We start from the raw sequence: 71,867 nt of genomic DNA, 5'->3' as shown, positions 1-71,867 counted from the left end.
AGTCTCATATGGCAATAGTAAGCCATTCTGTAAGGAGCAAATAACTCACTGAAGAAACCATCTTTCACTGCTGCTTTGCCTTCCTGCTTTGGGAGATCTCTAATTTCCATCAGTTGTTAATTGGCAAATTCTCACTAAAGGCTTGCAGTCGCTGGTTTCCAAAAAAAAACCCTGCATGAGCCTTCGACAAAGGACAAAATACTATGGAAACTAAGTCTATGCTTATGTGGGTGGCTGAATAACCTAACAAGCTGTGACACCTGGACAAACATCGGGAACTAGAATTTTAGAGCTACTTTAATTTTTTCTCCCTTTTCAACTGGAAATTCAATAATTTCATGAATTTGGACTTGTTCTCTGGTTTGCAGATATGAAAACAATAAGCCTTGACATATGCACTATTAAGAGCACAGCTTCAGTGAAATTAAATCATGGAATCAAATCAAGGTTAAAGCATTTTTGTGTTTATTTGAAATGGCTTTTAAATCTTTTGAATGCAAGCCTAACAGGAAATGCTAACATTTATAATAGGTCCCTGAAAAATATAATTATGTAAGAGGAGGAGTTCCACAGCTATATTGTGTTAACCTACCTAATTACATCATCTTTAGTGAGCTACATATAGAAACCCTTCAAATATTCCAGAATCTTTCAGCTGATGGATTATATATACTGACTCATAGGTTATCTTCCATAATTAATTTTTCCCACATCAGAACATATATTTCCAGAACCGGATATACAAGCATGTGGAAAACAGGCATCCTGTACAATTTGTGTTAGCCAGCAGCTACATTAGAATCCCTGTGCCATACAAAAACAGCTTCTGATTGTAAATAAGCAGTCAGAGATGCCATTTTAATAGAGTAAATGGAACAGAAAAAGCTTTTGGACTAGCTCCTCTCCTGGTGTAAATTGTCATGGCTCCACTGACTTCTAGATTCTTTTTTCATGTACAACAACAAGAAAAGAAAGAAAAAAGCATAAAATTGTATTGGGAAAGGAAAGAATGTGTGCTACTCACTCTGTAGGATAGTCCCATCTCCACTTTCTGCATAGCCCTGCCCCCTGGTGGGCAGACTGATTTCTTACATGTAAAAGTGCCCTACACAGAAAATAGAATCACAACTACAAACACCAGGGGCTCAACCAAGATCCTGAAAATGAACAGTTGAATCTGGGCTTCGGACCCACATATAAATGTAAGACAGAGCAGGTAATAGGTTAACTGTGCTTACCTCAATAGAAATTTTTTTACTGAATTTAGAAAAGTTAGATATATTTAACTGTGGCCTGCACTCATTAAGCATATATAATTATACTCTATTTAGAAAACATGAATGGCGTTTTACTGCTAACAGTTTATTTATTCCAGGAACTTCTTCCAAGGCAACTCCAATCACCATGTTTCTTCTTTCACTATTTTTTTTTCTAACATCAAGATGCAATCATCCAAGTTCCCCTGTTTTTCTTCACAATTTTTATACTATGACTACTTGTGTTTACAATTTGTCACATTTAAAAATGGGCCTGATCCAACATCCTAAAGCTGAATACACCTGGAGTTTGAAAAAGTTTGTATGTAGATCCAAATACTGCAGCTGGCCCTTATCTCGATAACTAGAAGAACTATACCTGAAGAACTTCAAACTCTAAGAAATATCAGATGTGAATCGTACAGTCTGGGCCCATCTCTAGTTATACTAAAAACAAAAAAGTGGAACAGCATGATGTAGACTGTCAGACTGTGTAAACTGTCCTGAAATAACTCACGATGATTCATTTGAGTAATCCTCTCTCACCTTTGTCAGACAGTGTTTATGACGCCTTATTAAAAGTAAACCACACAGAAGATTTCACAGAATGATATTTGCCCATCACCAAAGATATTTTCAATTGCTTTCAGCTCATTAAAGTCTAGAAATCCCCATTCTATTTTGTGTGTTGAGTGTCTGAAATTTCTGCTGCAGGATTAATCCCTTTCCGCCCCCCCTTTCCTATTAAATGCTGTTGATTTCATACCATGATGAAAAAAGCTCTGGGTTTAGGCAGTGGAAAAGTTCTTGCTCATGCATTCCTAAAGCCCTAGAACCAGAGGCAGAGAAGTGTTCCCTCTTTATTTTTGTAATAGCTGATTGAATTTTGACTGTTCAGGTCCAGGTACCCTTTCACTTTTCTAAGTGTGATCTCTTTTTTTAAATCTATGATTTTTTTAAATTGAAAAATCAATTATCTGAAGTAGAACAGAGGCGATTTCACTTGTAGTCAGAAATCTCTAATCCTTCCTGCTCTGGTGCTAGGAAAGGAACAGAAAGCTTGTGCCTCCTCTATTCAGTATAGCTGCTGGGAATCAACTTTGACCCCTGATGCAGGCTACGGTATCCCTATAGTTGCCCTCACTTGTATCCTGGCTGTAATGGCACCCAGGAACCTTATCAGCCTCTCCTACTCCAGTTTACAGCGTACAAATCCAGCCCTTTTTAGATTGCCCCTGTGCTCTGATCTCATTTGAGGGTCTTCCTGCAATGGGGATATGCCCTATGAGGGGGTACTCATGGTCTCACTTAGCAGGCATAAAGGGATCCCAGGACAGAAGAATTCCCTTCTAAATGCCTTGATAGAGGATTATATGCCACCATCATTCTTAGAATCCATCTTGCCTTTGCTTAATGATGTAGCCTCCCCAATATACATGTTTTTCCCTATGAAGCATCAATGCTATTGTCATACAATGCATATTTCCCCTTTATTTAAGATTCCTATGGCAGCTTGCACTGTACACGAACACCTGAGACAGGCTGTGGCACCATTTTGCCTGCACTTCATGTATTTCTCTCCTTTCTTACTAATATTCAATAACATATGTAAATTGTGAGCTCACATCAAGTCCCCACAATGAGGGAACGAAAGCTGGTGCAGCAGAGCTCCACTGAATCCAATGGCGCTTGAATTCAATAGATCTATGCCAGTTTCCACAAGCTGAAGACCTGGCCCCTGCATTTAAATGTCTGTGGAGCTTGGGTCTGTGTGTGCAAAAACCGGCAGGGCTCCTATACGATTCTTCTGATCAGCCAGGGCAGTTAGTATCTGGATTTGGTCTCTAGCCTTGAGGGGCAGACAGTAGGCTTGACTCTCCTCTTGTATTTACACTGATGTAAACTAGGAGTAACTCCACTGAGGTCAGTGCTGTAGAACTCTTGTGAGAAGAGAATCGGCGCCCATATCTTCCTCTGTATCCTTTTTTAAAAGCAGTGCCAAGCAAACTGTGAGCACTCAATAATGACCGATGCCACATTTTTAAAAGTGTGGCTAGATAAGAAATTATGATTACTGCTGTTTTCTTTATCATCCATCTTATTTCACACACAAGAATCACTTAGGTGGGGTGTGGTCACAGATTGCCAACAGCCTGGAAGCAAATTATTAATAACAAGAAGGGATACTAGGTGAAGGATCATATCATTCCACATATTACAAGAACTTGCATTAACTAGATACAAACAAGGCCACATCAAAATTTACATAAATCCTGTGCGCATACAGTGCCTAGCACAATGGGGCGTGACCTGCAAAGACCCTACTGCAATGTAAGCATTAAATAATAATAGTTCCTGGCTGGTTTTCAAAGCATAAGAACATAAATACTTTTGTCACATCACCGAGGAAATGCTTAAGATTTAACCATAGGGTAAAAGTACTCTACAGAAAGTCAGTGCATTTACAGAGCTCCTTCCTTCCAAAGCAAACGTAATTGCTCACAATAGAATAAAAATAGTGGGGCTAATGCACGTCCCATAAGCTTTCTGCAGAAGTAACTTCTGCTGTCAATTCTGGTTTGCATTCTGCATTAGCACGTCATGGCCATACCACTTCTGAATTTCCTTTGTATCACAGAGTAAGCTAATTCAAAGGTCTTACTTCTCTATATGCTAAGCAAATTTACATTTCATGTGATAAGATCAGGCTTGGATGTTTCAAATCAATAATCAGAAGTTATTCAGTACTTTGCAGGATTGGGCCTTTAGAGAGCAGGGTCAGAAGACTGCAAGCAATTAACTTTTATATGTAAGGGAAAGCACATGACATGCCTGTGGCTTGACAGATGTCAGCTTGCAGGACCCTGTTGGGGGAGGTTAGGATATAATGCTCATTCATGGTGGTTTATGCTGAAAGTCAGATCGGGATGGGGAGGCTTGCTATTAGCTCCAATCAAAGATGTGAAAAATGTTAGCATGCCATTCTGAGGGGGAACGATGGACCTGCAAGCAAGTGAAGCAGAGATGACCCATGCCTGCCAATAATGGGAGGGGTGGGGGGAAGGGACAGAGAGAGGGCAGCCAGCGTCAGCAGTGTTACTGAGTATGCTCAGTACAAGCCAATCAGCAAATCTTGGGCCGGGGGCACGTGACCCTACATGCCCCTCTCCACATCACCTAGTTTTGAAAATTTAGGCTATAATACTAAATGTTAATTTCCAAATAACTCCAGGGAGAGGAACAGCCAAGTTTTGTTGTACTACAGTAATTGCTGCCATAGTCAATCCAAGAAACTCTGAATGCTTTGCTGTCAGCTTTATTCCACTCAGTCTCTGATGAGGAATTGCTGGAAAACTACTACAGAAAAACAATGTACATTATTCAGCTCACTTTGATTTCTTAAACCACCTGGTTGCAGTGCTATGTCTCAGCATTCTTTGTTGTAGACATGGAAAAATTGCAGTTGTGTCCAAATTAGAACCATACCAGGGCACATCTAATCTCATGTTAGTTTAAAGGGAGGGAGGGAGATTTGTTTTTTTAAGGTCTTGTTTATATCTGAAATAAAATTTTATTCCCAAGGTGACTTAGGCAGATTGGTGAGATTCCCATAATTTGGCTGATCAGTGCTGTAAAAAAATATAATGTGACATAATATAATGGGCCTGAGCCTGTCCATTTAAATCCATGAGTATTTTGCCATTGACATCACTCAGTGTCAAAGTGGTCCAATGTACTCAATATTTATAAGCCCAATACAATGTTGAACATGTAGTCCTGGCCTCATGGTGGCCACTGCACTCTGTTCTTAGGAGGAACAGAGAGATAAATATTGAAATCAACAGAATATTGTATCCATGGCAACTTGCAGTTCAGTTGTTGGCTTTTCAATAAAAAAAGTAGTGACCTAATTTGTGAATTTTTAAAAAAAAATATTTTTAAAATATGTCTTCATTTATGACAAATGAGTTGGTGAGAGTGATATCAGCAAAAACTCACTAACAAGGGAGCATCTACCATTTGCAACCCCGCCGCATAATGCTGGGCCTTTGTTAGACCTGCGCTGCTCTTGGAGGCTAACATAGCAATGTTAACCAAAGAGGCATTTTTCCATTTCCAGCTGGCAAGAAGAATGAAAATTCCTATCATCCATGCCTTTGCATATACCTACACTGTGGAGACTATACTGACCTAACTACATTGTCGCAGCTATGCTGGCATAACTCTGTACTGTAGGTGCAATTTATTTTGATGGAAAGGGCTTTTCAATCAGTCTAGAATGACTCCTCCATGTATGACTGTAGCTATGTTGACAGAAGCATTCTTTCATCAACTTAGCTGCGTCTACACTTAGAGTTAGATTGGCATAACTATGTTGGTCAGGAGTATGGATTTTTCATGCCCCAGACCGACAGCTATTTAAACCTAACTTTTAAGTGTAGACCAAGTCCTAATCCCCTGAAGATTGGATTACAGGCCTTTGCTCAACATGGGGCTGCATTAACTCAACTACACTCAGCATGGGGCAGGTTGAAAAACTGAATGGGTTGGGGGAAGGTTCTGTTGAAAGTTTTGACACAAACTTTAAAAAAGTTTGTCAAAATTTTCCAAGAAATATTTAGATTTTTAGGCAGCAATTTGAAAAGCAAATATTTTGACTTGGAAATACCACTATGGTGCCTTATAGGAGTTGTAGTTCAGGTGCCTCATGCTCCCATTTTCTATATGCAGCGCTCCAATGCTGGACTACAACTCCCAAGATGCACTATGGTCTCTCTTCTTGGAGAAGGAAGATGGTGCAACTGGAGATAGTCTGAGCGGGGAACTTGATCCATAGAAGAGAAGGGGGACATGAGGCAACCAAACATCAGCTCTCGTGCGGCACCATGGCAGCATTTCCAAATTGAAATATTTTTGTTTTCAGCCAGAAAATATTTTGGTTTTCAGGCATTTTGTTCTTCAATTTAAAAAAAAACCACACACACACGAAAATTTCAGAAACTTTTTGTGGGAAAAAAAAATCAGTAAAAAAAATTCCAATTTTCAGTTGAAAAACAGTTTTAACAGAAATTCTTTAAAAGCCCTAGGCTGCATGTGGGCACTTCTGATCTGATCTATTGAATTTACACTGGTGGTAGAGGAGAACACAGCTGAGAAAAGAGCATGTAACATTAGGACTTTTTGCACCAGCCACAAGTCTGGGTGGAGTTCAGAGCGTTGGTTTTAACAGATACATTTAAAAAGTCACCTTCTGTCATGGGTCTACCCTCACTTGAAACTGGGCGGTTTCAAAGTGAGGACCCGCATGCCACCATGTCAAAGGTCTCACCCCCACTTGGAGCTGTTCGGCTCCAATGTGGGGACCTGACTTGGTTTCCCTCTAAACTAAAATCCTAGTTTAGATCTAGTAAGCTGCCACCATGTCAGAGTCTACCCTCACTTGAAACTGGGCGGTTTCAAAGTGAGGACCCGCATGTATTCCCCCACCCTAAAATCCTAGGGTAGGTCTCCCCTTTTGCTGCCACCATGTCATGGGATCTCACCCCCACTTTGAGCTTGTGGGTTCAAAGATGGGGACCCGCATGTATTCTGCCACCATGTCCTATGGGATCTCACCCCCACTTTGAGCTTGTGGGTTCAAAGATGGGGACCCGCAGGTATTCTGCCACCACCCTAACCCTTAGGGTAGGGTTCCTTCTCACTGCCACCACTCAATTAGGAAATGTGAATTGAGACACAGTCCTTCCCCAAAATCCTAGGGGATTCCAAGAGCCCCAAATCCATGGAGTTCTCACACCCAGGAGAAACAAACCATTCCCCCTGCTTCCTCCCCCCCCCTTTTCCTAGGAGAGATACCGGGATCCAACTACAGAGAGATACCTCCCCCTCCCCTTTCCCTGAGAATCCACCCAAGGAAAGACCAACAAGTCCTTAATAGAAAAGAATTTATTAAGAGAACAAAAAGAAAGTACAGAATCTCTATGAGCCCAAGCTGGACACTCATAGGGTATAACCTTATCAATCTCTGGAGAGAATCCCCTCTCCCCCTTTTCTCAGTAAAAGCAATATCAGCAAACAGGAATAAAGCATTTCCTTTAGCAAATACACAATTGCAAATATAGAAATCAAATCATAAGACTAATTCGCCTTTCTAATTAATACTCACTATTAATTAGTAGAAACTACTCCAGGAGAACTTGGAGACATGACTGTCCTCTGTTAGATCCAAAAACAGTTCTCACACAGACAAAGGCTTCCCTCCACAGAGATTTGAAAAAATCTTATCTCTGATTGGTCCTCTGGTCAGGTGGTCACCAGGTACTACATGTTAACCCTTTACAGGTAAAACAGACCTTAACCCTTAACTATCTGTTTATGACACGCCCCCCAAATCGCCAACAGTGGGAACTACTGGTGGTGATTTCCTCCTAGAACTGTAAAATAAACAGATAAACAAAACACATGCACTATTACATATACTACTAAGTATGTAAACAACAAGATATTTGACACTGAAGAACACTTTGTATGCATTTGAGCGGACATACTTGGCAACGTCCTTGCCCATCCTCCCAGTGGAAGGAATGTTTTTAACCTGTTATTGCTTTGTTGACCCCAGAATGCACACTGGGATGTCAGGGCCCAAGCTTAAGAGCTTGTCCCTGTACTTAGTTGGAACTACCAACTGTCTTTGAGGATGCTGGCCTTCCTGGTGTTCACCAGAAAGAATGTCCTTATATAAAAGTCCTTGTTTTAGAACAAACTGGAATTGGGTAGAAGAGCTGAGAGGCGGTGGGTTGCTGCGTGCCGCCGCCCAAGCTTTTTTAAGGCTGTTCTCGGCTTCCTGCTATGTCTGGAACTGTTCCCTTGAGGCGGGAGACACCAGTTCCTCTGGGAGCGATGTAGGTGATGAGGTTGTTTCCATTGACTGTGGACCGCTCTCCGCTGGTGCACAAGGTGATATTTCAGGCTCTGGCTGAGCCTCTTGGGTAGAGTTGTCTGCTGCTTCTGCCAGTTTAGGCCCGTTGGCGCCCCCTGGCGGTGGAGTTGCAAGCGCTGGCGTCAGTGCTGGCTCTGGTTCTGCCGCTGGTTGCTTTTCCAGTTCCGGTCCTGGGACTGGATGTACTATGGCTGCTGTAGTTGTTGGCATGAGATCCGGTTCCACCACCTCTGTCTGGGTCTCTGGTAACACAGACAGGGTCCTGGTGGATGGCTCAGGAACAGGGATGGGAGTGCCTGCTTGTTTGGCCTGGCCGCAGGTGACCACTCCCCCACTCTTGGCCAGGTGCACATGGTTGGCCAAGTCTTCCCCCAGTAGCATGGGGATGGAATAATTGTCATAGACAGCAAAAGTCCTCTTTCCTGACCAGTCCTTGTACTGGTCTTCAGGGATGCTGTACCCATGGTAGGTCCTTTTAACCTTTTTGAAGAAGGCCTTAGTGTCCTCACCTGCCATGTAGGTGGGAAATTTCTTGGGATGGGGAACAGTGCCTTCTGGTGCTGTCCACACCCCTCTGCAGTCAGTGAATTTTATGTGTGGCTTGCTGGTGTTGCTTTTTGGTGCTGGCCACACCCCTGTGCAGTCAGTGAACTGGTTTCCCCAATTCCTAACCCTTTCTATTCCCGAGAGACTGAATAGAAAAGAAACAAAACCTTTTCATTTGCAAATGTGTAGTTGCTGTTTGCTGATATACTGAGAAGACCAAAAAAACTGGTTTGTCCTGTTTCTAGCACTTGCTAAGTACCTCACAGTAGGGGTCCTTTCTAACAAGCCTCCTAGAAAAACTTACACCTCTTTCCTAGCTGTTTTCAAGCAGACAAAGAAAAAAGAAGCTGGTGCTACTTAGTACCTGCGAGAAAAGTCTAGTAAATCCTCTCAGGGATTTGTATTCCCTGGCTCCAGAGGATTTTAAAAGACACAGGGAAAAAAAATGTGGCTGGAGGGTTTCTGTCTCCCCCCCCCAAAACCTGTTTTCCCCACTGGATGGGAATGTACTTTGTCGAGCACTTCCCCCCACCTTAGGAATCCTGAGTGATACCTGATATCACAAAGGAAGGACACACCTCTAGGGAAGAGTTTTTCCTCAGCATAGCCAGCAGAGAAAAAAAACTCCTCCTAACCCTGAAAACTGCTTGAAACTGCCTTTTCCTGAAGCTGCCTGTCCAAGCAAACAGAAGAAACTGCTTCCAACAAAGCCTGCTGGAAACTTAATTCCCTCCAGCCAACCTGGCTGAAACTGTAAACTCCCTCTTCTCTCAGGTTGCTTTCCTGCTCTAGAAGAAGAGAATAGCTCCCTTCAGCGTAGCCCAGCTGAAAAAAACTCCTTGTAACAATGGGTTCGAAACTCCGCTGCCACCATGTCATGGGTCTACCCTCACTTGAAACTGGGCGGTTTCAAAGTGAGGACCCGCATGCCACCATGTCAAAGGTCTCACCCCCACTTGGAGCTGTTCGGCTCCAATGTGGGGACCTGACTTGGTTTCCCTCTAAACTAAAATCCTAGTTTAGATCTAGTAAGCTGCCACCATGTCAGAGTCTACCCTCACTTGAAACTGGGCGGTTTCAAAGTGAGGACCCGCATGTATTCCCCCACCCTAAAATCCTAGGGTAGGTCTCCCCTTTTGCTGCCACCATGTCATGGGATCTCACCCCCACTTTGAGCTTGAGGGTTCAAAGATGGGGACCCGCATGTATTCTGCCACCATGTCCTATGGGATCTCACCCCCACTTTGAGCTTGTGGGTTCAAAGATGGGGACCCGCAGGTATTCTGCCACCACCCTAACCCTTAGGGTAGGGTTCCTTCTCGCTGCCACCACTCAATTAGGAAATGTGAATTGAGACACAGTCCTTCCCCAAAATCCTAGGGGATTCCAAGAGCCCCAAATCCATGGAGTTCTCACACCCAGGAGAAACAAACCATTCCCCCTGCTTCCTCCCCCCCCCCTTTTCCTAGGAGAGATACCGGGATCCAACTACAGAGAGATACCTCCCCCTCCCCTTTCCCTGAGAATCCACCCAAGGAAAGACCAACAAGTCCTTAATAGAAAAGAATTTATTAAGAGAACAAAAAGAAAGTACAGAATCTCTATGAGCCCAAGCTGGACACTCATAGGGTATAACCTTATCAATCTCTGGAGAGAATCCCCTCTCCCCCTTTTCTCAGTAAAAGCAATATCAGCAAACAGGAATAAAGCATTTCCTTTAGCAAATACACAATTGCAAATATAGAAATCAAATCATAAGACTAATTCGCCTTTCTAATTAATACTCACTATTAATTAGTAGAAACTACTCCAGGAGAACTTGGAGACATGACTGTCCTCTGTTAGATCCAAAAACAGTTCTCACACAGACAAAGGCTTCCCTCCACAGAGATTTGAAAAAATCTTATCTCTGATTGGTCCTCTGGTCAGGTGGTCACCAGGTACTACATGTTAACCCTTTACAGGTAAAACAGACCTTAACCCTTAACTATCTGTTTATGACACCTTCCAAAACAGAAAAGACTGTGTCAAATATGGGACTATATTTCTCTTACTCGAGCAGGAGTGTAGTATTTTCTAATCCTTTATCTTAGTACTGTATCACCAAAGAATAGGTTAAATTAAAAAACGCTACCATATGTTGATCTGTTCATTATTTTATTAAATTTTGCTGCATTTGGCTATGTCAGCTAAGAATAAACATCCCTTTCTCAAGAATGTCCCCAGTTACTGTTAAGAACAACATCATATCTGCTTCCCTGCGCATCATCAGATTTCTTTATAAGGAAAAAAATAGCAGGCTCCTTTAAGCAAAAAACAATGTTTTAGTTTCTAATATAGATTAATAAAACTAATAATTAATAAATAAATGTCTTACACTAAGCAAACTCCTTATTGCCACAGATGGTTAATGCTTAAGGAAACGGATGTGCAGTTAAAGTTAATGAATACACTCAACTAGGGAAGTGAAGTGTTGCAGCTGGAACTGGTGAGATTGCATGTGCGTAAGTGAAACAGTGTAGTGCCTCCTCATTCTGGTTTGGTTGCACTATTGCCTTGTATCTATACACAGCACTCTCTGCAAGTGCTGCACTGGCAGTGTACTGTGGACCTCAAGTCTCCAGTTCCTAGTGCAGCTAACCAACAACCTGTGTGTAGCTGGTCCACGTGATAAGTAATATCTTGTAATTGAAATAAAGCCAAAAGGAACCATTCTGATCATCTAGTCTGACCTTGGACATAACATAGGCCAAAGTCTTCCCTGAATTCATTCCTGTTTGAACTCATGCATATCTTTCAGAACAGTTTCTCATTCATCAACTTCTGATGGGATCTGAACCCAAAAGCTTTACTCCTAGGCCACAGGCCACTTTTAATAGTAAGTCTCACTCTTGGGATGTGTATTTACATAGAATCATAGGACTGGAGGGGACCTCGAGAGGTCATCTAGTCCAGTCCCCTGCACTCATGGCAAGACTAAGTATTATTTAGGCCATACCTGACAGGTGTTTCTCTAACCTGCTCTGAAAAAATCTCCAATGATGGAGATTTCACAACCTCCCTAGGCAATTTATTCCAGTGCTTAACCACCCTGACAGTTGGGAAGTTTTTCCTAATGTCCAATCTAAACTGTCCTTCCTGCAATTTAAGCCCGTTGCTTGTTATCCTATCCTCAGAAGTTAAGGAGAACAATTTTTCTCCCTCCTCCTTGTAACAACCTTTTATGTACTTGAAATCTGTTATCATGTTCCCCCTTAGTCTTCTCCAGACTAAACAAATCCGATCTTTTCAATCTTCCCTAGGTTATGTTTTCTAGACCTTTAATCATTTTTGTTGCTCTTCTCTGGACTTTCTCCAATTTGTCCACATCTTTCCTGAAATGAAGTGCCCAGAACTGGACACAATATTCCAGTCGAGGCCTTGTCAGCATGGAGTAGAGCTGAAGAATTATTTCTTGTCATGCTTACAACACTCTTGGTAATGCAGCCACGAATGATGTTTGCTTTTTTTTGCAACAGTGTTACACTGTTGACTCGTATTTAGCTTGTGATCCACTACAACCGACATCTCTCTTTCTGCAGTACTCCTTCTTAGGCAGTCATTTTCCATTTTGGAGTACTTTGCATTTGTTCTTATTGAATTTCATCCTATTTACTTCAGGCCATTTTTCCAGTTTGTATAGATCATTTTGAATTATAATCCTATCTTCCAAAACACGTGCAACCCCTCCCAGCTTGGTACCATCTGCAAACTTTATAAGACTACTTTCTATGCCATTATCAAAATCATTGATGAAGATATTGAACAGAACCAGACCCAGAACTGATCCCTGCAGGACCCCACTTGATATGTCCTTCTAGCTTCATTGTGAACCACTGATAACTACTCTCTGGGAACAGTTTTCCAACCAGTTATGTACCCACCTTATCATAGCTCCATCTAACTTGTATTTCCTTAGTTTGTTTATGAGAAGACCATACGAGACAGTATCAAAAGCCCTACTAAAGTCAATATATACCACATCTACTGCTTCCCCTCTCTCATATACACAAGGCTTGTTACTCTGTTCGAGAAAGCTATTACGTTGGTTTGACATGATTTGTTCTTGACAAATCCATGTTGACTGTTACTTATCACTTTATTATCTTCTAGGTTTTTGCAAATTGATTGCTTAATTATTTGCTCCATTATCTTTCCAGAAAGTAAGCTGACTGGTCTGTAATTCCCCAGGTTGTCCTTATTTCCATTTTTATAGATAGGCGCTATATTTGCCATTTTCCAGTCCTCTGGAATCTGTCCTGTCCTTCATGACTTTTCAAAGATAATCACTAACAGCTCAGCTATCTCCTCAGTCAGCTCCTTGAATATTCTAGGATTTATTTCATCAGATCCTGGTGATGTGAAGACATCTAATATGTCTAAGTAATTTTTAACTGGTTCTTTCCCTATTTTAGCCTCTGATCCTACCTCATTTTCACTGGCATTCATTATGCTAGATGTCCAATCGCTCCTAACCTTTTTGATGAAAACTGAGAAAAAAAGTCATTTAGCACTTCTGCCATTTCCACATTTTCTGGTCTTGTTTCCCCCCCACACTAACAGGCCTACCCTGTCCCTGGTCTTCCCCTTGCTTCTAATATATTTGTAAAATGTTTTCTTGTTACTGGGATGGGGCTCCACACACCATGCTGGCATTTCCTGCTGGCTGCCTGTAGATGGCAGCCATGTACTGCATCCTCTCCAACTTCTCAGTACATTTCTCTGGGCCACTTCCCTGTGGCTCCAGCACCTTCCTCACCCTTACCTCAGGGCCTCAGATGCCAGTCCTAGCAGCCAGCCAGGATCTCCCCTCTCGCTCCCCTGTTCCTGCCCAGCACTTCTCTGTCCATGGTGCTAGCTTCCATCCACCTGCAAGGCACCCAGGCCTCCCTCCTTGAACTCCAGGGAGTAATTGACTCTGCTCTCTACCATGGCTCTTTTTATATGGGCCCGCTGGACCCTGATTGGCTGCTCCTCACAGCCCCATTCCTATTGGCTGCTTCCTGCACAGCCTCCCTAGGGCCCTATTAACCCCTTGCATGCCAGGTGGGGCAGACTCCTCATCACCATTACCCTTTATGTCTCTAGCTAGTTTAATCTTGTTTTGTGCCTTGGCCTTTCTAATTTTGTTCCTACATACTCGTGTTATTTGTTTATATTCATCCTTCGTAAATTGACCTAGACATGGAAGCTGTGCAGTGAGTCAGAGGAGAGGAGGCAGCTGGCCCCTCTGCCACTGAGGGCTTTTGTAAAAATAACCAGTACAATGAACTTTACATGGATTACACAGCATAGCTGGAATGGGCTCAGAAGCCTATCCCACTCAGGAGGAAGAGAACTAATTTCTCCATGTTTCTTGCAGCTGTGGAGAAGGGACAATATTAACTTGAAACTCTGATATGTTATTATAGGATAAGTGATAAACGAAGTTGAATGATAGGGTGTGTTTTGGGGTGAGGACCAAAAAGAACTTAGGGTGCTGAACGAACAGAGGCTTGGACTGGATGGATTCTCCACTCAGGCTACCCGTTTGGAACTTTGGGGGGGAGGGAGGAGGTTGAATTTGTAGGATCCCTGGCTGGCTCCTGGAGACAAGGAGCAGGATGACAGAGCAGGTGAGGAAGCTAGACTGACCATAAAGGGAGGCACTGCAAGGCTCTGATAAGCTTTTCCCACCCTGAATAAGAAGTAGAAGGGTTTCTGAAAACTATTGTTATGATTTACATATGAGTGGTTTTTCAAACACAGAAGTCAGAGGTGTAGTCAATCCATGAGTTTTGAAGAGGCCCCTTGATACAGAGTTAGGAAAAGCAGCCAGGATCACCCGATATTTACAGGCAAGTGTCCTGAGATGAAGCTTAGAGTGGTAAAAAGGCTGCACTAGTGACCCAAAGGCACCAGTGTTGAATAATATGCGTGCCAAGGAATGGGCAGGTTATGACAGCAACCTTTGCAGATAGCCAAGGTAAAGTGGGCTACAATTGTCCAGCTGAGAAGCAATACTGGAATGGATAAGGTGATGTCTTCTTCAGAGGGAAAAGGGCAGTCTTTTGGCCAGCCAAAGGAGGAAAATGGCATTTCAAGTCACTGTTGGGATCTAGGACCAAAGAGACACATCTGATAGGAAACCACATCTGAAGACCAGTGTGACAGACATCAACTGATGAGCTCTTAGACATCTGCCAGCTCCTCAAGATGCTTCTCTCTGTCATTCAGCATCACCTCAGTGTTATCTAGATTGAGCTTTAGCCAACGGAAGACAATTATTCAAATCAGGGTTTTGGAAAAGCATTCACATACACAAATGATACCATTTTGTAGTCATATATTCTAATATACTATGCTGCTGGCCTGCTGGGTGACCTTGGCCAAGCCACTTCCCCCCCTATACCTCAGTTTCCCCAACTGTAAAAAGGATGTAATGATACTGATCTTCCTTGTAAAGCACTTTGATATCCAAGCGCTATATAAGAGCTGGGTTATTATCATTATGCAGATATACTATTGTAATTAATCATATCACTTTCTATCACTGGAAAGCTGAGTGAGTTGACATGGAAGTGGTTCAGGATGAGGGAAAGCAAGAAGTGTATTACCACAACGATCATCCTTAGGACCAATTTAATTCACTCTATGTTATGATTTAGAAGAATGAATATGCACTAAGATGATGAGTTTTTCTGACAAGATGAAAAATGGAGCTGCCAGTCCACCCAAGCTATATTCAGAATGATGCAGATAGATTAGGAGTGTGGGCACATAAGTGGCTTATGCACATCAGTTCAGTGTAAGGAAATATTAGGTAATGAGGCTGGGGGCGGGGAAAAATAGAAAGAAGTATGCTCTCAGTGGCCATATGCTTAAGGGCATTGAATAGGGAAAGCACCAGCTGGTATGGTTCAGAATTTAAAGTGCAATTGTTTGGGTTTATCTGCTTATGCTAACACAAGAAACAGAGCATAAAATACATTCAAGGAAAATTTCCTAATATATTTTATTAAAATGGCAAAGTTGTCTTCATTGCCCTCCTTCTCTGCATCCTGATTCTGGTTTCAATATTGGCCGTGTTTTGAAATGGATTATGGACCTCATCCAGGAACCAGCCTTTTGCTTAACAATTATCAAAGCTTGCTTAAAGAGATTAAGCTGTTGCTCTGTCTGATCTCTTGGAAAAAGGAAAAAAAAACACTGGAGAGAGATGTCTGTGCTGCTACTTAGTTTCTGAGCCCTTTGAAATGCAAATCGCTTGTATTAACTCCTGCAGTCTCAAATCTCTCTCAGGTAGTTTAGATTATCTGCAAATGCTTGGACATGTAGTGTAAATGTACTTCTCTAATCTCTTAAATGGTTAAAGAACAGATTTACTGTCCATATTTCAGGCTTGTCACCTCAGTCTTGCCTTTGGCCATATTTGAATACCTCAGCTGGCCAATACAGCTACTGAGGTTATGTAGAATCTGGTAAATGGACAGTGTTCATCCATTCAGGAAAGACAGTCACATCAGCATTTACAGAAAAGACTATATTAATATCCAGAGAGAAGCTTTCAGAACCTCTGCCTAGCTATGGCTGGAATGATCTAAAACAGTGCATCACCCCTAGGCTAACTGAGCTCACTAGGGTCCTGGGGGTACTAAGACATTTCAGTGTTTCAGCCACAAGTGCAGCAGCACAGCTACTGCCTACAATATAAGCTCTAGTGTAAAAATGGTGCATTCTTGACAGTGGTAAAAATGCCTGTGCCCACTCACTTGAGCTTACACCACTGGAAGTGCAACTGCACCAGTGCTGAAAAATAGGTAAGCATTTTTCAAATATAGACACACCAGTGACATCAGCTCCCAACCCTCCAGGGTTTTGGTTCAGACCCATCTCTAACTGTTAATGGAAGTCCTTAGTATACAGTGAATATTGATTCTTTAACAAACAGGGCAGGGAGAAGAGGGTAAGAGGGGGCGGGTCTGAAGTGAAGAGACTTGACTTGTATTATAAATTTCTCCTCCCAACAGAAATAACCCACCAAGGACCCAAATAAGCAGTTGTATCAAGGGAGAACATTATTAAAAAGGAGACAGCTTCTATATATCTGCAACTATTCTGCTGAAGGGATTATTGTCATTCAGACTTGATCTCCTCACAGTATGGGGGAAATAATGTTCATTGGCCCTCTCCTCTGCCTACTGCTTGCCCTCTCCCCACAAAGACCCCTGAACCCACAGATAGCCTCCATGGCAGTGGGGGGAAAGGGAAGGGAAATCCTGCCATGGAAATGACTGAGCCCCCTCCAGGTGACCAGGTGTGTGATCCATGGGCAGAGGCTTCCCTTTGTTTTTACTGAGGCAAATTCTGATTCATTGTGTATTGCAAATTTCATATGCTGCAGTATATATTCATATGAAAAAAACTATGTTAAAAGAACGATATTAAGATTGAGCAGGCAACCTTAATCCTGGCATTCTCTACATTTTTAGGGGTTGACTTTTGCAATCTTAATGTTCTTTTAGCATAAGTGTGTTGGGGGGTGGGAGGTGTGCATGTGTGTGCGCGCAGGTGTGTGTGATTTCTTATGTTTTTAAAAAGCAAACTGAAAAAACCAGAAATCCCATAATATTAAATGGCATCATAGCAACACCCACATGGTTCAACAGCAGAGCTGAAACCTTTAGCTCCACTGCACACACCTCTGCCACTTGAGCTAATGGAGTATCTCCTGTATTTTCAGTGAGTTTTAAGGAACCCTGTTTTAGTCTCCCGGAGTTAGTACATGTGCAGGGCTTCCCATGCAGCCCAGTGCCTTGTGCAGTGGCATCTATCATTTCAGCTACTGAATGCCACAAACTAGCTCAATTACTTCTTCCACTTAGCCTGAATTAGAAGTGACTATCACCCATCATGCTCACCAGTTTCAACCAAGTCTATGATTGCCTAGAGATCAAAGGCTCATCTACTGGCAACATCAACACTCCCCAGCACAGCATTTAACTTCTTCCTCTCTCCAGCCTCAGGGTCAGTCGACACTTGAAATGTTACAGTAGCATATCTGCAGCACTGCAGTAGCACTCCTGTAGTGATTCAATGTAGACACTACCTATGCCAACGAGGGGGGTTCTTCCATCAGCATAGGTAATCCACCTCCCTGAGAGGTGGTAGCTAGGTAGACACTGTCTACACCCGGGGTTAGATCGGCTTAACTATGTCACTGAGGGGTGTGGATTTTTCACACCCCTGAGCTATGTAGCTGGGTAAACTTAACTTTCAGTCTAGCAATGATAGCACAGTCCAGCGTTTGTAACATTTACATTCATAACCACAGAAGGGAAGGTAATGTCATAAGCATGGATTGGGATGTCAATGAGTGACTCAGGCAGGATGTGGCTGCAAGGCAATACGGAGATGCTTTAGCAATACAATAATTTAAGGATGAGATAGCACTTTGGTGATAAAACCCTTATATCCAGTGACCTTTTTTCAAGATATTATCTCTGGGATGAAAGGTAGAGTTTGTTCTCCATTTGCATGTTTAAACTGACCTTGGATACATGTCTACTATTGCATATATGTGGTGTGATCAGTGTACTGCATTTACACAAAAAGGGCATGTCTGACTTTTGTTGGATTAGCATATCAAAATGTAAAGCTATTTACTTCTCATTCATGACAGAAATGTTTTTCTTCTTTGAATTCAGTTTTTTTCTGCAGCTTTTTTATATTAAAAATATCAGGAATGATTTCTAGCCCTGACAAAAGCTGTTTGAAAAAGGGAAAATATTTTAACAAACTTTTTTGCAAAAATCAAGTATCCCCCCCGCCAATCAAAATATGTCAAAATTATTGAAGCAGCTCCAGTTCTGACTTCTTTGGAGAACTTTAGCAGTCTCCAGAGGACTATCACAGGAGGCTGAAACCAAGAACTGCAGCTCTCCCAATACTAACTGAGAAGATAAGGGGTGGTGTCTTTTATGTAGAGGTAATATTTCTAGGTAGTCTAGCTATATCTAATGTAAAAAAAAAAGCATAAAAAGCTTGCTAAAAGTCCTTTGATGCCTTCTGAAGAATTCATAAAGCAGTAAAGGGCAGGCACACAATTTTTTGTTTGTTTTCTTCTTTAGTTAAAAGCATCAAGTGGCTGAATATAGAAGGAAAAAAGTGGACCAAGAACAGAGCCCTAGAGAATATGTACTAGAAACAGGGCCAGCTCCAGTGTTTTTGCCGCCCCAAGTGGCGCCAAAAAAAGCCGTGATTGGCGGCAGCTCTACCGCCGCCGCCGCTTCATTCTCTGAGAGGAACTGAGGGACCTGCCGAATTGCTGCAGAAGAGCTGGATGTGCCACCTCTTTCCATTGGCAGCCCCAGGCACCTGCTTGCTACGATGATGCCTAGGGCTGGCCCTGACTAGAAAAATTATCATGAAGAGAAGATAGATTAGAGACATAAGCCACCCAAAACTGTCTATCTTTGAGATAAGACTTACATGAGAGCATGAACAGTGGTATTTTCAAGTGTTCACAGTAAAACTTCCCATTGACTTCAGTGGGAGCAAAGTTAGGTGAATGCCAAGCGCTTTTGACAATCCCACCTCAGTGTAGCTGAGACAATAGACGAGATAACAGTACTTTTTGTTCTAGTCTATTAAACTCTGATGACAGATCCAGTAAAATCAAGACAGATGATAGCCAACTGGGCAGTAGCCACAGCAAGTCCATTGTGAGCCATCCGTAGAGTGCTTTCTATCAAGTGACTTGTTCTGACCCCTAACTGACAATGGACTTGGTTGAGGACAATGCACTTCAACAGTTTGCAGATGAAAGGAGACAAAGAGACAGAAAAAATATTAATCATAAAAGGGTCAAAACTGTTTTTTTTTAAAGAACAAGAATAGTTAATGAACATCTGATGGGCGGGAGGAAAGAACTTGATACAACCAGTTGTGATGTGTTGAGCAATGGGGTGGACTAACAGAGGAAGCCAGTGTCACAATATCCCTAGAAGAAACTGAAGGAAATGAAGAGAGGAAGGTGTTACAATTCCTACTTACCTCATTAAAAGACAGAACAAAGTGAATGCCTCAGACATAGACTGTCTGATCTGAAGAACAAAATTCAGGAGGTTCAGAAAAAGGAAGAACATAAGTAACACTACATTGCCTTCTTAGCTGGTTTACAGAAATCTACTTGTCCACTGGACTTGGGCAAGTAAGTTGGCTTAACAGGCTCCCTCACCTAGCAGCACTAGCAAACTCTTGCCCAGCATCAACACCAACCCCCGTCAGTATCCCACATAGCAACCTCCAAACTTCCCTCTAGCACGGTGGTTAAAATAGGGTGAAACAAGTGGGAGACTCAGCACGCTATCTGGGGAAGAACTCTCCTCATGGTTTTAGTAGCACCGGCCAGCCAGGAAGGGAAATGCTACCTCTATTTTTAGCAGAACTGCACTCTTGTGTGATTTTCCGTACTTTTAACCCTTGACGCAACACCAACACACTCTTCAGCTACACCCATCATCACCAGTATCCCCTACCAACAATTACAGTTACAACATTTAAACATCACATTCATTTTCATTATATTTTATGTATGGTGGGAAACTCTTCAGTATAGTGGCCTGTTATTTAAGTTTATGGCTTAAGCTATACGACTTCTCTTCTACATAGTGCCTAATTTTCATGTTTGCTTGGCTCTGCGATAATTACTACGTTAGTGTTCTCCTATTAAAAGATACTACAGTAGTTGCCCAAGCACAGAAGTATCACTATTAAAGGCTGCAGTATGCCAGAAATTGCTTTGAGCACACTTTCTAACCATCGTAAACAACTCGTGTGTTTTCTTTCCAAATCTAATGTTTCGGAGAGTTTCAGCCTCCTTTTCGCTCTCTCCTCACCCTTTTTGCACCAGGTACGTTCAAAAAATAGCTCTTGGGTCTAGCACAAGCCAACTATATGGGAGGAAGAACTCATTAGAGAGCAGTTTTCACGGGATTTCCAATCTGGGAAGAAGGAGAAAGGGGGTTGGAGGAGGCGATACCATAACAAACTAGAAACGAGACTCATTTTAGGAGGCCAAAGAAGCTGGACGCCCCCTTTTGAACTTCCTAAGCCTTAATTAATTGTTATGTTTTTCATATGCAAAGAGCAAAACATGCGCATTTAAGGTGGATGACTTTTACTTCAGATTAGAGAAAGCAAAAGCAAATGAAGTGTGCGTGTGAGAGTCAGAGAGAAAACAGTGGCATGTAACTTACATTGTAACAGCAGCCACCTTGAGTTCCCCGATTCCTACTCCTCTCAGCCAGCAGACAGGAAGTGAGACTTTACATTTAAGGATGTGTGTAGTGCGGTGTGGGACTTTGCGGTTGACTTACCCGGTTAGCTGGGGTAGGAGCTCTACAGGGATTGCTGTTTGATTCCTGCTGACTCCCTAAGGCAGGCCTGATTATTACTGTTTATTTCTGGTGACACCCACAGTTGTGCTAGTAGTCTTCCAAACAAAGAAATAGGCATGATTAGCTGTCTAGGGGGGGTCACACAGTCTAAAGCCGGACAACCAAATAATCAGAAAACAGGTTATGAGAAGCTCAACAACAACTATATGTCATATTCACAAATATATGTAAATAGGAAATGTAAATTATACCCTATGTACTACTCTGGCATGACATTGGCAGGTAGCAAATTTCCCATTGGGATCACAGTAGAGATGGGGCTTCTGGAGGGACCAAAATGCATGGAGAGTCAGGACGGTTGTTCCATACACAAGGGTCAGCACAGAGATGTTTGTGTGAAAAGCAGGTGTGGTTCATTACTCCAAATGTGAGAGCTGGGACATGAGGGTGGCTCTTAAGGGAGAGGGAATGAGGACCAGGGCCGGTGCAAGGATGTTTCGCACCCTAGGCGAAACTTCCACCTTGCGCCCCCCTTGCGCATCCCCACCCTGAGGCGCCCCCCCCTCGTGGCAGCTCCCCCCCTCTGCCCTGAGGCGCCCCCCTTGTGGCAGCTCCCCACCCTCTGCCCTGAGGCACGCCCCCTACCCCAGCTCACCTCTGCTCCGCGCATGAGCATGAGCACCCCGAGCATGCTGTCACTGCTTCACTTCTCCCGCCTCCCAGGCTTGCGGCGCCTAAGCTGATTGGCGCCGCAAGCCTGAGAGGCGGGAGAAGTGAAGCAGCCATGGCGTGCTCAGGGAGGAGGCAGGGCAGGGGTGAGCTGGGGTGGGGAGTTCCCCTGCATGCGGCCCTCTCCCCTTACTTGCTGCAGGCGGCCCTCCCCACGCTCCCCTGCCCCAGCTCCCTCCGCCTAAATGCCGGCGGCGACCGGGATGGCCGAAGATCCGGCCGCCACAGTAGCCACTGAAGAAAATGGCGCCTCCCAAATCCAGTGCTCCAGGCGATCGCCTAGGTCGCCTAAATGGTTGCACCGGCCCTGATGAGGACACAGGAAATCCTGGAGGAAAATCCTTGAAACACCAGCCCTCAAACAGGAAGATTGTACTGAGGCTTCTGCTGTATTAAAACATGTAACTAAAGCCAAACACCAGGAAGGGTGCATCTCAATCAGTGACTCAAGGTCTGTGTGCTGTGCTGAGGACTGGGACCAATTGTGCCTATCTATGGAGTAGTACTCAGCGAAGTAGGATTGTGACATCTACCCTGCACTCAGCTATCTGCACCACACATCTGAAATCTGACAACATGTATTCACTGGGGCAGAGCCTCAGCTAGTGTAAATTGTCACGTCCATTGATTTGGCGCTATGAAAATGTACATCAGCTAAAGACCTGCCCCACTAATCCCTAATTTCATGGACATTTTAGAGAATGACCTGAACTCAAATGCCAGCAGGGATGAAGCCCTTAGAGTTTTCTGGGCATTCAGAATTTGGAGATGGACCTAATTTCTGTAGCTGAGGTCCATATATAATCATAGCAAAGAACTGGAGGAGTTCAAGGACACAAGCTCTTGTATAGACTGAAAAGAGAAGTACAGGAGGTGGGAGGAACTTATGCAGATCTCATAGGAAAGCCCACATGTTAACGCACGCATGTTTATAGTGTTGGGGAAAAGGTTTAGCAAAGGCAAGCAAAGGAAAACAGCACTGTAGTAATCCAGTCCCGACCCTTTCAAATATTCTAGGGTCAGTGCGGCCGAAGGCAACTGGCATAGTGCCTGTGGCAGGTACACGGCAGTAACTGGCATATCCAGGTAGTATGAAAGAAATATGTATAAAATATAAACAATGCTAGGAGGATGATCAAGCACTGTAAAAGTTTGAAATTGAGCTCCGGAGGTTTCCTGCAGTGAGAGAAAGAGAGAGAGACACACACACAGATAAAAAACATTCAGGCAAGACAACACAGAATCCTAGAAATAAAGGTCTATTAAATTAGCTAGTCTCTTCCTTCACTCTTACCCCACCTGGCTAATGAAAGATTCTTCCTTCCTATTATTATTTGTATTACAGTAGATCCTCTTGCTGAGATCAGGGCTGTACTGTGCTGGGTGTTGTCTGACACATGAGAGACAGTCCTTGCCCGCAAAGAGTTTGTAATCAAAATATATGAGACAGCATGAGCGGGAGGAAGTAAGTGGTATCCACATTTTACACACGGGGAACTGAGGCATAGAGAGATTATGTGACTTGTCCAATGTGACACAGGAAGCCAGGAGACTAGGGCAACTTTCCGGGAAGAAGAGGACGCTCGCCATTGCGCAAGGGTGATTGCAAAGGGAAGTACTGCGTTGGCAATGGCAGCATTTTAGGAGAATCTCGAAGGAACCTACCCAGCCTAGGCAAGGAAAACATGTACTGTAAACATTTTATCAATGGGTAAACTGAGGCATAGCACTGTTATGTGACTTCTGCAAGGTTACACAACAAACCCAGTGAAAGAGCTGGGACAAGAACCCAGGCATCCCAAGTCCCAGTCCCTTATTATCTCGGTCCCTCGGTGCTCTAATTTTAGATACAATTTTATTTTCCCTGCTGTAGGTATTATCCCACATTGCCTCTCCAAAGAGGTTCCAGTGCCAGTCAGGATAGCCTTAACCCCACGGCTCTCAAACAAAAGCTAAACTGAACTGGATATAATCAAAACATTTCACCCACCTGAGCAAAAAGAGCCTTTTGCTTAGGCAGCTATTCACTAATTTCTCAAGCTGCAAAGGAATAAAACAGAATCAGGGAAAGAGGTGGTGTAAATTGCTTTGAAATCATGTTTTCTCCTTTCAAGGAGAACAAATAAATAACTAAACACTGCAGAGTTATAAATCTCAGCCATCCGATAGCGATTAGCAATTGGGCAAGTTTAAATGCAGTAATTCCAACACAGGAGGTGGGATGATGCAATAAATCACAAGAGTTAAAAAACCGAGTCACATAAGAGTTTGGTTTGCATTTTCTCCAGGCTAGGGCACAGGAGCAGCAAGAGGGACATTAGCATAGTCCAGCCTTACCAAGTTTGCTTTGGCCACCTTATGCATCGGTGATTCCGAGTGGACCTCCTTCTGCTCCATTGGCTGGCTGTGAAAAACAAAGACACCAAAATAGAATCCAGCTGACTCTTCTGCAGCTGCATCAGCTCAGATCAGCAGTGCTAACGGGAACAAAAACTATGCCTCAGTAAAGAAAGAAGCTGTGACCCAATGATGCACAGGCACAAATATATAGATTGTGAAGGGGGTGTTTTTACACTTTTGAATGTATCTGTGCCATTTTAGGCAAAACGAGAAAGTGGAGCGGAGGTATGGGGAGCTGAGTCTGTCATGAGCCTCCTTATGGCAGGATTTCATATTGGATATGTCATTCTATTTTATTCCCCTGCAGGGGCATGCACAGGAATTTAAATTTGACCACTTTTGGAGGGGCACGTTACAGCAGTGGCCAGGGGTTGGTTCAGCATCTGGGGGCTGGAGCAGCAAATGGCAGTCAGCAGCTGGGGATAGAGCAGCAGCCGGGGCTGGGGCAGAAATAAATATTTTTTGATGAATATGTGCACACCTGTTTCCCTCCCCCTCAATTTCTCTCCCTCTTGAATCTCAAGATATTGTTTTTAAATGTACAAGCATTTGGTTTAGCAGCAGGGTGGGGAAAGAATCAGCCATTGACCCATAGGCCTAGACATGAGCAGGAAAACCTTTACTGAAGACACTCCAGCTCTCAAAGGGCACCAGGCCCCAAGTGCAATCTCATCCCTCAGCCGTGTAGACTGTGGGGAAGCAGACAGGAGCTCCCAGATTGAAGCCAGCTTCAAAAAGCAGCAATGGAGCAAGGAGAGGCCCATACACTGCACCTTCATGAACACCAATGATATCAGCAGACCACTCTGTACAAGTAGAACTCTGGACATTCTTTTCTGTCTGCTGATTGGTCGTCTAATATACACAAGGTCCCAGGGACATCCCAAAGTTCATTCCATGTGTTCTTTTCATCTCTCTAAGTGACTTGGCCCTTGGTGCTGGGAATCGCTGGCTTTCATGTGCTGCTTACCCAATGGTGCTGCACATACTCTAGACTTCCACTCACTAAACTATGACAGTGCAACAGTGCAACAGTGAACCAAGAAAACAATGTTTTACTGAGGAAAAATACTTGAGAAGGGACCCTTCAGAAGGGGCTAATGTTCACTGCAGATATATACACAAATGGGTAAATTTCTCTGTGCATAAAGGTATTTGAGCAACAAAATAAGCAAGTGAGTGCCAACAGGCAACACTTAAACCCTGGTTTTATTGAACTCACAGGTCTTATTTTTGTGCTGCAAAGGGTGGGTGGGGGCGATACGTGCAGTGCTTAGAATCACATGGCTAAGACTGTGTATTTAGAACCAAAGATGGCCATGAAATGATCATTTGGTGTCTTAGACCTTGGAGATTTTGAAAGTGTATCTGTGTGAAAAATTACAATATGAATGCGAGAACTGGGAGGCAGCTTATATGAGATACTGGTGGCTAAAAGAAACACAGCCATTTTACAGGTGCTCTAAAAGTGACACTACCTGTCTGACAGCTTTGCTGCTGCTTTTGCTATTTTTATCCATCCTTCTTCAAAGTACTAATATGAATTAGGTGCACAACATAAATGAAATAGACTAGAAAAGGGTATCCTGAGTCTTTCCCACAGATTTCTTTCCTCAGGAGGAGACAGTCCACACTTGGAGTCCAAATCTTTCCTGACCACCCATATAAGTGTAAATTGAAACTTCTGTTCTGTTAGTATTTAAGCTTTTTCAGGTAGGGACCAAGTTTGTCTATGCTTTATAAATGCCAGGTACCTGCACGATGCTATGCAAAGGCATAATAATAATAATAATTAAAAACAACGAATGGCAGCTAATTCAGGAATGAACTACCCGAAAGTATTTTGGGTACTATTTTTTTAAGTAACCATAGAATCATGGAAAAGTAGGGCTGGAAGGGGCCTTCAGATGTCATCAAGTCCAGCCCTTTGCGCGGAGGCAAGAGCAAATAAACCTAGACCATCCCTGACAGGTATTTGTCCAACCTGCTCTTAAAAACTTCCACTAATGAGGAATCCATAACCTCCTTTGGAAGCCTATTCCAGAGCTTAACTATCCTTATAGTTAGAAAGTTTTTCCTAATATCTAACCTCAATCTTCCTTGCTGCAGATTAAGCCCATTATATCTTGTCTCACCTCCAGTGGACATAAAGAACAATTGATCACTGTCATATTTATAACAACTCTTTAGTCACCTAAGACTTATCAGGTCCCCCTCAGTCTTCCTTTCTCAAGACTAAAGATGCTCAGTTTTTTAAATTTTTCTTCATAGGTCAGGTTTTCTAAACCTTTTATCATTATTGTTGCTCTCTTCTGGACTCTCTCAAATTTCTCCACATCTTTCCTAAACCATGACACTCAGAAATGGACACAATACTCCAGCTGAGGCCTCACCGGTGCAGAGTAGAGTAGGACAATTACTTCCTGTGTCTTACTTACAACACTCCTGTTAACACACTCTAAAATAATAGTCTTTTTTCAACTGCATCCCACTGCTGACTCGTATTTAATTTGTGATCCACTATAACCCCCAGATCTTTTACTGCATTATGACTGCCTCATCAGTTATTCCCTACTTTGTAATTGTGCATTTGGTTTTCCCTTCTTAAGTGAAGTACTTTGCACTTAGCTCTATTGAATTTCACCTTATTGAATTCCGACCAATTCTCCAATTTGTCAAGGTTGTTTTGAACTCTAATCCTGTCCTCCAAAGTGTTTGCAACCTCTCTAAGCATGGTATCATCTTCAGATTTTATAAGCACACTCTCCACTCCATTATCCCAATCATTAATGAAAATATTGAATAGTATCTGCCCAGGACTAAACCCCGCAGGGCCACACTAGATACACCCTCCCAATTTAACAGCAAACTATTGATAACTATTCTTTGAATATGGTCTTTTAACGAATTGTGCACCCACCTCATAGTAATTTCATCTAGACCACATTTCCCTCATTTGCTTATGAGACTGCCATATAGGACTATGTTAAAAGCCTTACAAAAATACAGCTATATCACATCTACTGCTCCCCCCCACCCAATCCACTAGGCCAGTAACTGTGTCAAAGGAGGAAATTAGGTTGGGTTGGCATGATTTGTTCTTGAAAAATCCATGTTGGCTATTCCTTATAATCTTATTGTCCTCCAGGCACTTACACATTGATTGCTTAATAATGGATTGCCAATACTTACCATGCAATTAGTTCTGAATTTTTGAGCTCCTCTCGCATGTGGTTTATTTGTGTCTGAAGATTCTTAAAAGTTAAAAAGAAACCAAACACACACAATTGAGCCTTTTTCGCATTTGGAAATTCACTAGTTGAGTGCACAATACAAGTCAAGTCTCCGTTCATTAGCAAAACACTGACATCAATTTGATCCTTGTAAATATTCATGTCTCAAACAGACGATGATAAACAAACTTATAGGAACTCCCAAACTTGATCCCCTGTGCTCACCGTATTACCACGCATTTCCGGGGCCACACACTTTAAAAGTAAAGTTACTGCTTGCTGCATGGTGGTGATGGATAAAAATGCTCTCTATTGTATGCCTTTGGGGCCCTACAGAGGTTATTGCGATACAAATTCCCTTACACTAAAATCTATATTACGTTTTATCCTGTTGTTTCATAGTTTGTCATTCTTGTTATTCATTTTGGGAAGGGCTGAGATGCTCTAGGGATAAGGGTCTTATAACTACTTAGACAGACAGAGAGAGATCTTATATTTTGACTAGTAATAGGATTTTATACCTCTATAATTTTGCCCTGTTCTGCCACTGTTCCTCTTGTTTCAGATATTTGGTGCTTTTCCTGAAAATAAACAAAAAACAAATACATGTTGCTGGAGGAAAAACTTCAGTTGCTTCTTTTGTTCTTAAAACATATATTACTCTTAATAATACATTTCTTAAAAGGAATAGCTATTAGCACAGCTCAAGTGTAGCAGTTTTCTATCAGTAGTTCTTTAATAATTACAATTTACACTGAAATAGTAACTATCACTCAAGGATCTCAAAGTATTTACAGATTAATTAATCCTCACACTCCGACTGTGAGATGCCTAAGTATTACTAAACCCATTTCTCAACTGGGTAAATGGAGACAGGTTACGGTCACTAAGTCCTCCAAGGACACGCTTGTCCAAAGTCATCCAAGTCAGCGCAGACAATAGAATGTAAAGTCCTGGTTCCTAGGGCCCATACTCACAAACACATGCATTCAATGGCAGACTATGGAGAAATTGAATAAATCAATCAGTCAGTCTTGTTCCTCCTCACTTTCTGGAAACACACAGTAGGTTTGGGACTCTGAGGGTATGTCTACACTATACACATTGTGGTGGCTCAGCTGTAGCACTGCAACTAGGCCACGGTAGCACTACAGTGTAGACATTTACTACTGTGATGGAAGGGGGTTTTCTATCACTGTAGTAAATCCACCCCCTTGAGAGGCAGTAGTTAGGTAAGTGGAAGAATTCTTCCATTGACCTAGCTGTGCCTACAGTGGGGGCTAGGCTGACCTAATTATGTTGCAGAGGGTGTGAAATTTTTCACAGACCTGACTGAAGTAGCTAGGTTGACCTAAGTTTTAGGTGGATCCAGGCCCAGTTAGCATTAAATCCTTCCTACAGTACTACTCTGCAGACTTGTGAGCTTGGTTCATGGAGACCAGAAGAATCAGTGTTGCCCTTTCTTAATGTGAAGAACTGAAACCACAGCCATAGGTACAAGTTCACAACCTTGACAGAGACCCTGCTTTGACAAGTACATAATTTTACTGTCTTGATCAAAAAATGAAAAAGCACTTTTCCTTACCAAAAACAAACATTAAAACCTGCAAACTAACCAAAGAGGGAACCTCCATCAGACCAAAATGCTCCATCTTAACATTGTGTTCAGGGGTGCTGGAACAATTTGTATAGTGGGGGTGCCGAGAGCTATTGAAGCAAACTGTAAACCCTGTATATTATGGAAATCTCTTCAAGCCGGAGGGTGGGGGCTGCAGCAACCCCAGCACAGCTAGTTCCAGCACCTGTGATTGTGTTTATTCAAAGTAACTTATGAGGTAACTAGATGGGTTATAGAATACAGAGATTTTCACATTACATGACTCATTCAAATCCTGCATCTAGAAAGTCAAGACCCAGATTTTCAAGATCTCATTCTTTGTAGCAGCAAAACAGGCTGTTATCCACTGAGGTGCTAATATTTGTGCCCGCGATGAAATATGAGAGCAAAAACTGGGAGCTCTATTTTTGCAAGTTCAAAGTATGACTGGAAAATGAGTGGCCAGGCAGAAGCCTGGCTGAAAATCTGGGCTCAGATGTTGTCATTGTTCAGTTCCCCAAAGTGAAACTGGTGGTCCCTAGTCCATTTTCTAATGGAGAAGAGCACAAGTCATAACAGCACTTAATCTAATGATCCCTTGTGGATAGTATCAGAAAAAAGAATAAGGAATCAGTGGGTCATGGAGACTGAACTCCCCTCTCATCCTAATGTCTTGTCCACACTAGCTTTGTCCATATAATTTCCCACCATTGCAGCACAGTTAGCGCAGCTGCACTAGTGATAGCATTGCTGGGGGAGCTAGTTGTAGTCAGGTCAGTAATAGCCATTGGTGTTTTGACCTCTGTGTTGTCTAGACCTGCTCTAAGCAGAGGTAAATAACATTGTGATTAAAACTGGTGGCTGGTGTGCACTAGTGCTCCCACCATGGCTACCACGGGTGGAGCTTTTCAGTGCTAGAGCAACAGTGGGTAATTTTGAGAAACTTGCTTGGTTGGAGGTGGTCCCTCCACTGCAGGGGAGTACATTGGTTGAGCAACAAGAAAGTTTATTGTACTGCTGCTATATGTGTTCTGTGGATAGAGGACTTCGGTCTCTAAAGCAGAGAGGCTGGCATTTTACAAGCACTAATCTCCCAATATAAGACTATTTTTAATAGTGTAAGCCGCGCGGCCTTGGCTACCGCCGGCGGCGGCGAGGGAGTCTATGGCGCGCCCCTCAGGCAGGGGAGCGCCGGCAGGAGTCTTTAGCGTACCCCTCTAGCAGGGGAACGCTGGCACCAGTTCGCAGCACGCCCCTCAGGCAGGGGAGCGCAGGCAGGAGTCTTTAGCGTACCCCTCGAGCGGGGGAACGCTGGCACAAGTTCGCAGCGCGCCCCTCAGGCAGGGGAGCGCCGGCAGGAGTCTTTAGCGTACCCCTCTAGCAGGGGAACGCTGGCACCGGTTCGCAGCGCGCCCCTCAGGCAGGGGAGCGCCGGCAGGAGTCTTTAGCGTACCCCTCGAGCGGGGGAACGCTGGCACAGGTTCGTGTACCTGCACCTCGGGCTCGGTCGGATAGACCGCAGCGGGCAGCTCCAGGTCTCCCAGAGTCTCCGGGTCTTCCGGTCCCCTGTAGCAGTCCGCGCCGGGCAGTCCCACGGTGTCCCGTCCGCTCTCGGGTTCGGGCTTCACTGGGTCCGGCGTCTCCGCGGGGACAGCAGTCAGGTCGGGCGGGAGCAGCGCGGCATCTGCGACCCCCCATTGTGCTGCCGCCACGGGGCAAAGGGCCCTGCCCTTTGTACCCCTGCCTCCGCCCCTCCCGCAGCTGGGGACGGAGTTCACTCGCCGTGGCCCCGCCCCCTCCGGCGGGGAATGCGGCGGTTTCCGTTCCGGGTCAGTGGGGAGCCCCCCTGGCTCCCTACATACCCCACCCCTCAAATCCAGCTCCCGGTCCTCGGAGCTGGCATCCCCCTCCTCGCTGAGGCGGGACAGGAAATCCGCGTTGGCATGCTCGCGTCCCGCCCGGTGGCGGATCGAAAACGCGTAGGGCTGTAACGCGAGGTACCACCGTTGAAGCCGGGGATTCGTGTCCTTCATCTCATTGAGCCATTTCAGGGGGGCATGATCGGTAACAAGAGTAAAGGGGGCTCCAAGGAGGTAATAGCGGAGGGCGTCCACTGCCCACTTAAACGCCAGGGCCTCTTTCTCCAAGACGGAGTAGTTCCGCTCTCTGGGGAACAGCTTCCGGCTTAAATAGACAACCGGGTGCTCCTCCCCGTCCACCTCCTGCGAGAGGACCGCCCCAAGCCCCACGTCGGAGGCGTCGGTCTGGACGACAAAGTCGCGATGGAAGTCCGGGCTGAAAAGTACCGGCTCGCTACACAGCCGGGCTTTGATCGCTTGAAAGGCCTCCTCACAGTCGGCCGACCAGCACACTCGGCGGGGGCTATTCTTAGTCAAGAGGTCGGTCAAAGAGGCCGTAAGGGTTGCGAAGTGCGGTACGAACCGTCGGTAGTACCCAGCTAAGCCCAAGAACTGCCGTACCTGTCTCTTTGTAGTCGGCGGCTGACATTCTTGGAGTGCTTGAACCTTTCCGATGAGGGGCCGCACTAGTCCCCGACCCAAGGTGTAGCCCAGGTACGTGGTCTCCTCTCGGCCGATTTGGCATTTCTTGGGATTGGCCGTAAACCCGGTGGCGCGAAGGTCGCGGAGGACAGCCGCTACCTGGTTGAGATGGTCCTCCCAGTCACTGCCATAGATGACCACATCATCCAGGTAGGCTGCGGCGTATGTAGTATGTGGCTGTAGGACCCGATCCATCAACCGCTGGAAGGTTGCCGGTGCCCCATGGAGGCCGAACGGCATTCGGGTGAAATGATAGAGTCCAGAAAGGGTGGCAAAGGCAGTCTTCTCCTTAGATCGCAGCTCCAAGGGGATCTGCCAATACCCTTTCGTAAGGTCTAGGGTGGTGATATACCGGGCGTCCCCGAGTCGCTCCAGGAGCTCGTCCACGCGGGGCATGGGGTAAGCATCAAACTTCGAAATGGCGTTAACCTTCCGAAAGTCGATGCAGAATCGGCGGCTCCCATCGGGCTTGGGGACAAGGACGACAGGGCTCCGCCACTCACTCTGGGAGCATTCAATAACTCCCAGCTCCAAAACTGCTTGGACTTCGTCTTCCACGGCCTCCCGCATTCGCCTAGGCAATGGCCGGGTCGTCCCCCGGACTACCACCCCGGGGTCGGTCTGGATCACATGATGGGCCAGCGTAGTTTTTCCGGGCTTTGTGGTGAAGGTCGTGGGGAACGCGTTTATTAAGCAGGTAGCTTGGACTTGCTGCTCCGGGGTGAGCGTCTCGGCGAGCTGGGGCCCGCCAGTTTCCGAGACCTCAGGGAGTCCCGGCCCCAGGTCTGGATCGGGGGGGTACGGGGCAATTAGTAGCCCTTCCGGTTCCTTCCAGGGCTTCAACAAGTTTATGTGGTAAATCTGTTTTTCCTTCCGGCGGCCCGGTTGGCGGATTTCGTAAGTGACCGGGCCCAGCCGTCGGAGCACCTCGTAGGGGCCCTGCCAGCGGGCGAAGAGTTTTGACTCCTCCGAGGGGAGTAGGAGGAGGACGCGATCCCCCGGTGCAAACGTTCGGGCCTGAGTGCCCCGATTATATTGCCCCTCCTGGGCTCTCTGGGCGGTGTTGAGGTTTTCTCTGGCCAGCTCACCCACCTGTGCGAGGCGCCCCTGTAGACGTAGGACATACTGCAGGAGGCCTTGCGTCGCGGAGGGGGTGTGTTCCCACGTCTCCCTCAGGAGGTCCAGCACGCCGCGGGGTCGCCGCCCATAGAGGAGCTCAAACGGCGAGAATTTCGTGGAAGCCTGTGGGACTTCCCGGATCGACAGTAATAAAGGAGGGAGTAGTTGATCCCACTGGCGGAGATCCTGGGTGGGGAAGCGTCGTAGCATCCCCTTTAGGGTGCGGTTGAACTGCTCGATGAGTCCATCTGTCTGGGGATGGTAGACCGAGGTTTGCAGTTTCTTGATCCCTAGCAGGGCACATACTTGACGGAACAGCTTAGAGGAGAAGCTAGTGCCCTGGTCGGTGAGAATCTCACGAGGGAGACCCACCCGGGCAAAGATTTTCAAAAGCTCGGCGGCAATGGTGCGCGCGGTGATACTGCGTAAGGGAACGGCCTCGGGAAAACGGGTGGCGTAATCCATCACGACCAGAATGTATTGATGCCCCGCCTGACTTTTGGGGAAGGGCCCGACCAGGTCCATTGCCACCCGCTCAAATGGCACACCCACGATCGGTAATGGGACCAAAGGGGCCTTCCGGACACCTGCGGAGGCAGCGTGTTGGCAGTCCGGGCAGGGCATGCAATAGTCCTTCACCTCACGATAAATACCAGGCCAGAAGAACTTGGCCAGGACCCTCGCTGCGGTCTTCTCTGGTCCTAGATGGCCGGCGGCCGGGATGTCGTGGGCCAGCTTCAGGACGGCCCGCCGGTGAATGCGGGGAACCACAAGTTGAGTCCGGACTTCCTCCGTTCGTGGGTCTCACTCCACGCGGTAGAGGCGGTCGTGGCTGAGTTCGAACCTCGGCCAGTGGGTGGTTCGGCGGGCGTCAACGACATCCCCCTCGACTCGGGCCAACTGTTCATAGGCAAACCGTAGAGTAGGGTCCTCCCGTTGATCCCGGCTAAAGTCTATGGAGTCGTCAGTGGGGTCCCCGGTCCCTCGTCCGTCCAGGCCGGGGATGAGAAAGGGGGTAGCGTCTGGATCGGCCCGGGTACTGGGGCTGGTATCGGGTTCTGAGGACGCCCCCTCGAACGCTTCGGCCGAGCCCACGGATCGGAGCACGTCGACAAAACCGGGCCAGTCTCGGCCTAGAATAACCGGATAGGCCAGGGACGGGGCCACTGCCACGTTCAGCAACTGGGTTGCCCCATTCAGCGTGACCGGAAGCTGAGCCGTGGGGTACGGTCGCACGTCGCCATGGATACATTGGATCCGGACCTCCCCCGTGGTCTGCTGGCCCTCCGGAAGGAGCGCCTGCCGCACCAGAGTCTGTCCACAGCCGAACGGGTGGGGGCACCGGGGGCCCCGCGGGGTTGACCAGGTCCTGGGGGTCGGACCCAGCGTCTGGAGCCGGTACGCGGTGGCGTCTCTGGGGGTCGGGGGATAGAGGTCCCACCGCCTTCTGGCTGCCGGACCCGGGGTGGGGTCCCAGGCTTGGAGCTGGGGCCCCTCTCCAGTCTCTGCGTGCCCGGTCCCGCCTGGGGGCCGCGGGCGGCCGGCCCTAGAGGGGCCTCGGCTTCTAGAAAGTCTTCCATGAGGGTGATTGCTGCACGCAGTGTTTGAGGTCGGTGCCGCAACACCCACGCCCATCCGGGTGTTGGGAGAATGTGAACGAACTGCTCAAGAACTATCTGCTCTGTCACTTCCGCTGCGGTTCTACGCTCTGGCTGTAGCCACCTGCTAGCGGCGTCCTTCAGTTCCTGAGCTATAGCCCGGGGCTGGGCGCCCGGAGGGTAACGCTTTCCCCGGAACCGCCGTCGAAAAGTCTCGGGGGTGATGTCAAAAGCGTCCAAGATGGCAGCTTTCACTCGCGCATAGACGCGAGCCTCATCGTCGGGGAGCCCCCGGTACGCCTTCTGCACCGGCCCCGTCAAACAGGGGGCGAGAAGGGTCGCCCACTGGTCCGGTGCCCACCCGGCCACTGCCGCCACCCGCTCAAAGGTGACGAGATACACCTCGGGGTCATCCTCGGGCCCCATCTTGGCCAGACGCACTGGGGGCGCAGGGGGTGCAGGTGAAGCGGCCCCCCCTGGTGCACCGCCACCAGGGCTCGACCAGAGGGTGGCAAGCTGCTGTAGACATTGGGTCTGTTGCTCCCGATGCTGGACCCCCAAGGTCTGAAGTAGCTGCTGCTGCTGCTGCTGGCTTTCAGCCAGGAACTTAATAAGGGCTTCTACCTCCATCTCCCACCCAGGGCGTCAACTGTGTCCTGGCTCTGATCCCTTTCAACAGGGATAGGTTCAAGCCCCTGTCTGGGTGCCACTGTAAGCCGCGCGGCCTTGGCTACCGCCGGCGGCGGCGAGGGAGTCTATGGCGCGCCCCTCAGCCAGGGAAGCGCCGGCAGGAGTCTTTAGCGTACCCCTCTAGCAGGGGAACGCTGGTACAAGTTCGCAGCGCGCCCCTCAGGCAGGGGAGCGCCGGCAGGAGTCTTTAGCGTACCCCTCTCGCAGGGGAACGCTGGCACCGGTTCGCAGCGCGCCCCTCAGGCAGGGGAGCGCCGGCAGGAGTCTTTAGCGTACCCCTCGAGCGGGGGAACGCTGGCACAGGTTCGCGTACCTGCACCTCGGGCTCGGTCGGATAGACTGCAGCGGGCAGCTCCAGGTCTCCCAGAGTCTCCGGGTCTTCCGGTCCCCTGTAGCAGTCCGCGCCAGGCAGTCCCACGGTGTCCCGTCCGCTCTCGGGTTCGGGCTTCACTGGGTCCGGCGTCTCCGCGGGGACGGCAGTCATGTCGGGCGGGAGCAGCGCGGCGTCTGCGACCCCCCGTTGTGCTGCCGCCACGGGGCAAAGGGCCCTGCCCTTTGTACCCCTGCCTCCGCCCCTCCCGCGCTGGGGACGGAGTGCACTCGCCGTGGCCCCGCCCCCTCCGGCGGGGAATGCGGCGGTTTCCGTTCTGGGTCGGTGGGGAGCCCCCCTGGCTCCCTACAAATAGTCACTGCAAGTTATCACACGCAGAGATTTCTGCCACAAGAATTAATTTCCTGCTTCATAAATAAAGGCATGTCTTGTTACCTTTATAATGTCCTCCTTCTTGTCTTCCATCTCCCTCTCCCACTGCTGCAAATACATCTAACAGAAAAAGGGGAGGCATGTGAGGTTGAATAGGGTCAAACACAGAGAGAAATCATTGGTTTATAATAATGGCTTATTTTGGAAAATACAATTCTATCTTCAATATGTTCCTACAAACACATACTAAGGAAAACTCTCTCCACGGGACTTCTTCATTATAAGTATATCCTGTGTTTTATTATTTTTAAAAAAAAATTATTAATTCCTTTCCATGTTAGTTGCTTTCCAAAGTCTTTTGTTCTAGAAGAAGGGAGATGCTTCATATGTTTATAGTTCACAATAGCTCCTTTCACATTACAAGTATATGTGGGAAATATATGTGACAGTCAGTGGAGTAGAGAACAAGGCTCCTCCTTGCTTTTACAGGTAGCAGCAACTAAAGACATGTGCAACATACTACACTTACAAAGGAAAATTCAAATGCACAAATACAAAATGGGGAATACCTGGCTGGGCAGTCATACTGCAGAAAAAAGAGGAGTGTTGTACGTAAGACAGGGGTGAGCAAACTTTTTGGCCCCAGGGCCACATCTGGATATGGAAATTGTATGGCGGGCCATGAATGCTCACAAAATTGGGGGTTGGGGTGTGGGAGGGTGGTGAGGGCTCTGGCTGGGGGTGTGGGCTCTGGGGTGAGGCTGGGGATGAGGGGTTGGGGGTGCAGGAGGGTGCTCCATGCTGGGACCAAGGGGTTTGGAGGGCAGGAGGGGGAATCAAGGCTGGGGCAGGGGATTGGGCCGTGGGAGCAGGTCAGGGGTGCAGGTTCCAGGCAGCGCTTACCTCAAGCAGCTCCCAGAAGCAGTGGCATGTCCCCCCTCCAGCTCTTAGGCAGAGGTGGGGCCAGGCGGCTCTGCGCACTGCCCCATCCACAGGTGCTGCCCCTGCAGCTCCAACTGGCCATGGTTCTCAGCTAATGGGAGCTGCGTGGGCAGCACTTGGGGTGAGGGCAGTGTGCGGAGCCCCCTGGTTGCCCCTACATGTAGGAGCCAGAAGGGGAACATGCTGCTGCTTCCGGGAGCTGTGCAGAGCCACAGCACACGCAGAGCTGGGCAAGCCCTGGACCCTGATCCCCAGCAGGAGCTCGAGGTCCGGATTAAAACATCTGCAGGGCCGGATGTGGCCCCCAGGCTATAGTTTGCCCACCCCTTCCGTAAAACATCGGAGGTAATTATCCTGCTGTACTCATCACTGGTGAGGCGTCAGCTAGAGTACTGTGTCCAGTATTGGGCACCACACTTTAACACAGATGTGGACAGATTGGGGACAGTCCAGAAGAGTGATACAAAAATGATAAGAAGTTTAGAAAACTTGACCTATGAGCAAAGGTTAAAAAAACTGGGTATGTTTACTCTTGAGGAAAGAAGACTGAGGGACGACTTAATAACAGTCTTCATATGTGTAAAAGATTGTTCTGTGATCAATTGTCCTCCAAATCCACCAAGGATAGCACAAGAAGTCATCATCTTAGTTTGCAGCAAAGGAGATTTAGGCTGGATATTAGGAAAACTTTGTTAACTCTAAGGATAGTTAAGTACTGCAATAGGTTACCAAGGGAGGCTGAGGAATCCCCATCTTTGAGGTTTTTAAGAACGGGTTAGACAAACACCTGTCAGGGACAGTCTTGTTTTACTTGGTTCTGCCTCAGTGCACAGGGCTGGATTAGATGACCTCTTGAGATCCCTTCCAGCCCTTCATTTCTTTGATTCTATGCTTAGACTGTAAGCTCTATGCGGAAGAAACCACCTTTTCATTATAGATGTGCAGGGTGCCTACCACAACAAACCCCAATTCCGATGAGAGCTTCTAGCTGCTACTATAATACAAATAAATAAAAATGAATAATTAATTAGTAATGCTTTCTCAACAGCAAATGTGTCCTTTCAACTTCACTTGTGATTTTTCTCAATGAAAGCCCTTCACTGATGCCTCTTTATAAGTTAACTAGTCCTTATATTATGGAAATATCATGTCCTGGAAATGGCTATGCAGCAGGTCAGAATGTAATAGTTACTAATATATTGTACATGAAGTGGGACTTTCCATGCCACCTGTAACTGTTTTGTTTTTTTACCAAGTTCTCTATTCAAGATGGGCCTGCACATTAAACCTGACTAGACTTCTTCCCCATCACACTTTCCTTCTCTTTTTGTTGCAGTATTTTGCTGCCTAAACTTCTAATCAGTTGATCCAACCTACTTCACAAGTGGATGAAACTATTCTTCCTGTTGCGGGTTCTTCTCTTTTTAACACATATAAACTGTCTGATACCTCCTTCTCTTGAGTGATTCATTTTTGGTCCCTTTCCAGATTTAGAAGTATTTTCTTATCTCTACTTTTGTTTTAAAAGATTGTTCTGACCAGCTTCTCAAGCAGCAAATCATTCTCAGAACCGGAGAAAGGTTTAAAAAGACACAATTCTAGAATGTCTCAATGCATTTCCAAAAGCAACCTTCAATCTGAGCAATGTTATTTTTTTCTCTTTCTGTGTTTTAATTTGCTGAGCCAAGTGTTACAACATTCAGCCATAATAACCATACAGTGGGATTTTTTAATGGTAACAACATTTCTTCCCAAAGGATTCCAGAAACTTACAAACTACATATACAAGAATCACTTCACCCACCACTAAATGCAGCCTCATCTGGTTTGGAACATGGCAGCTGTTTAACACCATACAACTACTTAGGGCAAGAAGTGAAGAACATGTTATCCCATCAAAATTCTAGGGAGAATTTAGGTAAGCAGCATATATCTACCTGAATCTGGAATTCTGCCAAGACACAGAGGCTAAACTAACACTTTACTCTTACATAAATTGAAGACTTTACCCAAAGCAGCCAGGGCCCTGAGTTTATGTTTCATCTCAAAAAAGGGCACCACTAGACGCACAGTGTTCCTTATCAACATGCTGGAGTTTTTATTCAGCACTGACTCAGAAGCCACCTAATGACTACTTTTGACGGTACCTGGTGTTGGTCTGGAAGTCCACATGCAAATACTGACCAGGTCTAATGTGGCTTAGGAGTTGAAATGCAATGTGATCATATCCCACAGTGATATTGCTTGAGGCCAGTCCATGTACTGCACTGATACATTAACAATATATATTATGTACCAGGTATTATTTTCCCACTTGCCTTTAAGTGATTTATCCTCTCTGTACTTAGAAATTCTCCATTCTTATGAATCTTACATTCATGGAATTCAGAAATCTGCAATTTAAAACCAAATATTACCTTAAAGAACAAATAAGAAGAACCCTATTCTGGCCAGCAGAAACTTCCCGAGCCTCCAGGTCTATGGCTCAGAATAAGAGAGGTTCCATGTGAGGCCTCAAGATCTGAAGCTGTGTGCCATGGAAATGTAAAAATGCCTTCAATACCTTTTTCTATGGGGACTCCCATTTTAATTATGCTTCTCAGCAAGGACATAATCTGATGGTGCAAAGCAGGACTGAAGGAATCAGTTTTGTCATTCTAGAGCACTGGAAAGTTGAACATTTCCAGATTGTTATGAGTTAAGTCTTAAAACAGCTAAAATTCTTTTGATCAGTTTCCTGGTTCAGTTTAACTACTGTGACATTAACAGAAAATGCTATTAAAATATATTGAAAATGTGGATTTTTTTCCTATCAGGGCACTCCAATTTTGCATCAAAAAATTGTCAACATGGCAGCTTCCTTTCTGATTATTCTTTATTCTTCATTACATTGTATTTCTTTGTAATTAGCTGTAGTGATTAGAACTTCTAGATTCCATTGGAATTCTCTTTAATTAAGAGGTCCAACACCTACAGAAATACTGTCGGTAAATGTTAGTATAACCTTTTTTCACATGGACAAACAATCAGAGAGTGAAATCCTGTCCAAATTAATGGGGGAAACTCCCACTGACTTCAATGCATCTGGGATTTAAAAAAGAGAATTTAAATTACTTGTCCCTAGTTACACAATGAATCAGTGGCAGAGACTGGAAAACAGCCCCTGTTCCTTGACCCCAGATACAGATACTGATGTCAGTGGAATTACACTAGAGTTAAAACAGTGTAAGTGAGGGAAGACTCAGGCTACACCCTCTGGACATAACTTTGCTTTTCCTTACGCTAACTTTTCTCATTGCAGCATTGAGGGAGTAGCTACACTTCAGTGTTTCCCTTGCCCAATATAGTAACTCTATTCACACTTCATTCTCCAACCTCTTCCACCTTCTGCCACTCTAAATCTTGCAACTCCTTGACCTTGGTAAAGGTTGACTTCACCTCATCAATCTCTTCCACCACTCTTTTCCTAGGCACTGGAGAGCTCTGAAAACTGCAAGACACAATGACACAGCTAAGAGTATGTGACCAACTGCAGTTTGAGAGATTGTGTCCTTGTTTCAGGAAAAATGTTAGGGCAAGAGTAAAAGGATTTTAAAAAAATGTTTGACTACATAAGATCATATTTCACACTAGAGTTTCTTCGCCCCACTTCCAAATGTCATTTATAAAGCTGGTTAGATAAAACTAATATAAATTAAAAACTGAAATAAGGACTTAACCCCCAAAAAGAAAATTTGAGAAACTGTGAAAAGAACAGGAGTACTTGTGGCACCTTAGAGACTAACACATTTATTTGGGTATAAGCTTTTTTAACTCTGGTTAACTTTTGGGAAAAAAAATCATAGTTGCCCATTTCTGCACTTTTCTATATTCTGACTTGGACCAAGATGAAGGCATAAAATAATACCACATGAATAGCCTTTCCCCACATTATTTCTAGGCCAACCACAACCAGGAAGTATTAGTAATCTCAAGGAAGAAACTGCTGCATTATTTCCGAACTCAGGAGTCTGGAGTAGTTTGAGAAGTGTCTAAATGTTTTAGGTGAAGTTCATTAACAGCACTCATTCCCCACCCCATGAAGTTGATATTTTTGAGAGTGTTTACACTCATCAGATTAAAAGCAAGCCTGTTCTCACAGGTGAAGCATGAAATAGGAGCTATATTAGAAATAACAATGAGAAAACCTATCTACACTGGTTTTACCTTGCCATCTTTTCTCGGAAATGCCTGTTTTCACCCAAGAACTTCTGGTTTTCTTCAACGAGTTTGGTAACCATTTTATTGAGGTACTTCTTCTCAGTTTTTAGCCTCTCAGTGGCTAGTATCAGATCTGAAATCATTATGCTCCTACAAAAATATTTGCATGTCACAATCTGTTGATCTAAACTAAACGCTAGGTCATGAGCTGTCTCCCAGAGAGTTGGAATAAGACATTTAGATGAACCATATAACTGCCGTTTGAAAGCTCTTCATGCCCGACAGGCCTCACAACGGGCACTTTCTTTTGTGCTTAGGAGCAGCTCCCTCTCAACCTTGGGAAAACCACTCCAGATATCAAGTTCTAGCAAAGATGTACCACATTAAATGTTATGACAATGACTGTAACGTGTTTGTACAAAGTCCTTTGGTAGTTTTCTTTTAAATTACAAAAAATAATTTATTTTTACCTTTAGTACCATAATCTCTGATCAACGTCTCCCACATTAATGAATTGATTTAATCTTCCCTAATGAAGCATTATTATTCCCATTTTACAGACGGGGCACTAAGGCAAAGAAAGGTCTAAGTGACTTGATCTTGTCATGTAGGAAGTCCCTGACAGAGCCAGAAACAGAACCTAGAACTTCTGAGTCCCAGTTCTCTGCCATAACCTAAGAATATCTATCTTTCAGTTGTTTATGGCTATCTAGAAGGAGCTGTGGTACTTAAGTTATCACCCACTGTTCATAGAAGACCTTGCTTAGCTGAGCCTCAGTAGTACTTCTTGGGGTCTTTCCTGATTCTTCCATACTGCTCTGAACTTGGACAAGATTTCCTGGGCAAAAGAATCTATATTCAGGGAAATCTTGGAGTGGTTTCCTAGGGGCATTTTTAAAACCTGTATGAGCTGCAAAAAGGTGCGGTCTCTACCTCCAGTATTCATTGCAAGTACTGTCAGATATGAACTGATAAAAGGATGAGTAAGGTGACAGAAGGTGGCCAATCAACCTTTTGAACTCTTCTTCTGCCTGACCAAGCTAACTATACCTAAAGGGTGGCTATCTTGGGCTGGTGGTTGGCTGACACTTGGTTACACAATCCAAATAAACAAAGGGAAAACATACCCACTCCTCTCTCCATAGAATGAATATTAAACTTACAGTTAATTATCAGGCTTTACTAATAATGAAATCTATTTTAAAAAGACATTGAGATCATTGCTTGCGACACAAATTTGAAATGGACGGTGATTTTCACTTAAAAGTTACAAAATCAGATTTAAAAAATGTTACTCAAACCTTAAGCTCTTTTTTGTACCACATCTTACATTTGGGATATAAAATTAAAAGCATGTGGACTCATGATATACTCAGAGTACACAGAATGGCTGAGGGAAAAATCATATGAAGAAGGGAATTGTAAAGCTGCTCAGAGTCTGTGGTTATTGCTTGACATATGTATTATGTGAAATAAGGCTGTGACTGCATGTAACTTGAGGTCTCTGCTTATTCTGTAGCGCTGAGACAAAAACAGCTGTCAAATACAAGTCTAGCTGCAACTGTAGCTCCACTCTGCATGTATCTCTGAGTGCTCCGTCTCCAGGTTTTAGGCCTGTAGCCTTCACCCCCTTAGGGCGCAACCTCATTATTTTCCCACTCTCAGACCAAGGCACTAGGCTACCGTCCCCTGCTTATCAACCATGACTGCTCAGTAGCCCCCACTGGATTCGGCTGCCCTGCAAGTCTTCCGTTTGGGAGCGGTGACCAGTCCAAACTGTGACATAAATTAGCTTTTTCCAAACAAAATATCATTTAATCTCAACAGAAGGAACACAGCATTACAAGAGCAAAGAGGTATTAATGCAATGAACATGCATAACCACTTGCATAAGTGCCTCACCCAAAACTTAGTAGGCCCAGCTAATGTAGATACCCCGCTTCTGGGTCTGTGAGAGACAGTCTGTACCCCTATAGCCTGTGCTTCCCCCTCTCATCCTTGCTCTTCAAGGCCTGCTTTTTTTAACCTCTTTAAAGTTCTGTGTCTGCCCTTGTGTCTCCTGAACCTAGCCAAACCAGTTTTGGTACCCCACCCCGGGAAGTCGGGAAAAGACTTCACAACAGTTAGTCTCAGAATTGTCTCTTATGTATTGGTAAATGGGAGGCTATCAGATGTGTTTGTCTGCCTTCCTGTTTATCACCATATAACATTATGAACTAATATGTGCGTCCTCCACACCATCACGCCTCTTAGGATCATTCACAGACATGTCCTCCCGCCTCACCCCTGCACCAAGCAAAAGGCAACACAGTAAGATAATAAGGGAGGAATCACGGTGATAAGAGAAATTTACCAACAGCAGTGTGTGTGCACTCCCCCACACACAGAAGAGTAAAGGTCACGAGATCCTTTCTACACAAGGCTATAGTTAGGTTACATCTACCACAGGTGCCACTTAGCTCCTGGTGCACTGACCTTGTTTGTGAGGTGGCATGAGATCATCATTTCTTAATTAAGATCAGTAAGCAGGAGATAGCTCATATTTTGCCTTAATCTTCCTCCTTTAAGGCTCAGCCTTGCTCCCACTGAAGACAATACTTTCCTGCCCACTTTAGTGGGAAAAGAGCAGCGAAGACAAGCTTTAGCTTTTTTGGGGAGATGCTCAAATAGTGCTCTCAACAGTAATCACAGACAGGCCCACTACCACTGCAGTCAGCAGCCCACTCTACAATCAATATATGGGGATAGAGTAATAACCAGACTCTGCTCCTCTGTAATGAGGGTGTAAGGCTGCTTCTCAGCAGAGCAGAGGTTCAGGGTTCTTTTGGATCCACACGGACTCACTGGTAGCACCCTTCACTAACTAGGGCTGGCCAGGAAGGAGGCTGCAACTATCCCTCTCTACTGTGGTGCTTGCATTGTACATTCATACTTTGTTGCCTCCAGGCTAGATTACCTGCCTACTTAAGACATCCTCCCCTTGAGAATCTCACAAGCTAAAGATAATGCAGAATGCAGCTAGCAGTTGCCTGAGAAAGGAGCATAACTATGAACCCATAATATCTGCGCTGATTTCCTGTTTCCTTTTGGTTATAGAAGTGAGTGATTATCTTTAACACTTCTGAATAGTCTGGCACCCAGCTATCTGAAGAGGCCAGTTCTCATGAGCGCTGACTTCCCCTCTGCACGGTGGGTGCTCAACCTGCCCCTGTCCTGCCTCTTCCGGACCCTGCACTGCCCTCATCCCACCTCCATTCCACCCCTTCCCCAAAGTCCCCGCCAAAATTGTGTTGGCTCACCAGGGACTACCTCCTATCACGTGAAAAACCCCGCTGACCATCACTTTAGCTAAAATAAGCTAACACTGAATGGATAAATAATACATTTAACAAAAACCAAACTTCTACAAAGCAGAGAAGCTTTTACTGACGCTGTGACAGTTAAAAATGTGTAGCTTGGGAAATAAGAACTTTTTTTTATACCAAAGTAGTCAGATGATGTCTATAATGCATCAAAATAGAACCAACCACCAGAACTACAATTGGGTGGCAAACAGTGGAAGTGGCAGGAAACCCTGTTGCTATCAGCTAGCTTATCTAAGCCCCCAGCTAAAGAGAAGGGTGGGAATAGGAAGGAAATAGCACATACATATATATGGGTGTAGTCTCGCTTCTCAGCTTAGACTGTTACCAGGGGCATTAAAAAAAAAATCAGGCTTGCTATTTACCATAAGGCATTTTATACTATAGCAATTTTACTGTGTATCTTTAGTTGGCAAAGATAAACACCCCTGCCAAGTTGAACAAATAGACCCAAAGATCTAATAGCCCAATTCTATAGGAAAGAACTAGGACTTGGGAACTGTAAAATGGTGAAACACAAAAAAGGCCTGTGTAGTGAAGTGTAGATCTACCTGTCGCTGTGGCTGAGATGCCTATCTTGGCAAACCTCTCTATCAGGACTTTTTTTGCCACACTAATGGAGGTGCGGCGCATGCATGAGGAGATGCAGATACTGCAGGTAGATCTGGTGTTGCACGTTGAGGTGTGGGGCAGTTTTGGCTGAACCAGGTTGTTGCTGGAGTCTGTGACTGAGCAGCTGGAGCTGACATTATTTCCACTAGTCCATGAAGGTACTTATATATGCCTCGGGTTTATTTTCAATGGAAGAATGTTCACTTTTTTGACCTATCATGTAGTCTAACTTTGTGATTCCTTTGCTCTACATTTTTAGGGGTTTTGCTCCTTGCCAGACTCTGGTAACTCCAGTAGTAAGGTGCCATGATTTTCTCTTGAAGACATAAAATCTGACTGTAACAAGAGAACTAGCCAATTTATGCCTAGAATGATTAGCACATATTTTATATATGTCAAGAATAAGAATCCATTCTTATAAAATCTAGGCTTTAATGACACTCCAAAAGACTAGAGAATCTAAATGAAGACCCATTTAAAGAGTATATATCTCTATATAAATACAGTATGTATCTGATACTGAGGGGGAAATAATATCTACACAAGACAAAATGTTTCTGGCTCTAAACTCACTTCCATGGAGCTCCAAAGGCAGAGGAGAGGCCATGACAGTCCCGATCCCACACAAAAGGGATATTAGACATAGTATCTAATGTCCATCATCTACTCTTCCAGGTGGAAGCCATGCCTGGACTATAAAGGGGCAGGAGAAGCTACAGTGACATATGTGGCAGCAACAAAAGGGTCTGTTGGACTCTCGGCAGAGTCACTCTGCTTCCTTTGGTCAGTTTGGGACTGCAATGAGGTAATGCTCACCTGACTCTGAAGGGGGGTGGGGAAAGCCAAGAGGGAAGAAAGAACATGATAAAAGGGAGAGACATTTGCCATGCTCTTCCTCTCTCTTCCACCTACATCTACAAACACCACACCAAGCGACTGAAGCACTGATCAAAGGGGAAAGCCTGGCTGAAGAGCAACCAGCCAGCCTGTGGCGAGAAGCATTTAAATTTGTAAGGACATTGGAAGTGTTAAGGCCAGCTTAGAATGCGTTTTGCTTTTATTTCATTTGATCAAATCTGACTTGTTATGCTTTGATTTATAATCATGTAAACTATATCTTTATAGTTAATACATATGTCTGTTTATTCTACCTGAAGCAGTGTGTTTGGTTTGAAGCATGTCAGAGACTCCCCTTGGGATAACAAGCCTGGTACATATCAATTTCTTTGTTAAATTGACGAACTCATATAAGCTTGCAGCATTCAGTGGGCATAACTGGACACTGCAAGATGGCGGTTTTAGGGTTGTATCTGGGACTGGAGATATTGGCTAGTGTTATTTCGGTTGCACAATCCAAGGAGCAGCTTACATGCCAGAGGCTGTGGGTGAACAGCCCAGGAGTGGGGGTTCTCACAGCAGAGCAGGGGAAGGCTGGCTCTCAGAGTCAAGGATTGGAGTGACCTAGCAGATCACTAGTCCAGATAAAACCAAAGGGGAATGTCACACCTTGAAAAAACCTTACTGAATTAAGTTTAAGTATCTTTGGAGTCAATTGTATTAATTTCAAAGTTCACATATTATTGTGGGCCTGGATGATCAAAGAACTTATACTGAACAACGTGCCAGACAAGAATGTTTTTGGGAGAATATGTGTGAAGTGGATTACCTGGGAAATATCTAGGGGAAGGTTAGTATGAGTCCCTCTCTCCCCCACCCAGTACACTGGTATGCAAAAACCCTGCTGCAGGAAGCTACATCCTGAGGAAGGGACTATTGTCTAATGATTACCTGTTCCTGACCTCTTAACAACAAAGGCCCAAGCTGTAAAAAGGAAAGATTAGCCTATGCCCAGGTGTGCTTGTTCTGAGATAAAGTTGTTATGAACTTGTAACCATGGAAAAACCCCTTGGTGGGGTTTGAAGAACTGACTCCTACCAAAGTGTCTGCTGGAATTAGGGTGTGTGTGTGTGTGATCTCTGGTGAGCTGATTAGCCTGTGTGTAGGTTCTTTTATTGGTTTTAATAGGTTTTCAGTGTAATGCTTTCCTTTAAGAATAAATGTGCTTGCTTAGAAAGAACTGTGGGCAATTACATTGCTCATAAGCCTTTGTAGAGAAAGCAAAGCATAAATGCAAACCTGTTCAGGCAGTCTGGCTTGCTAGGGATATCACAGGGAACTGGGAAAAATCCCAGACAGAAAGGAGAGAGACGTGAGTCTCTGCCCAAGAGAGATGACACCTGAAGAGCTGGGAGCCTAGAGTGGATGCCCTTGCTAGACAATGGAGGGGGAATACAGGTTCAGTTGCCCTGAACTGTGACAGCTATGATTTGAGATATTTTCCATTACACAGGCACCGTCAGATTCTTCCCCGCCATCCTCTCCATCGCTGTCTTCATAGAGTAGGCAGGGTGGAAGGGCAGCATAATGGGACAAAGGACAATGGGGAGGGGACTGGGTTGGCACAATTTAAAATAAAATGTAACTGACAAGATGCTTTATTGATCTGTGTCTATCCGAGATTTGCCTGTTTAGAATGTGAGCTGTTCAGGAAAGTGACTGTCTGTGACGAGGTGTATGTGCAGTGCCTGGTCCCATGGGGCCCAGATCTTGGTGGCAGACCTCTAGGCACCACTGTAATACTAATATTACTAATAAAGAGAAAAAAATAATAGCTTGTATTAAATAAATATAATTATACTGAATGTTAAATATGGTCCTTAACTAAATCTGGATCTAAAAAAATGGGTTACTGTGGCCTTTCCTTCTTTCCCATCACCTGGACAATCACCACCAGAGTTTGGCACAGATAATATGGGAAAGTCTCAAGGCTTATGCTGCCTTCTCCCAGGCAGATATAAGTGGCGTAGAACTCCAACTTTGTCAAAAGGCTTTTAGGCCTTTCCTTTTTATTTCTTCACTCTCCTACTATTTAGCAAGTTAGAGAATTTAATTCAGGTGTCCAGCTTTGAAATGAACTCTAGGAGGCAAAATTAATGTTATATATTTAACCTAAATTTTCCCATTTCCTGATTTTTGAGTGCTTAACTCTGCTACCTCAGTGTTGCACTGCCATACACCTTATACCTTTAAATTATGCTTACCTTGTCTAATTCTTGTTCAGCTTATCCCCTTCCTCTCCTGGCTACACACACAAACCTGTTTCTACCATCTTTCTTTGGGATGTCAGATATAGTCTACAGCTTTCCACAATGTATTGGACTCCTTGTAATGAAAGAAAATTGACTGAGTGCATACATTTTTTTTGGCACACTTGCAGTATGCTTATAGAACAGTTATTCCTTCTCACATTGCCCGCAATCGGTTGGTAGAGCTGGTGGAGTTGATATACTCTATGGCCTGGGCGGGTCATCTAAACAATGTATGGAGCAGTGTTTGAGTGTTATATGCTACACCTGTCATCTGAGCGTAGCATTAGAATAGCTAAAATGTATGATCTCTTCAGGTTACCAAAAGAGTTTGTGCTGCATATGAGAAGCAGCTCACCGATTTCAGCACTGCTCTGTGCCCTTCATTATTAATTTGGAGGAGATTTTGAACCTGCAGTTTGATTGTTTATCGGACTGGTTTATAGTTTATCAAATTATAACATTTCTTAAGTCTTCAAATTTCTGTTACTTGCTCATACAGCTAGCCAATGCCTGGATCTTGTTTTTAGTAGATATTGTTTATTTAAAAAGTTCTATTCTGTTGTCCAGCTCATTATTTGAATTCATTTATTATTCCTTGTTTTAAGCTAAACTCAGTGACCATGACAACCACTTGCCTGAATCTGAGCAGTATGCATAAGGATATTTTTATGTCAGCCTTGGATAAATCTTTTCATCTGAGCCCCAACGCCTGAGGATATTGACTGTTTGCTTAGGGCTAACAGGTGCTGAGGGAGAGGTCATCTCCTACTAACTGCCGAGCAACTTACAAGGGAATGAACCAGCAAAGTTGGTTCAACTGTGGAAAACTTTTGAATCAAGCAAACTTGAATCAGTTATGTTTCCAGCTTGCCTTACAAAAGCAAGCCACCCAAAGTTAGATCTGAAGAGTTACTAGAATAGTCTAATCCCCTGACACCCAGAGTTGACTCTAAGCTGCCCCACCTTCTCACACCGACCAACAATATCAGCATGGTTCACCAAGAAACGACGTCAGAAGAACCACTCAGGCAGAAAATAGAATGTAAGTGGTACAACATCTGCTCCAAATCTAGCCTCCAGCATGAAGATTTCTTGTAGGACACCACCAGCTCAGCTATAAAACCACACCGCATAGTCAACTAGCTGCATTATTCAAACATCAGACCCAAGCATCAGCTGCTGCAAGGAACTCTCGTTATATTCTGCAGAAGAGATCAAACAGCTGCACGAGGAACTCAGTGAGGCAGAATACTCAGAACCAGACTGGATGCCTGTAACTGCTCTCTGCTCCACCACTGCAATGGAGTTTATCCCACTCATGCACATCGGAGACTTGAGAAACATTTGTTCCTTCAGTGTTTCTTCTTAGGCTAGCAAAGAGCAACCGTGTCCTCCGATAATGGAAATTATCAACAACGTCCTCAGAAAAGGAAACCTGCAGCCTTTTCAAAAAGCAACAACACTCACCCCCAATTATCTGGTTAGAGCCAAAATTTGATACATAAACATTCTCTAAATTATCACCCTGTCTCTCATCTGCCATTCCTAGCAGAATTCCGGAGAAGTGGTCTGAAATCAACACAGTGAAATTCAATAAAGTATTCTGCAAGTATTGTACTTCAGAAGGAAAAAATCACAGAAATCACACAAATACACAGGGGGAATAACTGGCTAGGCAGCAGTACTGGAGAATGGGATCTGGGGGCTATAGCAGATCACAGACTGAATATGAGTCAGTGTGATACTGCTGTGGAAAAGGCAAATGTCATTCTGATGTAGTAATGGGAGTGTCATAGGTAAGAAACAGGCAATAGTTGTTCTGCTCTATTCAGCAATGAGTGGGGCCTCAGCTGGAGTCCTGTATCCAGTTTTGGGCCCCGCATTTTAAGAAAGATGTGAACAAATTGGACAAGAGAACAACAAAAATGATATAACATTTAGAAAACGTGACCCATGAGGAAAGGCTGAAAGAACTGGGCATATTTAGTCTAGTGAAAAGACTAAAGGGGTACATGATAACAGTTTTAAAATAGGTAAAAGGTTGTTATAAAGAGGAGGGTTATCAATTGTTTGCCATATCCACTGAAAGGAGGATAAGAAGTTATGGGCTTAATCTGCAGCAAGGGAGACCTAGGCTAGATATTAGGAAAAAAATTCTCACTATATGGATAGTTAAATACTGAAATAGGCTTCCACTGGAGATTGTGGTATCTCCATCACTGGAGGTTTTTAAGAACAGGTTAGACAAACACCTGTCAGGGATGGTCTAAGCATATTTAAAGCTGCCTCAGCACAGGGAGCTGGACTAGATAACCTCCCTTGTAGCCCTACATTTCTATGATTCTCTTAAAACAATTGGAAAATAGTGATAACTAAGTTCTAACAACATGTGATATGTACTAACTTACTGAATGTCTCAGACCAGGACACGGCACAGAGACACAGCCCTACTAGCATTAATGAATTATCTCCCCATGGCAATAGAGGCTATATGTTAATGCTTATACTACTTAACCTCAATGTTTCCTTCGAGGAGTTGGACCACAGAGTGCTATTGACCCACCTGCACAGCAAACCTGGAATGGTACAGTAATGCAGAGGCTCCAACTTCTCCTCTAACAGGACACAGTGACAGTGGACAATTTCTGCTTACCTCAGGGAGCCCTCAATAGTGGAGTCTCTTAAAGCATTATGAAATTCCTCCTTTCTCTTCAATATACATCAAACTATTTTGAGTTGCGGGGATATGCCATGAGCTCTGCTGCCAACAACATGCCAAGGACATTCATTTGTGTATCATTTTCAACAGATGCAGCCATGGCCACCACAAGGATGTCACAATGCCTACAGGAGAGCAGCACCTAGAGGAATACCAGCTGGCTCAAACTCAACCCATGCAAGACCAAAGTGATGCTGGTTGGAAGGGCTGCTTTGGAAAACTAGCAAGATGCCATTGAAGAACTCTACCCCATTTTAATAAAGGGTTGAGAAACTTCTAGGTCCTGTTCAACTTAGAACTAAGCACAGGTTATCAAGATGTATGGATTGCAAAAAAGCCACCCTCGGCCATCAGCTAGATAGTACACTTCACTTTTCTTTTCTCTTGGATGATCTACCCAAAGTGATTCATGCACTCACCTCCTCAACTGGATTACTGTAACTAGCTATTACTAAAGATGAAAGCAATGCAGAAGCTCCTACTTGTGTAGAATGAGGGTACCTGTAGCCTCAATAGGACAGGCTACTATGAACACAATGCCACAGTTCTCAGATTCCTCTATTGATTCTTACTCTAGTTCCACTGCTGGTTCGAAGCCTCGGTAGTGAGCATCAAAGCCACCAATAATTCAGGACCTAGCTACATCTGCAATTGAATTTCCATCTGCAATCCACAAAGGCTGCTGTGCTCCTACAGGACAGTGCAATTAACAAACACCAAGTTGAAACACATGAGAACAAGAGAGAAAGTGTTCTCAGTGGTAATAAAAGGTAATAATTGGAGATATACCAATCTCCTAGAACTGGATGGGACCTTGAAAGGTCATTGAGTCTAGCCCCCTGCCTTCATTAGCAGGACCAATTTTTGCCCCAGATCCCTAAGTGGCCCCCTAAAGGATTGAACTCATCACCCTGGGGGGTTTAGCAGGCCAATGCTCAAACCACTGAGCTATCCCTCCCCACAAAGTGAAAGTGGCTGCATTTTATTCTTAATAAGTATCTTTGCCAACTGACTCAATATACCTACAGAATGATAGGTGAGAGTTAAAAGCTACACTCAAATTTATAAACCTAAGAAAGAGGATAGCATTTAGGATAGAAACATAGGATATAGTTTATCTCAGATAAGCGAGTTAAAAAGATATCTTACCCATATTTACTTAAGAGACTAGTGTGCATTCCATACAGAGAGATCCACAAGTAAAAATCTGGATGATGTACTGTACAGGAAGAACAATCCCTTTCTAAGCAGTTGGTGTCTGGGAGAGATGCCACTAATGTTTCAACATCCTGTGATGATATGTTTTTGGTCCTCCAAAGGTTGCCAGGGTTTTGGAGGGAAAAAAGAAAGCATCAGATCCTATTTCTAATTAAAAAAAAAAGTGTAACTCTTCTGCCACGTGGAGTCAGCAGCAACAAGGGCCAGGTTCAATATCTATTCTAGGGGTTCCTCTTAACAACAGGAGATAGAACCGTCTTGAGCTGCCACCCAGTAATCTGGGAAAACTAAACACCACCCCTGGGAGCCTCTAAGGGCTTGCCTACACTACCAAGTTTTGTTGAGAAAACCTATGTCGACACCCAAAAGTCGACAAAACAAAAATCACCAAAGGGTGTTCACACTAGCTCCCTCTGTCGACAGATCATGTCCACACTGGGGACACCATCATCGACAGGGTGAGCAACGCACTGTGGGTATGTATCCCACAGTGCAGTGTTGTGGGAAGGAAGAGCTGATCGCTGCGTATCTTGGGATTCTTTCCGGGAGTTCTCCCACAGCCCCCTCAGCAGCCGAGAGCAGCATCATGAGTAGCTCTGTGAGCTCTCTGTGCTGAGGAATGGCAAAGCAGCACAGCAGTCTGTCCCCCTCCCCCGGCAGCAGCGTCTGCCTGATGCTGTGTTCCTAGCGCAGGGCAGAGCAGGAGCATTCCAGTGATTTGCTCTTTGTTTGTGCCCCAAAGGGAGCAGCACACAGATACTTCCCGGAGCTTTGAAAGGGGAAGGGCGCATGCCTGCAGGGCAGCAGAGATCAAAACACTGAGCAGAGCAATCAGGGGCAGGCATTGTGGGATACTGGTGGAAGCCAGTTCTGTCGACAAAACAATCAGCAGTGTCTACACTGGCTCTTTGTCAATGGTAAAGGGAGGGGAAAAGACAAAAGTCTCTCATAGGGGTGGAAGTTTTTTGTCACCAAAACTGGGCATTTTTTGCAACAAAAGTCCCATTGTACTGTGTACACTCTTGCTGTTTTGTTGTCAAAACACAGTTTTTGGTGACAAAATTTGGTAGTGTAGGCAAGGCCTAAGAAGCAATACTTCCCCTCTCGCAAGCACTGAGTCTGTGTACAACAAAATAAGAGAAACAAGGTGGGTGAGACAATATCTTTTATTGGACCAACTTTTGTTGGTGAGAGAGACAAGCTTTCAAGCTATCCAGAGCTCTTCCTCAGGTCTGGGAAAGGTACTCAGAGTGTCACAGCTAAATACAGATAGTTCAGCCTAAGTGGTCAGCACATATTCTAAGAGACCATTCAAGGCACGACCTGTAAACACTCCTATGGTCATAGGTCAGAAAGGGAGGTTAGTGGGTTAAAGAGTGTTGTAACCAACTAACCCTCTTCTTGTCTTCTGACCACAGGGGTGTTAACACCTTTCACTCAAACAATAAGGATAACAACATTTCATTACCTCTGCATTGAAATACTGGAGTGATTTGTAACTCAAACCAGCCAAAATTGATCATTTTGGCAAAGCAGCTCCGTCATGCTGATCACCTAGGCAAAGTAGACATATCTATGCAAACATGATCTAATTCTGAAGTCTTTTCCCCTCCCTGCATTCCTAGATGTCAGGGAGAGCTAATTCAGACACTGCTTACAGTAGAAAAAAAATTCTTTTTTTTAAAAAAATAAGAAAACTAAAACTTTTGCACAGACACTTATCAGTTCATCTTCATTGTCCTGCTTTCCTGTAGGCAGGACAGGAAATACAGAACAAGAACATGATAGCTGAAGGGTATACTGGTAAACAGTTCTGTTTTAAAGATAGCTTTAGATACAAATGTTGTGGTTGGGGCTGTGCTCTTTAAATAGTTTTGTGGCTTTTAACTTTAACTGATGACACACGGGTTGCAATCATTAAATTTGAAAACATGAAAAAATGTTTGCAGGCCTTCAGATTTCTAATCATCTTATTGAAACAAAAAGAAAATGTAATTTGCTGACCCACCACAACCAAGCCATACTGATAAATTACCCCGCCTCCTCCTTAAAATCACAACTGAACACAAGCTGCTGGGTTTATTATTCATTTTCTTTACAATGAGAACACAGTGACCTTTTTCACCAGGGTGCAGATCCTTCTGCTTTTAGTGAGAGCAAACATTCAGAATTTGCCATAAAAGTAATGCAGAACGTTGCTGACATCACAGTAAAGAACATTACAAACAGTTCCAAGTCAGAGAAGTCTGATTCCAATGCCTCTTTCAGCTCTCCTTCCTTTACTTCTCCAAGCAGCCAAAGTGTTTAACATTCAGTATACATTCAGAGACAGGGATTGGTCCTGCTTTGAGCAGGGGGTTGGACTAGATGACTTCCTGAGGTCCCTTCCAACCCTGACAGTCTATGATTCTATGTATTTTCAACTTGAAGTAAATGTTTAGTGAGGTCATTAGCTTTCACAAGTTCAGATGAGAAACAATACTGGGACTGGTTATAGCACAAGAATGGGAATCAGACGACCAGGATTCTAATCCTGGCTTTTCCTCCACATTTGCTATGTAACGTTGAACAAATCCTCTAAATGCACTGTGTCTGAGTTTCCCTATCTGTAAAATGGGGGTAATAGTACATCACAGAGTTATTAAGAGGAATTCATCTGTGCTTTCAAAGCACTTTAGCTCCTCAGATGGATGTCAGGGGATGAAAGCAACATAATAAAGTATTATGGTTATCGTTCGGAAAGTATGATTATTCCATTTAAGGATTAAAGTGATTGTAAGCTTTAAATCCAGGATGATTACAATTTTATAGAAAAGGTTTCATAACCAAAACCTACCAGTAATTGGAGGAATAATTTTCTTATTAAATTTTAAAAAAAACCAACTGTCTAGCCATCATTAGAAGCAGTCATCATTTTTTTCATTATTGCCCTTTATCCTGTATGATCTTTACATTAGACTAGAACAGAAAATGAAATGACCTTTCTGGTTTCTCTAGTTTTCCAAAAATAAATATCCTCCTAGTTTTGTGGAAAACGAATATTCTTGTTTTGCACATGCCTTAGAAAATATCATCACCTTTTATTATTCTATTATACTTACTACTTTTGAGTATAGATAGCATTTATCTGCAGCTCTAAAAGTACTTTACAAACAGATATGTAAAATACGTAAAATACCTATGTATAAACCATAGTGATACAGTCTTTTGTGGTATAGTAGGGAATAGAGTCATCTAAAACCATTCTATGGCATTCACTCTTAATGCTACTCCTTCTCTCTCTTCCTTGTAAACTGTTTGAAGAAAATGCAAAGGATTCAACTTCTTCAACCTGGTCTAATATAAAATATACTGCTATAAGATACCACAGAAGCAGGGATAATTTAAGTGTTGCCCTTTCGCTCTGTTTAGTAATTGGATAACGAACTTCAATAAGAACATGTCTGTCTGTAGATTAAATTAAACCCATTCGCTAGACAAGCCACAGGAAGTGCCCACAGTCAAGTTTGTCCAGTTCTTATGGCGAGCACACGTTAGTCTAACAGCCTTTTTGTATAGTTTAGGGTTAGATATTGTAATCTGGCAAGAAACAGAAACAGATGCTACAGAATATAATATGGATAATATAGTCCCAAGAGTTAAAACATTTAAGAATAATCACTTGGTTGCATCTGCTGAATCGACCTATGGGACAGTTAGAACAAGTGAAGTAATGACAGCCATAATGTAAAATTATATATTTCAAATGTTACCATGTGCCGTGCAGCAGCATGCTTTAAACAAGCAAAGGAAGTGGAGTAATATTTCAGCATGCTTTAAACAAGCAAAGGAAGTGGAGTAATATTTCAAAAAGGCTGTTAGACTAACGTGTGGTCGCCATAAGAACTGGACAAACTTGACTGTGGGCACTTCCTGTGGCTAGTCTAGCGAATGGGTTTACTGGCACGAAGATTCACAGAAAAAGCACATTTTTAAGCAAATATTGGAGAGTGCTTGGAGAAGGGATTAGAACAACTCTCTAGCTCACCCCCAGAAGTCCGCATCAGGACAGGGGCTCCTTTCGCACTGGGCAATACAGAGGGATGTGAAGGCATTCTGCTGAGTCTCTATACAACAATAAGAATAGGAGGAGACTGCCTGGACGTAGATGGGTTCCAAATAACTGTGTTTATTAACTATATCTAACCATGCAAGGCCTAGCTACATTTATATACTGGCACGCTGCCAGGGTTCTGGTGGATTCTCCAGTAGAAGAGAAGGAGGCACATGAGAGGACTCAAATAGAGAGAGGCACTCACCAGAGAAGAGGCACTGCAGGGTAAGTTTTGCAGAAGATCTTGCACAGATCAGTTAGATCCCTGAGTGACTTGTATACACCATGCTTATTGGTAACCACACAACCTCTGGGACTCTAATCCTAATTACAAAAATGATTTATTTCTATCCTTCTTTCACGGCCCCCAGCTGAGGCTGCTTTCCTCAATCAGCCCCGCTTTTCCTTCCCAGCCACAGCCCTCTCCCCGGGCTGTTTTAAGCCTTTTAAGGCAAGAGTGGGTGACCACCCCATTACACCCCCCACCTCAAGATCCCCTCCACTGGAGGGGGCGGGGTGTTCCTATCTCCCTAGCTTCCCTCTCAGCTGGGCCTGCAGGAGGTCTTTCTCCCACTGCAGGTTTTCTATTAAGAGGAGCAACCTGCTTCCCTTTTCTGCATTCTGGGTCCCCACCGTATGTCGTCTCGCTCCCGCGTGGGTTCCGCTTTTTATCTGGGGCCTTTCTGTCCCAGACAATCTCTCTTCTGGGCCCCTGGTCTTCCCACCCCCTCCTTTCGAGTAGTCTCATACCGAGCCTGATCCTCTGGCCTCCTCCTCCTTCTCTGGAGCAAGGCCGTCTTTCAGGCCATCCTTGTGGCACAGGAAGCACAGCCAGTGCCTTCCTCTGGCCACCTCTGGTCTAGGCCTGGCGCTGTGAGTTCTATGAGGGCACTCCCTCTGCTTGTGCCCAGGCTTCCCACAGGCCCAACAAGTTTGGAGCCCCCCTGTTAGCTTCACAGGGGGCACTCGAGTCTCTCCACCATGTCCCAGTCGGAGCCTCTTTGCTCAGTCCCGATAGGAGCACTCCCTTTTCAAGTGTCCCTGTTGCCCATAGTTGAAACAGTCTTTAGGCCCCGGCACTGGCCTCCAGCCCCAGGTGCCTGGCCCCTGTTGAGGACCATATGCCATCCCCTGCTGCAGCTGAAGCAGCCCCGCTTGCTGCTCGGCGAGCCGGGCCACACAGGCTCTCCAATAATAGTCCCTCATTCTGTCCTGCATCTCCACCTTCAGTTCCTTCACTTGGATCTGGGCAACTGTCCCATAGTCAGTGGTAATTGGGACAAAATACAACATGGTTTTACAAAAGGTAGATCGTGCCAAACCAACCTGAACTCCTTCTTTGAGAAGGTAACAGATTTTTTAGACAAAGGAAATGCAGTGGATCTAATTCACCTCGATTTCAGTAAGGCATTTGATATGGTTCCACGTGGGGAATTATTAGCTAAATTGGAAAAGATGGGGATCAATTTGAACATTTAAAGGTGGATAAGGAACCGGTTAAAGGGAAGACTACAACGGGTCATACTGAAAGGTGAACTGTCAGGCTGGAAGGAGGTTACTAGTGGAGTTCCTCAGGGACTGGTTTTGGGACAAATCTTATTTAATCTTGTTATTACTGACCTTGGCACAAAAAGTGGGAATGTGCTAATAAAGTTTGCAGATGACACAAAGCTAGGAGGTATTGCTAACACAGAGAAGGACCGGAATATCATACAGGAAGATCTGGATGACCTTGTAAACTGGAGTAACAGTAATAGGATGAAATTTAATAGGGAAAAGTGCAAGGTAATGCATTTAGGGATTAATAACAAGAATTTCGGTTATAAATTGGGGACTCATCAGTTGGAAGTAACAGAGGAGGAGAAGGACGTCGAAGTATTGGTTGATCACAGGATGACTATGAGCCACCAATGTGATATGGCCATTAAAAAGCTAATGTGGTCTTAGGATGCATCAGGCAAGGTATTTACAGTAAAGATAAGTAGGTGTTAGTACCATTATACAAGGCACTAGTGAGACCTCATCTGGAATATTGTGTGCAGTTCTGGTCTCCCATGTTTAAGAAGGATGAATTCAAACTGGAACAGGTACAGAGAAGGGCTGCTAGGATGATCTGAGGAATGGAAAACCTGTCTTATGAAAGGAGACTCAAAGAACTTGGCTTGTTTAGCCTAACCAAAAGAAGGCTGAGGGAGATATGATTGCTTTTTATAAATATATCAGAGGGATAAATATCAGGTAGGGAGAGGAATCATTTAAGATTAGTACCAAAGTGGACACAAGAACAAATGGATATAAACTGGACTCTAGAAAGTTTAGACTTGAAATTAGATGAAGGTTTCTAACCATTAGAGGAATGAAGTTCTGGAACAGCCTTCCAAGAGGAGTAGTGGGGGCAAAAGACATATCTGGCTTCAAGACTAAGCTTGATAAGTTTATGGAGGGGATGGTATGATGGGATAGCCTAACTTTGGCAATTAATTCATCTTTGATTATTAGCGGGTAAATATGCCCAATGGTCTGTGATGGGATGTTAGATGGGGTGGGATCTGAGTTACTACAGAGAATTCTTTCCTGGGTGCTGGCTGGTGAGTCTTGCCCACATGCTCAGTGCTTAACTGATCGCCATATTTGGGATTGGGAAGGAATTTTCCTCCAGGGCAGATTGGCAGAGACCCTAGAGGTTTTTCGCCTTCCTCTGTAGCGTGGGGCACGGGTCACTTGCTGGAGGATTCTCTGCACCTTGAGGTCTTTGAACCACGATTTGAGGACTTCAATAACTCAGACATAGGTTAGAGGATTGTTACAGGAGTGGGTGGGTGAGATTCTGTGGCCTGTGTTGTGCAAGAGGTCAGACTAGATGATCATAATGGTCCCTCTGACCTTAAAGTCTGTGAGTCTATGATAGTCCTTGCCCTGGCCCCTTGTATCAAGGGCAGACCGCATGTGCCTGCATTCTGCACCATAATGTAATGGGGCGGGACTCACCCCTGCGGCACCTTCTGCTGGTCATCTCAGTGAATTAGCGTTTCCAGCCTATGGAGCGCCCTCTGCAGGCTGGTGTCCCGCTGCCGCTGGCCCCTGTGTCCCTCCCAGGACCTGGTGCCCCTTCTATCTGGGGTGCTGCCCGCTAGCAATACCGCCACATTCTGCCTCTGGGTCTCCCTCTCCAGGGAACCCCCAACCCTCTAATCCCCACCTTGCCTCAATTGTGGGCTACTGCCAGTCACCATCTAGCCCCCGCTCACTGGGGCAGACTGCAGTGTAAAAGCCACTCATCATACGCAAGGGGGGTTCGGACCCGCTGCACCTGCCTACCCGTGGGCTGCCCCCTGCAACCCCAGTACCTAATTGGCCTTCCACTAGGCCGCAGCCTGAGGGGTTTCCAGGCCACAGCTCCCCAGCTCCCTTGGCCTTCCCCCAGCCTTGCTCCACTCCAGGTACCTTCTCTTAGCTCCCTGCAGCCAGGTCCCTCCCTCTCAAAGCTAGTGAGAGTCTCTCTCTGGATCAGGGCCGGCTCTAGGCACCAGCCCTCCAAGCATGTGCTTGGGGCGGCACTTTCTAAGGGGCGGCATTTAGCCTCCTCCTTTTTTTATTTTTATTTTTTTGCTTGGAGCCTCATTGCCGGGAGCCGGCCCTGGCGCAGCCACTCGCCTGAGCCGGGATCCGCGCCCACTGCCCAGCCCGGCGGGCGCCCTGCAGAGCCCACTAGGAAACGCGGCGCCGCCGGGAGTGACAGCGGCAGCAGGACCCCTCCTCCCTCCGTCCCCGGCTCCTCACACATTCCAGGAGCCCCTTTCACTGCTGCCGCAGGCCGGGCTTGGCTTCCCCTCCGTCCCCGGCTCCTCACACGCTCCGGGAGCTCCTCACACAGCCGAGCCCAGGCTGCGGCAGCGGCGAGAGGGGCTCCCAGAGTCAGGGCTGCCCTAGTGGGGGGGCGCAAGTGAGGCAATTTTCCCCAGGCTCCGGGCCCCGCAGGGTATGTTGGAGGCTCCCCCAGCCTCCAGTGTCTCAGCTGGTAAGGGGGCGGGGCTGTGAGCTGCAGCCGAGCCGCGGGAACTCAGGCCCCGCTGGAGACACCACGCTGCTGCAGTGCTGTCAGGGAGAGGGAGTAAATGGCATGGTAAGGGGCCGGGCCAGAGCCAGGCACCCCGCAACCCCATCCCCCCCAGCCCTGACCCCCAGCTCCGAGCCCAGCCCCTCAGAGCTGGGCACTCCCCCAAACCCATCCTCCCCACCCAGCCCTGACCCCCAGCTCCGAGCCCAGCCCCTCAGAGCTGGGCACTCCCCCAAACCCATCCTCCCCACCCAGCCCTGACCCCCAGCTCCGAGCCCATCCCCTCTGACCTGGGCACCCCCCCGACCCCATCCCCCATAGCCCCGACCCCCAGCTCTGAGACCAGCCCCTCTGAGCTGGGCACCCCCCGACCCCATCCCCCCAGCCCTAACCCCAAGCTCCAAGCTCAGCCCCTCTGAGGTGGGCACACACCCCAAACCCATCCTCCACACCCAGCCCTGACCCCCAGCTCCAAGCCCATCCCCTCTGAGCCAGGCACCCCCCCGACCCCAGCCCCCACAGCCCCGACCCCCAGCTCCGAGCCCAGCCCTCTGAGCCAGGCACCCCCCGACGCCATTCCCCCCACAGCCCTGACCCCCAGCTCTGAGCCCAGCCCCTCTGAGCTGGGCACCCCCGACCCCATCCCCCACAGCCCTGACCCCCAGCTCCGAGCTCAGCCCCTCTGAGCCAGGCACCCCCCGACCCCATCCCCCCAGCCCTAACCCCAAGCTCCAAGCTCAGCCCCTCTGAGGTGGGCACACACCCCAAACCCATCCTCCACACCCAGCCCTGACCCCCAGCTCGTAGCCCATCCACTCTGAGCCAGGCACCCCCCTGACCCCATCCCCCACAGCCCCGACCCCCAGCTCCGAGCCCAGCCCTCTGAGCCAGGCACCCCCCGACGCCATTCCCCCCACAGCCCTGACCCCCAGCTCTGAGCCCAGCCCCTCTGAGCTGGGCACCCCCGACCCCATGCCCCACAGCCCTGACCCCCAGCTCCGAGCTCAGCCCCTCTGAGCCAGGCACCCCCCGACCCCATCCCCCCCAGCCCTGACGACCCCCAGCTCTGAGCCCAGCCCCTCTGAGCCAGACAACCTCCGACCCAGAGCCCAGCTCCCCACCCAGCCCTGGGCAACAGCAGCACCACCCCCAGGCGACAGCCCATTGGCACCAACCATCACCATCACCCAGCGACAGCCCATTATGTAATTGCAAATGTAGACATACCAGTAAAGCATTTAATGTTTTTAAATCATGTATTTGGTGTATTTTCAAATTATTACAAATTAATTTTTGAATGTATTTCACTAGTTATTTTTTACATTTCCAAATACATGTTACTATAGTATTACAACTTTTTTGTATGGAAGGGGCCCCCGAAATTGCTTTGCCCCAGGCCCCCTGAATCCTCTGGGTGGCCCTACCCAGTGTGTGTGAGGAGCTGGGGAGGGAGGGAAATGGGTCCCCTGGAGCCGAGCCCCAGCTGTGATGGCGGTGAGAGGGGCTCCCGGAGTGTGTGAGGAGGTGAGCGGCCGGCTGGGCTCGTCAGTGCTGAGCAGGTAGCCCCGCAGCCAGAGATCCTTGCCTTCCCTCCCGCCGGAGCTGGGCCAGGGCACCGTGAGGCTGAAGAGCAGCAGGTCCGGGGGGCTCTCCAGGTCCTCGGCCGCCAGCATGTCGGGGGTGAGGGCGGTGAGCACGAACTGATCCACCTTGGCCACCAGCAGAGCTGCAAAGTCCAGGGAGGGGGCCGTGTTCTTCACGCCGCCCTGTAGCTGCACCGCCACCTAGAAGTACTCCCGCGCCGCGCCGCCCAGCAGCTCCACCCGCATGGAGACAGAGTCGCAGCTGGGCCAGGGCTCAGCTGCAGTGTGCTGGTAGCGGATCCCACGTTTGCGGGGGAGCCCAGTGCTGGGGCAGCAGGGGGTGTGAGTGGGGGGGCACCAGTGGGCAGGAGGGGAGCTCATGTCTGGGGGGAGAGGGGGCAGCCACAAATTTTTTTGCTTGGGGCGGCCCTGCTCTGGATTCTGTCCCCAGCCCTTTTATAAGGGCCATCTGGACTCTCATTAAGCCAGCCTGGGCCTGATTGGGGAATGGCCCCCAGCTGAGGCTGCTTTCCCCAATCAGCCCCGCTTTTCCTTCCCTGCCACAGCCCTCTCCCTGGGCTATTTTAAGCCTTTTAAGGCAGGAGAATGTGACCACCTCGCTACAATGATCTCATGTATATGAGACTATGTGTGGCAATTGAAAATATTTTACAAAAGGATTGCTTTGATAAGTTTTATTTGTACGAGCCTGAAGCAACAGAATGGGCCTGTGACAGTATCTCTCATAAGATTTTATGGAAATATGCTTAGAATGTGTTTTATGCTATATATGCCATGTAACATATCTCAAAGGTTATGATCTACTGAATGTATTAATCCTATTTGTATGCATGTATCATTTTTGTATTCGAAGTTATGAATGTTATGAATGTTGGCTGTGTACTGGCTTGATTTCTAAGGGCTTGGCTACACTTGAGAGTTGCAGCGCTGGGAGTTTACAGCGCTGGTCATCCAGCTGTGTAGGAACAGCGCTGGTGTGTGGCCACACTCACAGCTACCAGCGCTGGTGTGTGGCCACATTTGCAGCATTTGCAGCGCTGTTGGGAGTGATGCATTATGGGCAGCTATCCCAGCGTTCAAGTGGCAACGTGCTTTTCAAAAGAGGGGGGTGGGGTGGGGTGTAGTGTGACAGGGAGCGGGGGAGAGAGAGAGAGTGGATTTTTGGAGCCAACACTGTGTGTTAGCTTCCTGCCTTGCAAAATCAGAAAATGTTCCTGACCCCTTACTCTTAACTGCAAACAGCCTGCATCCAACGGACTCCCTTTCTCCCCTCTGCCCCCAGCTGTTTCTCTGTCAAGCAAACACTCACTCCCTGCCTGCCTCATTCACAGGGGTTATCTCATTTGATTGTTCACAGTCAGGTACAGATTGATCACAGCAAACAGGAGCTGTGTTTATTTTTTAGATAAGCAGCTCCCGGAGCAACGGAGCTCCAGAGCTCCGAGTTCACAACAAAACAAAGGGAGGCTGCATAACAAAACAAAGAGAGTAATTTAGTTAAAAGCATTCTGAGATATCTGCTAATACCCTGGAGGCCAATAACAGCACTGGTGTGTGTTCACACTTGATGAGCAGCGCTGGATCACCAGCGCTGCACTCGCTACACCCCAAGCAGACCAGGTGTTCAGCCAGCGCTGCAGCCAGGGAGTTGCAGCGCTGGATGTGCCTTGCAGGTGTGGACAGTTACTAAGCTGCAGCGCTGGAAAGCCTCCACCAGCGCTGCAACTCTCAAGTGTAGCCAAGCCCTATGTAACCTTGGTAGAGCATTTGGTCAGTTCCTGGAGAAAGGAATGTTGAAATTAAGTACCTAATCAAGAAACACTTAAAGGACAATGGATCTTGGAATGCTCCAATCTACGTGTAAACAATGGATGCTACCTGTAAAAACTGTGAGTGGTGCATGGACATGTGACTTGCCCAGGTGACTCCTAAACTCCATCTTGGAGCTGGACTTTGCATAGAGGTAAGGAGGGGGTCTCCATCCACAAGATAAAATCTATTTAAACTCCTGAGAGACCCCTCCATTTTGGCTAAAAAGAGAACCTCTCCACCCACAGGGCCGGTGCAACCATTTAGGCGAACAAGGCGGTCGCCTAGGGCACTAGGATTTGTGGGGGCACCATTTTCTTTGGCAGTGACCACGGCGGCCGGATCTTTGGCCGCCCCGGTTGCAGCTGGCATTTAGGCAGAGGGAGCTGGGGCAGAGGAGCACGGGGAGGGCCGCCTGCAGCAAGTAAGGGTGTGTGAGGGGCAGGGCCGGCTCCAGACCCCAGTGCGCCAAGCGCGCGCTTAGGGCGGCATGCCGCGGGGGACGCTCTGCCTGTCGCCGAGAGGGCGGCAGGCGGCTTGGGTGGACCTCCCGCAGGCGTGCCTGCGGAGGGTCCGCTGGTCCCGCGGCTCCAGTGGACCTCCCGCAGGCATGTCTGTGGATGCTTCACTGGAGCCGCGGGACCAGCGGACCCTCCGCAGGCACGTCTGCGGGAGGTCCACCGGAGCCGCGGGACCGGCGACCGCCAGCATGCCCCCCGCGGCGTGCCGCCGTGCTTGGGGCAGCCAAATTGCTAGAGCCGCCCCTGGTGGGGGGCGGCATGCAGGGGAACTCCCCGCCTCAGCTCACCCCTGCCCTGCCTCCTCCCCGAGCACACCATGGCTGCTTCACTTCTCCCGCCTCCCAGGCTTGCAGCGGCTAAGCTGATGTGCGGAGCAGGGGTGAGCTGGGGCAGGGGGGAGGTGCCTCAGGGCGGAGGGTGTGGGGTGGGGAGCTGCCGCAAGGGGGGCGCCTCAGGCGAAGGGGGGGAGCTGCTGCGGGGGCAGAGGGGGGGGAGGGCGCAAGATGGAAGTTTCGCCTAGGGCACAAAACATCCTTGCACCGGCCCTGTCCACCCCCCAGGATACTTGAAAGAAACTGGAACAAAGGACAGTGTGCAAGGGGTGTGAGTGTTTGCTGGACCCAGGCTAAAAGGAGATTAGTCTGTAAAAGGGAGCATTGTGGAACTGGTGAGGATTCAGTTTGTCTTATCTGTATCTGTATCTGTATTCAGTTTGATTAGACATAGATTTGCGCATTTTATTTTCTTTTGCTTGGTGACTTACTTTGTTCTGTCTGTTACTACTTGGAACCACTTAAATCCTACTTTCTGTATTTAATAAAATCATGTTTTAATTGTTAATTAACTCAGAGTATGTATTAATACCAGGGGGAGCAAACAACTGTGCATATCTCTCTATCAATGTTATAGAGGACGAACAATTTATGAGTTTACCCTGCATAAGCTTTATACAGGGTAAAACAGATTTATTTGGGTTTAGACCTCACTGGGTTAGTTGGGCATCTGAGGCCTTGTCTACACTACAAGACTATTTCGAATCAACTTAGTTCGAATTTGTGGATTCGACCTTATGAAGTCGAATTTGTGTATCCATACTAAATACACTAATTCGAATTTCTGAGTCCACATTCATGGGGCCAGCGTCGACTTTGGAAGCAGTGCACTGTGGGAAGCTATCCCACAGTTCCCGCAGTCCCCGCTGCCCATTGGAATGCTGGGTAGAGCTCACAATGCATGCTGGGGGAAAAATGTGTCGAGGGTGGTTTTGGGTAGCTGTCATCATTCAACCGTCACTCACAAACGCCCTCCCTCCCTGAAAGCGCCGGCGGGAAATCTGTTCGCGCACTTTTCTGGTCAGTGACAGCGCGGACGCCACAGCACTGCGACCATGGAGCCCGCTGCGATCATCGCTGCACTTATGGCCGTTGTCAACTCCTCGCACCTTATCGTCCACCTCTGCAACAGTCAGCTGCTGAGAAATCGGGCGAGGAGGCTCCGGCAGCGCGGTGAGGAGAGTGGCGCAGACCTCTCAGAAAGCAGGGTACGCCGGGCAGTGGAGATCATGGTGGCAATGGGTCACGTTCATGGTGTGGAACGGAGATTCTGGGCCCGGGAAACAAGCACGGACTGGTGGGACCGCATAGTGCTGCAGGTCTGGGATGACACAGAGTGGCTGCGAAACTTCAGGATGCGTAAGGGCACTTTCCTTGAACTGTGTGACTTGCTGTCCCCTGCCCTGAAGCGCCAGGACACCCGGATGCGAGCAGCCCTGAGTGTGCAGAAGCGAGTGGCCATAGCCCTCTGGAAACTTGCCACGCCAGACAGCTACCGGTCAGTAGCGAACCACTTTGGCGTGGGCAAATCTACCGTGGGGGTTGCTGTGATGCAAGTAGCCCACGCAATCGTTGAGCAACTGCTCTCAAAGGTGGTGACCCTGGGAAACGTCCAGGTTGTCATAGACGGCTTCGCCGCGATGGGATTCCCAAACTGCGGTGGGGCTATAGATGGGACTCACATCCCTATCCTGGCACCGGCCCACCAGGCCAGCGATTACATTAACCGAAAGGGCTACTTTTCCATGGTGCTGCAAGGACTGGTGGACCATAGGGGACGTTTTACCAACATCAACGTCGGGTGGGCGGGCAAGGTTCATGACGCGCGTGTGTTCAGGAGCTCTGGTCTCTTTAGACTCCTCCAGGCAGGTACTTTCTTCCCGGACCACAAAATAACGGTTGGGGATGTGCAGATGCCTACAGTGATCCTCGGGGACCCAGCCTACCCGCTAATGCCCTGGCTCATGAAGCCCTATACAGGCGCCCTGGACAGAGAGAAGGAACTCTTCAACTACCGGCTGAGCAAGTGCAGAATGGTGGTGGAGTGTGCTTTCGGACGTCTCAAGGGGAGATGGCGGAGCTTACTCACTCGCTCGGACATCAGCGAAAAGAATATCCCCGTAGTTATTGCTGCATGCTGTGTGCTGCACAATCTGTGTGAGAGCAAGGGCGAGGCCTTTTTGTCCGGATGGGAGGTTGAGGCAAATCGCCTGGCTGCAGTTTATGCTCAGCCAGACACCCGTGCCGAGAGAATATCCCAGCGGGAAGCGCTCTGTATCCGGGAGGCTTTGAAAGCAAGTTTCCTCGGAGATCAGGGTAACCTATGACTCTCCACTTGCTTTCAAGAGAAACTGACCCTGGGCCTGTGTCAGTTTGTGTCGATTTGGATCTGCGGCTACATGCCGCGTTCTCCAAGTTTCCCCCACTTCCAAAGCACGTTTTTAAGCAAATTAATTGTTACACTCATTATTAATAAATCTTTCTTTTACTTTGCATTTCTGTTCTGGTGTTGAGACATGGACGCATACTGTGCTGGGCATGGTGTGCACTGACGTACAGACCACTTCCTCCATAGAGGACTGACATCCTCCTGCTCCTACATAGGTCCCTGGGGTGGGGGACGGATGACAGTGGTTCTGCATGAAGGGGAGGGTTTGCAGGAAGGGGCGAGTGGTGCCTTCTTTGCATAGGGGTTTGGATGACGGCAGTAGGCTGCGGGTTTCTGCGTGGGAAGGGGTGATGGGTGTGGGAGAAGGGTGACTATCTGTCCGTGGATGAGGGCTCTTGTTGGGGCTCAGGGCAGCGGATAGGCTCGTGGATCCGTTGCAAGTGCATCGTAAGGGCAGCCTGCCTTCACAGTAATGGCGTGGCAGGCGCTAGGACCCTGGACAAGCATACACATTACGAAATGATCAGGGGCAGCATACACAACACAGAATGACCCTGGTGCCTACTGACTGCAGTGTGTGTGTGCCCCGCAGTTGATCCTTTCCCCAAGTCTGTACCCTGGTACTGTAGGCTATACCGTGCAAGTATGAAACCCCTGTCCACCCCATACACCGAAAAATCCTCTGACAGGAAAGACATGACGGAAACAGTGATTAACAGCAAACATCTTTTATTAATCTAATAAACAGTGGGGGGATGAACCTTGGATTTGGGACTGGCTGAGCCTATAAGGGAAGCACTTCTACAAATTTCTAACGTGAGAAGTGCGGGGTACACGGCCGCTCTGCTCTGGTTCAGTGACAGTTCTCACGGCCTCTACCACCCCTCCGTCTTGTACTTTTGGGTGAGGGGGGGCCAGGACTTCTTGGCTGGGGAGGGCGATTGCAGAGACACTGCAGGGGGGCCCTGTCCTCCAGCCTGCGGTCCTGCAGGACATCAACAAGGCGACGAAGCGTGTCCGTTTGTTCCTTCATGAGACCAAGCAGCGTTTGGGTGGTCTGCTGGTCTTCCTGCCGCCACCTATCCTCACGTTCCATGAGTGTGCGATGCTGCTCACATAGGGTCTCCCTCCAGTGTTTCTGCTCTGCAGCCTCTGCTCGGGAGCAGGCCATCAGTTCAGCGAACATGTCGTCCCTAGTCTTCTTCTTTCGCCGTCTAATCATTGTCAGTCTCTGCGAGGGGGATGCCAGGGCAGTCCGGGAAGGAGCCGAAGCTGTGTGATGGGGAAAGTTAGTGATTTCCTTGTACAGATACATTTTGGCGAACAGTGAACACCGTCTAGTCAATTTCTATGAAGAAGACCGTACCGGACAACAAGTGTCACGTGGTCTCCAGAGAAGCACAACATTTTGGCCTACGCTCTGATTGGCTGCGCCATTGAACAGGAGAGCGGAGAAGTCGGGAGAGATAGCAGAATCCCTCTAGCAGAGAGTCCTGGTAAGCCTTACAGTACATTATGCTTATCAGTTAACGGATAGCTGTGCCGTCGTGCTAAAGGCAATCTGGAAATCAGATACTATGACCCTTTTGCAGCCACTCCCGACACTGCAGGGGAAAGATCAATGTATGCTTTTCCTGTGTGGCCTACAGCACGTGGCTGCTAAGCGCGGGGCTTTGTTATGCAAAGTATAAGTAAACCATTAAGAACAGTAACTATTCGCTAATTGCCCTAATTAGATGCAGCACTTCAGTAACGAGATTACCCTGAGGCGTGTCTCTCGAGTGCAGAAAGAAAGGATGTTAAGGGAAGCACTTCACCGACCGGGACCCTACGCGGCCATGCTGGTAGAGGCGATGGTTCCCCTGTATCTGAGGATGTCGTGGCGTGGAAGAGTGAGCTTCACCGGAGGACCAAATAAGGCACCTCTTCCTCGAAACCTCCTGCGGAGGGTATTTGAGGAACTGTTTGAAGCATTTGTGGAATTGTCCATGGAGGACTATTGTTCCATCCCAATCTGTGTAGACCTACTGTTCGTTTAGTTTCCCTTTAAAAACTTTTAGATATAGTATTTATAGATAAAATTTATATTTTTGGTATACATGTTTTCGAGCAAATAAATATTTTCTTGTTTATACGACTTACTGCCTGATCCTTCTCCTGACTCTGAGTCCGGGTTCACGGCCGGTGAGGGTTGGTAGGGGATCTCTGTGAGGGTGATGAAGAGATCCTGGCTGTCAGGGAAAGCGGCATTGTGTTCGCTGTCGCCTGCGCCTTCCTCCACGGACTCTTCGTCGTCTTGCCCATCGGCGAACATCGAGTAGGAACTGTCCTGGCTCACTATGCCATCCACTGAGTCCACGGTCACTGGTGGGACAGTGGTGGCAGACCCACCGAGAATGGCATGCAGTGCCTCGTAGAAGCGGCATGTCTGGGGCTGTGCTCCGGAGCGTCCGTTTGCCGCTCTGACTTTTTGATAGCCTTGCCTCAGGTCCTTGACTTTCACGCGGCACTGCATCGCATCCCGGCTGTATCCTTTCTGTGTCATGGCTTGGGAGACCTTCTCGAAGGTCTTTGCATTACGCTTGTTGGAGCGCAGCTCCGACAGCACAGACTCCTCGCCCCACACAGCGATCAGATCCTGGACTTCCCGGTCTGTCCATGCTGGGGATCTCTTTCTATTCTTGCATTGGGCTGACTCCTCTGCTGGAGAGCTCTGCATCGTTGCAGGTGCCGCGGAGCTCGCCCCGATGTCAAAGCAAGAAATGAGATTCTAACTGTCCAGACAGGAAAAGGATTTCAAATTTTCCCGGGTCATTTCCTGTGTGGCTGCTCAGAACATCCAAGCTCGGACTGCTGTCCAGAGCGTCAACAGAGTGGTGCAGTGTGGGATAGCTCCCGGAGCTACTAAGTTCGATTTGCATCCACACCTAGCCTAATTCGAGCTAGCAAGTGCGAATTTAGCGTTACTCCACCTGTTGGGGTGGAGTACCAAATTCGAACTAAGGAGCCCCCTAGTTCGAATTAAATGGCTTCCTGGTGTGGACGGTTGAGCGATTAGTTCGAATTAACGCTGCTAAATTCTATTTAAGATCCTAGTGTAGACCAGGCCTGAGTGTTAGAGACAAGCACACTCTGTTAGCTGCTTTCAGGTAAACCTGCAGCTTTGGGGCAAGTAATCCAGACCCTGGGTCTTTGTTGGAGCAGACAGGAGTGTTTGGCTCAGCAAGACAGAGTGCTGGAGTCCTGAGCTGGCAGAGAAAACAGGAGCAGAGGTAGTCTTGGCACATCAGGTGGAGTTTCTATGATCCAACTCATCACAGTGCCAAATCCCCAAATTCTCCTTACCATACTCATATGTGTAAAAACATAGAATTTAAATTCCATTGACTTAAAATCCCCCTCAATTTACTTATGGCAGCAGTCCCATTCAAATCAGACACAGATGGTAAAAAAAAAGAAGCAAATTCAACTTTACGCTTTATGCTTATTGACTCTGACAAAAACCAAAGACCAGCAGGAGTCCTGATGAGCTGTTTAACCAGGACCACAGAATGAAAGAACAGCCACAAGAGCTACACAAAGTTATAAACTCTTGCAAGCACTGAATCAAATTTTAAATGCTGGCTTGCACACCATGCTACAGATTAGAACTTGTTCCCACTCTCTCACATGCACTCTTTCACACACAATGTTTTCCCCTTTCAATTACTTTGGATCCCTTTTTTATGCAGGTGCAATTGTTTTCAAACAGTTGTCTGTTATAATAATTGGAAATATTTAATGTATGTTAAAATATAATAAGACACTTAGAAATTTTACATCAGGTCATTGGATGAAGCAGAGTGAGTTTGTCAGACATCCGTTTGTGGTTTAGTGGTTGGTTGTGACATTTCAGGAACCATAAACATTTGGTCTCAGTTCTTCAGCAGTAGCTGTTTGTACAGTGTTGAATTCCCAATGAACTCTGTGATTCTCCTGCTAAATATCTGCATTCTTCTGCATAATGAATGTGAGGTAAGCACTTTTAATTGTATTTAACAGTGATACTGAAGTTAGGATCTTGTTCTCAGGAACAAGAAGACAAAGCAACTGAGCTGTCCTCTTAAACTCAAACGAGAACACTTCAGCTTTAAACTGAATTTACCAGATTCTGTCAGGAGATAAAACTTAAAAAAAAAAAAGCTACCAGAAAAATCTTTAGGATTAAGTTTTTAAAAAGTCGCATTTGTACTTAGGCTGCAGCAGCTGAGGTGAATATTGTGCTCTGTGAAGTTTATGTTAGATAAGTACAATAATGTTAAAAGTGTTTACTTAGTGGTCAGGGATGCATGTACAGGAACGTTGGCCTGCTTCTATCATACTGTCTACTGTGACCAAGGGGTGCTGGAACAATTTGTATAGTGGGGGTGCTCAGAGCCATTGAATCAAACTGTATACTCTGTGTGTGATGGAAACCGCTTCATGCCATGGGCTGCTGTTGCACCCCCAGCACCTATGCTGTGACCACCAAAACCTCTGAATGCCAATTGGCAAGGTGGTTACAGGAATATCCTGATTCTGATGTATACATTCTGGTTCACCAAAGAATATCATGCAAGGTCTTAAATTAAAAGATGGTGTCACACTGGTCATCAATACCATTGTGACAAGTATGTACAGATACTATGTAAGGAGCTATGTATATGTATGGAAAACATGTCCTTAGAGTCTGTATCAAGGTATTAGTCACCAGCAAAGGTAAAATACAGGTTTTCTCTTAGACAAAAATGTTTCTTTCTCTGTCAGGATGTAAATTAAGCATTGTAAGCTAACACAACGGATGTTTATTTACATATGAAGTCAAATGTTAATGAAGAGATGTGAAATCAACATGAAAAGAACACACAGAAAAAAAACGCAAATTCCTGGGGGGTTATCCTGTTTATGAGTAAAGACAATGGGCTTTGGGGTTATTTCTAGAAGGCAAAGAAGACACCCAGGCGCCCTTTGCTAAGGAAGAAAACAAGGGCTTCTGCATTCATGAAGGTGGGGTCTCATTCTGTCTTGGTTGAAAATGCTGAAGAGAACTT

General features: G+C 46.2%; 1 protein-coding gene across 5 annotated transcripts; it reads right to left on the bottom strand.

The window, feature by feature from the left end:
- Positions 1-22,879: 22,879 nt before the first annotated feature.
- LOC123364886 lies at positions 22,880-52,064 on the bottom strand. 5 transcript variants are annotated; one of them, XM_045007379.1, is made up of 11 exons: positions 51,925-52,064; positions 48,009-48,129; positions 40,940-41,083; positions 40,109-40,223; positions 39,052-39,126; positions 35,855-35,911; positions 28,045-28,104; positions 27,483-27,544; positions 24,228-24,294; positions 23,881-23,930; positions 22,880-23,066 (listed from the first exon to the last, which is right to left on the bottom strand). In XM_045007379.1, exons 3-11 carry the CDS (start codon positions 41,074-41,076, stop codon positions 22,910-22,912), a joined length of 780 nt encoding a protein of 259 aa, XP_044863314.1. In that variant the 5' UTR covers positions 41,077-41,083; positions 48,009-48,129; positions 51,925-52,064; the 3' UTR covers positions 22,880-22,909. The 5 variants fall into 5 exon arrangements, with proteins under 5 accessions (XP_044863314.1, XP_044863313.1, XP_044863317.1 ...); XM_045007378.1 differs by lacking the exon at positions 51,925-52,064 and adding an exon at positions 50,710-50,844; XM_045007382.1 differs by lacking the exon at positions 51,925-52,064 and adding an exon at positions 50,710-50,844 and having other exon boundaries at positions 40,172-40,223.
- Between the last annotated feature and the right edge of the window lie 19,803 nt (positions 52,065-71,867).

The sequence above is a fragment of the Mauremys mutica genome, chromosome 2 (assembly GCF_020497125.1).
Source record: "Mauremys mutica isolate MM-2020 ecotype Southern chromosome 2, ASM2049712v1, whole genome shotgun sequence".
NCBI classification, from domain to species: Eukaryota; Metazoa; Chordata; order Testudines; family Geoemydidae; genus Mauremys; species Mauremys mutica.
This window is presented reverse-complemented; position numbering and strand designations above follow the sequence as displayed.

Bases quoted from the DNA above. Each gene is read 5' to 3' on its own strand.
- LOC123364886 (XM_045007379.1), bottom strand. From the start codon at position 41,076: ATGATTTCAGATCTGATACTAGCCACTGAGAGGCTAAAAACTGAGAAG. The intron at 40,224-40,939 runs GTAAAACCAGTG...TGTGTCTTGCAG, and splicing joins TTCCGAGAAAAGATGGCAAG to TTTTCAGAGCTCTCCAGTGC. The intron at 28,105-35,854 runs GTAACAAGACAT...GTTTATTTTCAG, and splicing joins AGAAGGAGGACATTATAAAG to GAAAAGCACCAAATATCTGA.